The 69,730-nt window shown below is 34.7% G+C and overlaps 5 protein-coding genes and 2 long non-coding RNA genes across 15 annotated transcripts; 2 read left to right on the top strand and 5 right to left on the bottom strand.

The window, feature by feature from the left end:
- Positions 1-1,390: 1,390 nt before the first annotated feature.
- LOC112278512 (uncharacterized protein YEL023C) lies at positions 1,391-3,293 on the top strand. Of its 4 annotated transcripts, none has more exons than XM_024512106.3 (2): positions 1,391-1,580; positions 1,969-3,293. In XM_024512106.3, exon 2 carries the CDS (start codon positions 1,970-1,972, stop codon positions 3,179-3,181), a length of 1,212 nt encoding a protein of 403 aa, XP_024367874.1. In that variant the 5' UTR covers positions 1,391-1,580; position 1,969; the 3' UTR covers positions 3,182-3,293. The 4 variants fall into 4 exon arrangements, with proteins under 4 accessions (XP_024367874.1, XP_024367876.1, XP_024367875.1 ...); XM_024512108.3 differs by lacking the exon at positions 1,391-1,580 and adding an exon at positions 1,602-1,754; XM_024512107.3 differs by lacking the exon at positions 1,391-1,580 and adding an exon at positions 1,613-1,865.
- A 1,883-nt stretch (positions 3,294-5,176) lies between these two features.
- LOC112278478 (lactoylglutathione lyase GLX1) lies at positions 5,177-10,670 on the bottom strand. Of its 3 annotated transcripts, none has more exons than XR_016500984.1 (11): positions 10,114-10,670; positions 9,756-9,838; positions 8,278-8,433; positions 7,552-7,738; positions 7,260-7,384; positions 6,946-7,010; positions 6,473-6,685; positions 6,186-6,233; positions 5,944-6,073; positions 5,663-5,803; positions 5,177-5,483 (listed from the first exon to the last, which is right to left on the bottom strand). XR_016500984.1 is itself a non-coding variant. In XM_090247663.1 (11 exons), exons 1-11 carry the CDS (start codon positions 10,170-10,172, stop codon positions 5,442-5,444), a joined length of 1,230 nt encoding a protein of 409 aa, XP_090103789.1. In that variant the 5' UTR covers positions 10,173-10,670; the 3' UTR covers positions 5,177-5,441. The 3 variants fall into 3 exon arrangements, 2 of the variants coding, with proteins under 2 accessions (XP_090103789.1, XP_024367799.1); XM_090247663.1 differs by having other exon boundaries at positions 5,944-6,054; XM_024512031.3 differs by lacking the exon at positions 10,114-10,670 and having other exon boundaries at positions 5,944-6,054; positions 9,756-9,976.
- Positions 10,451-11,205, top strand: LOC149986271 (uncharacterized). Its single transcript, XR_016500985.1, has 2 exons — positions 10,451-10,587; positions 10,812-11,205. It is a non-coding gene; the product is annotated as an uncharacterized LOC149986271 (long non-coding RNA).
- A 2,299-nt stretch (positions 11,206-13,504) lies between these two features.
- On the bottom strand, positions 13,505-23,887 carry LOC112278477 (uncharacterized). Of its 2 annotated transcripts, none has more exons than XM_024512030.3 (14): positions 23,746-23,887; positions 19,949-23,022; positions 19,578-19,706; positions 19,115-19,306; positions 18,771-18,811; positions 17,425-18,374; positions 17,026-17,133; positions 16,625-16,866; positions 16,258-16,476; positions 15,747-16,022; positions 15,335-15,485; positions 14,917-15,050; positions 14,581-14,667; positions 13,505-14,333 (listed from the first exon to the last, which is right to left on the bottom strand). In XM_024512030.3, exons 2-14 carry the CDS (start codon positions 22,781-22,783, stop codon positions 14,211-14,213), a joined length of 5,487 nt encoding a protein of 1,828 aa, XP_024367798.1. In that variant the 5' UTR covers positions 22,784-23,022; positions 23,746-23,887; the 3' UTR covers positions 13,505-14,210. The 2 variants fall into 2 exon arrangements, with proteins under 2 accessions (XP_024367798.1, XP_024367796.1); XM_024512028.3 differs by having other exon boundaries at positions 19,578-19,763.
- A 6,438-nt stretch (positions 23,888-30,325) lies between these two features.
- On the bottom strand, positions 30,326-33,762 carry LOC112278282 (COBRA-like protein 7). 2 transcript variants are annotated; one of them, XM_024511533.3, is made up of 6 exons: positions 33,425-33,762; positions 32,803-33,175; positions 32,432-32,687; positions 32,119-32,261; positions 31,483-31,995; positions 30,326-31,336 (listed from the first exon to the last, which is right to left on the bottom strand). In XM_024511533.3, exons 2-6 carry the CDS (start codon positions 33,061-33,063, stop codon positions 30,563-30,565), a joined length of 1,947 nt encoding a protein of 648 aa, XP_024367301.1. In that variant the 5' UTR covers positions 33,064-33,175; positions 33,425-33,762; the 3' UTR covers positions 30,326-30,562. The 2 variants fall into 2 exon arrangements, with proteins under 2 accessions (XP_024367301.1, XP_024367300.1); XM_024511532.3 differs by having other exon boundaries at positions 32,803-33,749.
- Positions 33,763-39,096: 5,334 nt separating this feature from the next.
- LOC149986272 (uncharacterized) lies at positions 39,097-42,514 on the bottom strand. The gene has a single exon (XM_090247525.1). It carries the CDS (start codon positions 41,616-41,618, stop codon positions 40,635-40,637), a length of 984 nt encoding a protein of 327 aa, XP_090103651.1. The 5' UTR covers positions 41,619-42,514; the 3' UTR covers positions 39,097-40,634.
- A 150-nt stretch (positions 42,515-42,664) lies between these two features.
- Positions 42,665-44,092, bottom strand: LOC112278518 (uncharacterized). 2 transcript variants are annotated; one of them, XR_016500896.1, is made up of 2 exons: positions 43,798-44,092; positions 42,665-43,660 (listed from the first exon to the last, which is right to left on the bottom strand). It is a non-coding gene; the product is annotated as an uncharacterized LOC112278518 (long non-coding RNA). The 2 variants fall into 2 exon arrangements; XR_016500895.1 differs by having other exon boundaries at positions 43,783-44,092.
- Positions 44,093-69,730: the final 25,638 nt, after the last annotated feature.

Here is a 69,730-nt window from a genome sequence, read left to right on the forward strand (position 1 = left end):
ACAAAGCATGGGCTGGTTTGACCTACCCCTTCTCAGCGTGGCAGCAACCGCCTCGGCCCCGGCCCCAATCCCGGCAAAGGCCGTGGGCGATACAAGTTGCGAAAGCGGCTCCCGAACCCTCTCACACGGCATCCCCCCCCCCAGGACCCCGTAACCCTGTGACCCCCGGCTCCTTTTTGCTTTAAAGGTATCTGGTGCTCGTAAAACAACAAACGTAAATAAAAAAGTAAAAATTTCAGAAAAGTAGTAGAAACTTCGAGATTTCTTGTTGTCGGGATTCAGATTAATTGAGGTTTCTGACGTATGCATTACGTCTTGTGGGTCATTTCCGAACATTCTTCACCTTAAAAATATCATTTAGTAAACTTAAATGTATAAGGAACTGTGCTTTAAAGGGGACTTTGCTTCTGTTATTTGTTTGTTTGTTTGTTTGTTTGTTTGTTTTGTATTTTATTTAATTTAATTTTTGTTGTTGTTGTATTGTGTGTAGAATTTTATTCAAAATAAAAAATATCTCAAATGTCATATTTACTTTTTTCTTTTTCTTTTTTTAATGTCATAAGCTCTCTTAATTGGTCGTGTCTAAAAATGAAAAAAGAAAAAAAAACCACAATCATCAAAAATATGTTAACTGAAATTATTTCTGTTTACTCAAAATTAACCTTGAACCAACTTGATGAAGTATTCTTTAAGGTGAAATTAGTTTATATATATATATATATATATATATATATACATTTATATTTATTTATTTATCATTGAGTTATTAAACATTGACAGAATGTTCAAAGTTGAAACTGTTACGATTTTAACCAATCATTGAGGAAAACTACCATTCAAAAAGATGAAATGCTCATCAAAATAATATCCAAAAGTAACCATAAAAAAACACATCAACATCTTGACGAATAACAAAATAATGTCAACAATATTCAAAAAGCACACAGCTACCACTTTCACTAATCCATTGAACATGGAGATATTGATTAAAGCTCAAAAAAAAATCGAGTTGTATTTTAAATTCAGATAATCCAAATTACACAACCAGTACAAATTTTGAGTCCCATCCATGAACAATTTGTGAAAACTTTATGATATTTTCGTGCCATTTGGTACAGAAAGGGTGATTGCCTTTGCATTTGTAAAAGACGCATCAATACTTTTTCACAGTCAAAAGTGATCGATGTTAGCTTGACGTCACACTAATCCGAGGCTGCTCTTTGATAGCACATGGAGACATCCAGAAGAGCCCCGTTCTCTAAATTAAGTCGGAAGCAAGTCCAGTTCGGATTTTGACGTTTACTTCGGTAAACAGACAATCTGGCCATCCGTCTGCACATACATACTATAAATATGCCCATTCTCAAGGCCAAGTTTTCATTATCGTGCTTCTAAATTCACCGAACAACGGTGTGACCCGTGCTTCGGAATCCTCGGTATTGCCTCGGAAGTGTTAATCCGTCGTCGTCGTGGTTGTGTTCAGCTCAGAGCTGACAGATTTTAACGCGGCTATTTGCTTTTTGGGGCTTAAACCAGGTCGAGTGGTCCGCCACGATCAGCACCTATCCTAAAGCTTCCAGGTATTGAAATGCTATTTTTCATGTTCGTGTCTGTGTTGCGCTTTGTCGATCTTGAGTATGCCGACTACGTGAACTACGTGAACTACGTGAACCCTATAGACTAGTTCAGGTTTTGACTGGTAGCTAGCGATTTCAATTAGCTGGTCTTTTGAGTGGCGTAAGGTCTTGATTCTGGTATAAATGTGACGCTGAAACTGTGCGCGAGTGTGTTTTCTTCTGCTTTGTTGGTCGGAGGTGGATTGTGTTTGGTTGCTTATGGTTTTTGTGTTGCGGACATCACGTCGTGTAAGTATTAGTGAGTTTTGGATTAGTTTTGAAGACTTTAGGAAGTTTTCGAGTGTGCCGAGTAGTCTTGAGCGTTTTTTGAACGTGTTTGTTCTGTTGACAGAATGGGGGCGAATTTGCATCGCCGCCTTGTGGTGATGTTTGATGGCACATGGAATGAGAAGGATGATTGGACCAATGTCGCTCGTATGTACGAGGCTATCGATAATGGCCCAGTTGAAGACGGAGTCGAGCAGATTGTGAAATATTTTCCAGGTGTGGGAACGGCGTTTATAGGGAAGATACTTGGCGGTTCATTCGGTTATGGGTTGTCGGATATTATCAAACAGGGTTACCTATGGTGTTCTGAAAATTACAGGGATGGAGATGAAATTTTCGTATTTGGTTTTAGCCGCGGGGCGTATTCGGCCCGCAGTTTTGTGTCGATGTTGCACGAGGTGGGCGGTGTGTTGAAGAAACCTTCAGAAGGTCATGTCACCGAAGCCCTCGTAGAACAAGCTTACAAATTGTATCGCAACGACATGAAACCCAGTCATCCGGTGATGAAAGCATTTGCCAACGAGCACTGTTATCCTGTGAGAGTGAAGATGCTTGGTGTGTGGGATACGGTGGGAGCTCTAGGTGTTCCTGATTCAGCATTTAAGAGCAACACTTGGTATGGACCAGCCCTGAATCTGCTTAGCTTCACCCCTTTGTCCAGGAAAAACTATATGTTCCACGACCAGAACCTCTCGTGCATCGTGGATGAAGCGTACCATGCTCTGGCAATTGACGAACATCGCGAGGACTTCGCTCCAACGCTCTGGGATGCAATGAGAGAAGAGAACAAAGTCTTGGAGCAATGCTGGTTTGTCGGAAGCCACTGCAATTGCGGAGGTGGGATAGAAGGGGACGACCTCTGGCAGTTGGCTTACGAATGGATGCAAGAAAAGGCCATATCGAATGGTCTGCGCTACAAGTGGACTTACAAGGCCGGGGAACAGTGGCCTCATTGGCGCACACAGACGGAGGATTCTTTCCGAAACATGTTAGGGGGGGCGTATGCTTATTGGAAGGGGAAGGAATTTTCTCGCACCATCGGCCAATCTGTCGGAGAAACGCTGCACTGGTCTGTTGCGGCCAGGATCCAGAAGAATCCAAACTACCAACCCAAGGGGCTCAAGATTACTGACCCGATCACAAATGGCAAAAAGTGGCTCATTGAGTTGCCTTACAAGAAACCGCCAGTCAGTAAGTGTTCATGCCAGGAGGAAGAAACCACTCCTGTAGCGCTCCACTCAGAGTCTAGCTCCGATTCCGACAAAAAGAATTCATGAATTATGTAGGGCGAATATTTCGCCGCGGTAGATCTAGTGAGAAGGTAGACTTTCCCTTGTAGTTAGTGTTGCGTATAACGATTTCAATAAACTTTCAAAACGTCTGCATGTATCTGGTGCTCAATCTGCATCTAATATCTAAAAGCACTCTGCTATAGGGTACACAAACTCACACTATACCATTGCTCTCTAAAACGAATCTTTCTCTGAAAAGTAGCGAATCCAGACACAAATGCAGCGGCCTTCGAGTGCTGCGGGGTTGACGGCATCATCATGCGGTACTCATATCACGTGCAAAATGGGGTGTTGTCATAAGTGAACCTCTAACATAAGTTAGCTTCGTCACCTCATCTTAGATAGGCCAAGCAATGGTATTTAAAAGTTGAAATCTTATTAAATAATTAATGATGGTTAATTTAAATAAGATTTTTTGTTTATATTGTAAATGTTTTTGTAGTAGTATCTAATTATAAAAAATACTGAAAATACACTCCAATTATGTGTTTAAACATAAAAATTATAACATAATATTTGCAAAAATCTATGATCTATTAAACTACAAATATGTTTTCTTGGTAGTTTAGTAATTTATATCTTATTTTTTATTGTTTGAATTAATTTTATTTTATACAAATGTACATAATTTATGTCATTTTAAATTGGCATTAAATTAAGAGTTGCAAATGGCACCTTAATTTTTGTTATGGCCACTACTACTTCCATCCATCATATATTACTTGTGTGCAATATTTTTTAAACCAATCAAATTTTCTTCATTCAATACTTTTTAAATCATTTTGTTGAACATAATTCTTTATTGGAATAAAATAAAATTAAAAAAATACGTCAAGAAGATGGAAAATTGTAGTAGCAGTAGTAAAAATTATGGTAGCATTAGTAAAAATTGTGGTAGCATTAGTAATATCCTAAATTAAGTGTAGTCATGTCTAATAAAAAATAATTAAATATATATTATTTATTTAAGATACATGCATTTTCTAATCCTAATAAATAAATATATATATATATATATATTTAAAATATAGAATATTATATATATTTAAAATATAGAATATTATATATATTTATCATATTTAAAATATAGATTATTATATATATTTATCATATTTAAAATATAGATTATTATATATATTTATCATATTTAAAATATAGATTATTATATATATTTATCATATTTAAAATATAGATTATTAAATATATAAATTAAAATTATCTCAAATTTTATAATTGTGGGTTTCAAGCATGTTTTAAGGATTAAAGAATTATATTCAAAAAATAATATATGCAACCAATTAGAGTAAAGTGAAATTATTTTCATTTTAATGCCCCTCACCTAAGTATTGAGGGATTTCTCTCAACTTTTATTATTAACAATTTCTAGCTACATATGATGGCAACTCATATTAAGTTAATTCATATCATGTTGATTTAATTTTCCTCTTTTTCCACTTAGAAGTTCCATTCTCCAATAAAACACACTCTTATTGGTTTCATTCTTCAAACTATTTTCTCCTAAGTATTCTCTAAGCTTGATGCTACCATTAAGGAATGACTTTCCCCAAAATATCCTTGGATAGAGTTTCAAAAAAGATACCAAATAATATTTATAGTTTTCTAATTAATAAAAGTAAATCTTATCATTACTACCTTAGAGAAACAAATGCAATGAGAATGAAGTGCTAAACGATTCCAGCAACTCGAATCTCTTTTTCTTGCATATTGGCTTTTCTATAATATCTTATTACAACACCAATTCTATGAGTTTAATTACTTAACAATGACATGTAAGACTCATTAAACAAGATGCGGAGAGAATTAGAATAAAACTTTACACGCTGTACCCCTTACAATAGATGTTGGGTTTTTCTAAGTTTCTAAATGTACCAAAGAATCACATGCATTCTCTACACTTTTTCAAGTAATGAAAGTAAATTCTTAGGAAATTTCATTGCACGCACACTTGTTCTTGACATATTAAGTAGAAGATAATGCGTGCAAATATAGGCTCAGAAGCAAGACTTGAGGATACAAAGCATTGTAGATATATGCGCCACTGTCTGCATACCACTCACCAATAATGCTATAATGAATGTCACCACAAAAAACTTATAAAGCCGCTAAAACTATCATTCCCTAAATGTGATTTAGGGCGAAACAGGTCAGTTCAGTGCCTGTTTCGTTTGAAGAAGATAAAGTTGAAACAAAGTAGAAACTACAATCTCTCGAAGTTTCACATCATTCACTCCAGCTCCTTCGCAAAGTCCGCATTGTCGACAAAAACCTGAAGGATCCATTCACAGCTAATGAGATATGCGGAACCTAAAAACGGAAATGAGCTATTTCATGAGAATTGAATTTGAGAAACAAAACATGTGTTTGTCCGAGAAAAAGAAAACACGATCATCAGTTTATTTGCATCGGTACGACCGAGAAATTTAAAGAGCAAACGCAGCTACTCACACTTTTCCAGCCGTCAGGATCTAGGATAGCTGTAATTTTGGTGTTGAGGCCGGGAAGAGGACCAGGCTCACGAACTATTTCCCCTCCGAAGAGCTTCACAGCCTCTGCAGTCTTATACACATCGTTTGTACCTATAGCAATCTGGAAGCACAAATTAGGCGTGTGTCAGAAATAGTGGAATTATGAGCTTACTGCAGTTGCTGATCCACATGCCTCGACAACAGACTTGTCAACAGGGGAGGCATATCTATTTATTTGAATGGTCTTCAGAAAGAGTGTACCTGACCATAACCATCACCCTTGGTGTATTCTGTTATGCCGTAGTTATATGTCAACTCCAAGACAGTTGTTTTCATCTCATCATCACCATAGCCCAGCTTTGCAAGTGTGTACTATGAAACCAGCCAAGAACTATCGTAATGTGAGAACAAGTTACAAAAAGAATATACAAATGTAGAAAAAACTAGTGAAGATCTGCATGCCATGTCATTCAAATGACTACAGAGAAAGTGTTGTAGTTTACCATCTGTTCGGGATTATCCCTTCTGCTCAATTCTTTCATTCCAAAGGCCTGGATAGTAAATGAAATCGACATCTTAAGTACGAATAAAGAGAAAACCAAAAAAATGGCAATGATACTTCCAGTTAATACCCTCATGTCCAAACAATCAGCATTATATGGAAATTTTTCTTACATATATCGTAGCAAATACCAAAGCACGTCATCATCTAGATTTTGACAATAGAGTATAGTCCTAAACACAAATGTACATGATGCACCGAAAAAGAACAGTAGAATGAGATTAGTACCTTCTTATAGAACTGAACTGCACGGTCTAGGTCACCAACACGAAGCATGACCTGGCAAAATGGCTCGATTTTTGCGGTTCTTTGGATAAGTTCAAATGAATAACCATCACTGTCCTCAACAAATGCAATGATTGAATTGCCACCTTTTACAGGTCCAGGTTCTCTTGTGACTTTTCCACCCTTTGCCTTAACCAAGTCACAGACCTTCTGAACCTGCAAGAGAACAAGCAGAGTCAAACAATACAAGTAATTTATCTACATCAGCTCAAAGCAAAATACATTTCCCTCCAAATGAAGCATGCTATCAAATTGAAAGAACTGAATATGAGAGAACTACCTTCCTTCAACAAATGTCTTCCATTTTATGCTCCAAGAGATAACAAAACAATTATAAGAATAATTAATTCGATTTTCAGAGCATTCAAAGAGTCTAGTTAGCTTTTAATCACTGAATACAAACAAGTTGAACTTACATCATCAACGGCAATTCCGAAGTGCCCAAATCCTGTGCCAATATCGTACTTGTCCACTCCGTAATCTGCCAAGCGATACTAAAATCCGACTTAGAGGTGTGAAGCCTCCAAATAATAGACCTTACAAGGCTTGAAACGAAGGCTGATTGTAATAGATGTTGATGAATTACATGGAACACTTAAAATTGAAGCTTAGTGTGAATTAGGAAGAGTTGATAACAAATCAATTTTACAAATTTGGTAGAAGTCATATGGTACATCTGTTGCTAAATGATTCTTTAATGTCGTGGAGATAACTAACATATCACACTTACTATATGTCAATTCCACCGCGAAGTTGGTCTCTTCAGGACCATAACCCAAAAACGCGTTTGTGTACTTATCTTCAGGAATGTCCCTTCTCCTCAGAACCTTCATCCCCAAACACTCTGTATAAAACCTGCACATAAACATAAATTGAGCACAACCGGTGAAAAAAACACCGCCTTGAGTACTTCGTGCAAACTCAATGATAGAAATCACAAATAGTAACAATTTCCAAGGATTAATTTTATCATCAATCATATTGTAACCATCAACTGAGAAGGAAACAAAAGCGCACAGTACTTGATAGTTTTGTCAATATCACCAACACGATACACTACATGAAGCATGCGGCGATTGTCGTTCTTGACAAATTGCAGGATATTCTCTTCGTGCGTTGTTGATGCAGCTAAAGCAGCAGATGCCTGAGTGCCTGAATCTCTGGATTGTGACACTTGAGTTGATCCAATAACACCTGGGATCCCCGTACCTGGAGACTTGCATTAAGATCCACAATTAAAAATTGTAATATCATATTGTTTATAGCTCTAAAGAAAGTTGTCACTCCTATTCATTACAAATAGTGATAAAGTTCAGCTCAAAGACGAGAGAAAATTAACCATTAGAACAAAAACACACCAACCAGGTGGACTGCAAGCGTACGAAGCAAGCAAAATTTCAGGGCAATTGTTGACTTATCCTTAAACATGAGATTGATAGATAAACTCAGGTCTTGCTACGTTTGAATTAAACAAACAGAGACAAGGACGCTTAACATATATGCATGTCAAAGATTCTGTCATGTTTCTACTCCTTAAAAAAATGCACTCTTCATTTCCAAATACCGGATGGCTATTGGAAGACATACTAAAAATATAATAACATATTTACCCTCTACATTCTCCGTAAGTACACAATGTGGTAGGGAATAGTAATCCTTTAAATTTCATCAATCAAAATTCAGGTTATTAAATCAAGAACCCTGCAAATGGCCCCATAAGTGAGTGTTGGGAGGACTTCGATTCTTACCAGCCAAAAGGTCCATCGGCAAAAACGAAAATGATGCGCCAGCTAAGGCCAGAAAATTTATCAGCCTCCTTTGCACGATTTCCACTGGTGACTTACTTGATGCTTGAATTAGATGGAGCCGCCTCCGCGTGCATTTCTGATTCCCATTTCCACCATCTACAGTTTTCGACCATGGCCCACTTTTAATCTAGATTACCAAGGAAAGAAAGGAGATGCAAGTTCCTCATAAACTCTTTAAAAATAAATCGCCATTCGGAACAAACTTCTGCTAAAATTGATTGTGTATGAAATCATTAAAACGCCACAGCTGCAGTACGTTTGTCAGTCACGCAAGCATGTTACAATATGAAAAGTTGTTATGGTTAAACTCAATAACGAAATTGCACAGAACCCAAAAGCAGAAGCATGTTCCAAGAAAATGCAAATGAAATAAAAAATTAGCAAGGATCGCCAGATCACAATACAAGCCAGCACTTTCTATTCAAATAAATCCATCAACATGTACAATATTTACCGCAGAAAGCATAACCAAAATCCTATTAGAAAATACGCGCACATGCACACTTCAGGAACCTAACTTATTCCAACCAGAAATATGTAACTCACTGAAAATACTCTCAACACCAAAAAGCATGGCCTATGTCACAATAAAGCTTTGCAGAACACGATGTTGATTGAAAGTAAAAGAAACATTTGAGTAGCGTAAACAAACTCTATTGCATGACCCAGCCCAACAACCAAACATAAGGTTTCGTTTTTTAAAGACATCAGCAACATCCAAAACACTAAACTGTCTTCCTTTCTAGAGAGCCGACGTTAAACGTTGTATCACACGACCAAGAAAATTAATTGTCCAAGATTTAATTTAAAAGGTGCAGGAAACAGTGGTAACAGTCTTCACACAACCATTAGTTACGTCTGACTTCACAGAGTTCCTGGGTCCTCTAACATGTCAATGCAGAAAACGGAGATCAGCCGCAGATTCTCCGTGGTTCAAAAAGCTGTACAATATGCTAACACAACAAGATTAGCTGTAATCCGCGACAACATTCACGGACTGCACTAGGGGTATTTCCCCCCTCCCAGGAATGTGACACCCGATGGAATTCTGAACTCATGACATAGTAATTTGCGACGGATGAGAGGATAAAGATGTCGCGCAAGTCGCAGAGACCTGTCCACTAAGTCGTCCAGATTGGCCAACTACTTGTAAAGCACAAAAGATCCTTATAATTCCACAATTTAACACCAAAATTTTCTAGTGCTTCACCTATTTCAAACCTTCACAAAGAAATTCAGATCGCGTTGCCACTAGTATCCTGCATTTGCTCAACCTCATTTCATTGAGCTCGTTCTCATTTTGATTGTAACAACTACAGAGAAAATTGTCGGCACCTGTAGAATTCCTTGTCTAATTACACATTTGCATGTAACAAGAGAATGAAATCACTAACAAAACAAGTGGTTCGTAAACTCACTGGCGTGTGGAATAGCGCAGCCGAGGAGCGACGAAGGAGGCAGACGAGCACTTGAAGAGCAGATTGCCAACCGAGGAGCTGAACTGGAAGAAGAAAGAGAATCAGCAGTGCAGGGAATTAGGGCTTTCGCCATAGCCATTGCAATTGGCTTGGCCAGGCAATGATCTCAGGCCTAGAATACAAAAAAAAGTGTTAAGACCTTGACTTCTCGTCAGTGCAACTAAAATTGTTTCTCAGCTGAGATTGCGATTGTTCAAGTCAATCACACTCTTGCCGATGTGGCGCTACGTTGTCCTTTAATCTGCCAGTCACCCCCTGCTGATAAGGCTCACTCCGCGTGTCTGAGGATGATACTGACCTAATCATAAGATACGCTTGCCTGCAACTCCTTCGCATGAGAGGTGATGCCGCAACCATATAATCATGTACAGGCACGTGGGCTTTCTGCGCGAGACAGTTCAGGGGAGAGATGAATTCAATCAGCTACAGCCATGGCTTGCCAATTTCTGCGGAAGCTGTCGGGAAAAGGAGCGGTGTCTAATCAAGAAGACATGCAATTCGTTGCCATTGTGTGAAACAGATTGTCTAAGCTATAACGTCATCGTAACATCCAGAGAGAGAAAATCGGTTATAGTTTGAGAATGAAGCTGAAATGATCAATAGTCTAGGGGTGTTTTTGTGCAAGGGCTTGTTGAAACGTCTAGACAGCAAGTTAAGGCGATCATTGGAGTGCTTCTTGTCGGAGTCTATTCCAGTGATGGATCATATATCTGCTTAAGCATGCTCAGTGCAGCATCACCTTGAAGTACAAATAAAGCGTGAAGTGAGGGAGGTAAACCAGCTCGATACAGTTTCATATCTTAAGAAAAGTCAATTAGTCATTGTGGATGTCAGCGCTAGATACTAAAAGAATTTTCTTTTCGTTTTACTGAGCTGCTCCATTTGCTCAGATTGGACACGAATCATGAGGAAAATATTACTTAGTTCTGCCTAAGGTACCAGCTAGGTGCCTGGTGCAAGATTCGTATGTGATGAGGTTGTGTGTGTGAATTGCAGGTCCAACCTCTTCTTTCATGGTCTATATGTCACGCATTTCACCTACGAAGAGCTCATGTTTTCTGCGTTTCCCGAAGCGCTACAACTTAAGACACTTGTCAATACGCTTTTCAGCCCTTTCAGTAGAAATTTGGCTCAATGTATAGGTCGAGGCGCCTAATTTATGAACTAGTCACAACCTAGCGCCTTAAATTTTGAATTTAATGGCTATAGCATGCAGCTTTAAGTATTTGGTAAATTACCTACAGGATAAGTCCTCTCGGAAGACACGTCCAGGACGTCACTATCGTAGAATTTTAAGTTGCTATTATCCGTTTGCCTTTTTACGGCACCTGCAACAACTTGCAATAATCGCAAGTTGAGCTGAAGAAACAATATTTCAAAAAAGACTTCATCAGCACTCTCCACAACAAAGACCACGTCATGCAGACGGCCGCAAAATATTTCAATTACAGCATTTCCATAGCACCAGGCGCCGGAAGTGGAGGGATTGACAAATAAAAAAAAACTTGAGGGATATCACAGGTTGCTGTTCATAACCAGCTATCCTGTAAGACTGTAAATCAATGTGATCCGCAGAATCTTTCAAGAACAATCAACCTAGCAAATCAAAACAGGTATTATGTGAATATCATTACACAATAGTAGGTGCTAACGAATTTTGGTCCCACTTTGATGGCACAGCACTGAATCATGACGACTAGAAGTTCATGCTTGAGACCACCGCTAATTAGACGGGGCTTACCAATGCTTTCAACGACATGTCCGGAGTGGTGCATAGGCCATGCTCTAGAACGAGTGTTGATCTAGAAGTTGAAGTCACCTGATCGAAAAGGCTGCAAATTCTATTTCTAATCCTTCCCCTTCCTAACCCAAGCTGAACATGCCCTTGTCACAGCTGCTTATGTCAGATTCGATTCTGTTCAATTCAGACCAGCCATAAATCTGGTAGCAACTTGCCATGGCTTACCATTAATCGCCCTAGACAATCTCTGGAGATTGCAGCTGGGAATCGAGGCGCAATGTTAAAATGAACAGAGCTAGAGCGTGCGTTGCTTCCCCTCGCAAATTGCATAGACCTCGAGCCAGATGAATTAGGGCGGATTGACATTATTACCGTTGACTACATCGACATATTAGACACATCCATAAACAACTGCAGCAATGTGATAGCTGAGAACACAGAGTGAGGTCTTGTAAGAATTAACACCACAGCTATAGAAGTATGAGATGTGATATTCGAGGGGCAACCTTATCTCCAGGGGATTTTGATTGCTTATTTGTGTTGGGAGCCGTGAGCTGCCGATTGTGATGGAATCGATGTTGTCCCCGTCGTCCACTATTGTGACCATGGTTTTTTCGTTCACACGGGACATTAGCTTTCGCAATTTCGAGTTTCGATGCAGTGCCCTGAGTTGTGAGCTGGCTCTCTCGAACTCTCTGCCCCTCGTTCCCCTCCAAGGTCATCCAGCATTCCTCAGCGATTTTTTCAACTACTGTCTTCCCTTTTCAGAGCTTGCTACTTTGCTCTGCTCGCACCCGCCCCTCTCGTGCCTCCCGATTAAAAGACATATCCTACAGATAGAACACGTTTGGTAGCCACATGTCTGTTGCGTCCGGGTGCACTGTTGTGCCCGCAACACTCGAAGAAGCCGCTTCTTTGCAGCGTCACACGAGACCTTGGATTGTTTCGCATTTCAATTTCAAGTTCTCGACGCTGTACGCAGTGTCGCAGAACTACGTCATCCTATTGAGAGCTAGGGGATATAAACAATAACATGGCAGCTGTGATGCACTCCACCAGAATTGATGTTTGTTTGATTTGTGCTAAAGATACTTCCCTTGCTTCAGCGTCTCGTGGGAGCTCTTAAGCGCACATGGCTGAGGGGGGAGAGACTTCACTGTTGGTAACGTTTTGAAAACCAAAGCAAGCCGAGTTAGTATTTTTCTTGAAGGTACTGCGTTTATGGCGTCGTTGCTGCACTAATGTCTAGCTGCAACATGAGGTTATTCCTTGGAACCAGCGACGATTTTCTTCACAAAATTTAGTTACGCTGGTAGACGTGTTTCAGGGTTGTGTTGGATCTTCATGTGAGCACTTTCATAAGTAGATAAGAATGCATTCCTTAATATAAATACAAGCTTTAAAGACTTGACAACATGGTATGGGAGGTTCATCTCACCACAAAGACCTTGGATTTGAACTTGGGTGACAATAATAGAGTTAGTTTTGTCATGTATATTATTCAAATATATTAATACTGTCTTTATGTACATCTTCTGGATTTCTCTTTTACTTGGCTTAGGATACTCTCCCCCTTGGCCTTGGGTATTCATGTGTTATTACTCTAGATAAATGGACTAATTGAAGCGTTGATTCGATGGATTTCTTCTGGGATTACCAAAAAGAAACCTCTAGTGAAGTGGAGTGTACTAATACTCTAGTAGAGTGTGCTTCTGGCATTCGTATGGCTGAGCTATCATTATAGAAGCTGTCAAATTTTGTTCTTAGAACTTGGGTTACGAGGCCAAGACCTCTGCAGCCATTGATCAGTGCAAATTTTAACAAAATCAGGAGAGCTGGTCCCATAACAATTGACTGGTCCCACAGGTGGTAGTTTAGAGGATAATCAGTGGCTGGTAAGCGATTGTGAAATTACAAGTCATTGACCCTCTTAGTTTCCTAAGTAGTATTTATTAGTAATTATGGGCCAGCCCACAGGCAAAAGCTTTATTAAAAATGGCTTAAATTTATAACCTTACCAGTACAAAACTTGTCGGCAGAATGATACCACGACTCCTGTTCGGTCAATCAGAGACAAGGATTCCTCTTGCTTGACAGTGTACATTACATGCCTTAGTGGCTCACATATTGTTTCGAGTCTTGAATTTGACTCCATATTCACCTAAAAGTGAAGAGCCTACCTGCAAGCATACTACAACTAAAAGAGTCCCCACTTACATGGATCAATCACCGAGTACGGAAACCTAACTTTCGTTTTGACAGCAATGTGCTCCCTGGAAAAATATCTCAGGAATTCAGCGATCTTAAGAATTCCAGAAAATGTCCATGCAGCCCTTCGCAAGGTGCAGTAGTAAGATTTAACGGGTCGTCCGTTTCTGCCTCTTAACTGTACACGCTACTCTAGAATAGCTACATTTCACGAAAGGGATGCAAGAGGAAAAACAGTGGAGCTACATCAAAGCCTTCACCATATCCAAACTATACCTTTCAAGCCTACGTATCACTGAAGACAACCCGTTGTGGCCTTTTCAATGATACAACACAAACGGAATTGCTCAGCAGTGGGATGATTTGTACCCGGTAATGAGGATTCCACTCATTTGCCTACACAAACCAACGAAATCCTCAACTTCAATCCTAGACGTGACAACAACTCATTGACACACAGTTACCGACATTGCCTCAGATCTTGCTGCTACCGTCTCATAAAAAAGCACCTGAGGCTGCAAATGGCCTCTCCGACATGTGCTTGCCACATCTTTCCATTCCCCAATAACCTGCGCACAGCGGTACATGTCCAAGGTGTCTTTAGGATATACGTAAATATTGAGTAAAAAATACAACGGTTGTAACTCCCTGACACCAATTTAATCAATATAAGAGAGCAAAAGAAAATAATATACGTTGATTGCCACCTCAATGATCCATCTCTACATCTCCTCACATGACGTTCATGACTGAAAAACCATCATATTCAGCTACATGAGGCGCAGCGTTTATCATAGAGGCAGGATCCTTGAGTACCTTCACTGTGCTGTCATCAAACATTACCCATCTCCCGAGCTCCTGGTTATAAGCAAAGCAATGATAGTGAAGGCCATAATAGCATACCTGCATGAGCAAAGATTCACCATGAAAAGAATCAAAAGATGTCAATACCAGGTCAATTAAGCGCAAAAAATCAAGGTTCCAATTCCTAATGCTCTATGGCAGACAAACGGATCACACAACTCTGCTTTAGAAACCAGCAGCCTTCAACATGAAAGCCAAAACAGATAAAATCAGAGAACTTTTTTTCATTGAAGTTGTAAATCCACAGTTATCACAAATAGCTCCCAAGACTAGAGGATAAAGGCTTACAACAGAAACAAGTCTGTGCTGAAAGCCTTTGTCGAGGCCACAATAGATAACACCAACGTCCAATGCAACGTCAATAGCATCCACTGTAGCTGATATATCTTCAAAGCTCTCACGTCCATTCTGCCAACCCAGCACTGACACAAAGACAGCTAATAAATTAATAAGCTTCAGGAGAAATCCACAACATTTAAGTCACCAAAACCCAAAAAGTATTCTTTCCGTAATGATACGATGCCACACATTTCGTCAAAAGAGAAAGTATCCACCGTAACAATGATGAAAATAGAAGAAAACAGAAACTAAGCAAGCAGAGTTGCACTAACCCAAATATTTGAATGAAGACACGAACCTCAAAAAGATCTTAATAGTACACATCTACCATTTATGACGTGTGTAGCATGTACAGCTGTTTGCTTACCTGTGGTAAATACATGAGGGGCAGCTTGCAGGAAATGATGCATGTGGTTTTGTCTCCCACAACCACCATCATCGGTTCTATCACATGTTAATTGGTCGTTCATATCAACAAGTTTTAGCAGATCATCCATAGAGCTTTCCTCGTACAGAGCCTACATAAATACATGAAGCACAATATGAGACTTGATGATTGTCAACCCCCATTACTAAAAGGCCTTTATTGTTTAATTACAACATGAGGAAAAACATACGAGCAATTTTGTTAGGGTGGTAGACATATAATACGAAAATTTTGTAGATACTTTGGCACACATTAGAATAGAATAAGCAGTGTTGTATTTTCCACCAAATAAATTTAAAAGCGGCAATAGTTTGACTGAACAATCACATCCCCAGAGTTTTGAACAACAAACCTTGGCAGAGCGCAGTGCACTCGCATTAATGTGGTGAAAGAAAGTCGTGTACTTGAAGTGACGAGACTCCAAATGACAACCTTGGCAGTTCATTTGCTCAGCAACTTGCAGCCCAAACAAAGCGTGGGCCATACATGGAAACTCCTCATAGCAATCCCACGATCCTCGTGTTATGCTACTCTCTGAATTTCCAACAGAAGTAGCATTCGGGACAAAAGCCTTATGTAAGCACTCAAAAATAACTCCCAAGACTTCAGAAGCATCATTCATTTGCCCCTGCAATACAACAAAATATATGAATCACTAGCAATCGATGATGTAACGACTATGTTTTCAATGAATCCTTACATGCATTTATCAAAAATCTCCTTAAAAGCCCAAACAAACGAGACTTTCCTACGCTAACCGCCTCCCAACCACACAGCTGTTACTTGGTACCTACATCGAACTAAGAATCCCGAAGAATCCAGAGAACAGCAACGATGACAATTGAAATCAATATTGCATATACCTGTTTAAATAGGTCGCTATCTGGATATAATGCACTGAGAGCCACCCGCAAAGCGATCGGTGCAACTGCATCTCTACTGCTGCTATTGTGAATAGGCGCATCCAAACCCAAAAAGATATCACGCAGTGCACAAACCACGCATGGCGACCCAATATGCACATGCTGCGTACTTGTGTCAGCCAACAACTCCTCCCGAAACCGCCTCAAATGCCAGAGTGACTGAGAAGACATCAAAACCTGAATTTTCAGTTTCCTAGATTTACAGATGGGATGAATAACTTCAGGAAAAGTTTCAATGAGTTTGCACAAATACAAAACATCCGAGCTTTCTATACAGTGAGTTTCACTTCAAAGAAGAAGATTCAACCTGTATGACAACATTGAGAAAACAGTTGTACTGCCCAATTTCGTTTCTCAAACCTTTCCCAAACTCTTCAATTTCCTTCGAAGATGTCTCAACAACGCCGGTTATAGGTCCAATGATTCCTGTCTCTAACAGCTGCTGCGCTCTATGATCGCCAGATGTCCCATTTGATCTTACAGTGTGAATTGGAGACGAAGGTACATGGTTGGGGACAACTGAGGCTGCTGACTGCGACGTCAACATGTCTGTTTTAAACAACACAAGAGATTTTAAATAGATGAAATGTAAAAAACGCATGAGAACCAATCTCAGTAGGTATCCAGGTAGCGAAATATATCACAACAGCACTCTTCTGGTCCTGAACCTCGACAACAAAGGTTCATGCCAGAATTAAAGACCCTCACCTAAGCTCTGACGCATGGCCTGCTCCAAATCAGCCTGAAATCGCTCCTCATCGTCTTGCTCTGCTTGAAGCTGCCGCAAGCTCTTCTTCCCCTCATGCTCTCCAGCAGCTTGGAGACAAAGAGAACCACGTTTACAAATAAGTTCATCTTAAGCTAAAACAATCAATCTGTGAGGCCAAAAAAAGTATGAGCATAGACTGCTTGTAGCAAAAGGCAATACCTGTACTTGAAATGGACCAACTGGTAGTACATTACTCTATTTCTACAAGCAATCTATCTACGCATGCTGAAAGCCTAAGTCTATTAAACATAATGTAAGCGCATGAACGTTGTAGAAAAAAGATAATAGCGACCGCAAAGAGCGAGGAACCGTAGTTTGATAACCCTAAAGAAGCAAACCTTCAGATGCAGGAGCAGGTAACAGAAGGAGTGGTTGTACTGGATGCAGTCCATTTGTTGGTGCAGCACCATAACTTCGCGTGGCGTTTTGACGGAGAAATGACTTCGAGTTATCTATGGTTAGTATTCCCCCGTGCTCTTTAGGGATCTTCTGGCGTAAAAGTGTTTTTGGACCATTAACAGATTCATGAGCATTACAAGACTGTGTATCCTGATCTCCTACTATACCTTCTTCAGCATAGATGCGAGGACCCTTTCTACGCCGGTTCCGGCTACCGTTTCTTGGTTTCTTTTGTACAGCATTGGAGTGCTCACCATCCCCTGATAGTAAAGTGTTACTGCCTGCTAACGGTGTGTGACCCGCAAAGCCTGCTTTCTCCAACGTCTTGTTGGATTCATCTTTCACCAGTTGCTGCTCAGTGACCTCCAAATCGAAATCCGCACTACCATTCATGTTCCCAGAGATTTGAGGGACATTCTGATCTGGGACAGGCTGCATTTTCCAAGCTGAAAGAGCAGGGGAATGGGAAGTACCTCCAGAACTGTGTGCCACTACTGTTGGAAGCACTAATTGAAAATTCACGGGATCTGCCATTTCAGTGAGATGTTGATGTCCATTCTGAGCCAACAAGAGTAGTGTCGAACTTGTTGGTAACATAGTGGAGCTGACCACATCAACCGATTCACTCGTAAAAGGAAAAGTGCCAACAGCCTCTTTCTCCAAGACCTTCATGGCCTGTTTTGCTATTTTTTTCTTTCGTTCTTGCTCAGCCAGATGTTTTTGCTTGGCTTCATCTTCCACACGCCGCTGCAACTCAAGTGCTTCCATAAGCTTGCGTTCCTCTTCAAATAATAAAGCTTGGTGCTGAATTTCAAACTCCCGCTGTTGATTCAGGTCATCTCTGACTACCCAATCCCAGTTGTCACCCTTATCTTCATCTAGATCCACACTGCCAAGCATAGAGAATGATGAGCACATGAAAAGATTCCAAATTCAGATAAACAGAAAGAATGAGTGCAACTCAACCTTCATACGGCACAACAAAGATGTCATCCAAAAAACAAACAAAAATAAACAAAAAAAACTCCATACATATATAGCTCATGTGAACAACAGCTTAACACTTTCAGACCACGTGGCATCATACTACATAAAATGCTGAATATGATACTTAAGATCGCAGTATCACGCACTAAGTTAAATAAGCTACAACCACGTAGATACAAACATACTAAACCAGTTTCGAAAAGTAGTGAAAAAACCCAAATCCTAACATGAATTCACTGAAACGGTTCCAATTACATTATTACAAAATTTCTGCATCAAGTGCTCGACGTATTCCCACCTGGGCGTTTCATCCTGCGGTTCTGAATTGGTAGATCCGCGCTGCAACCAACAGAATGCAAAATAATTAGCAACAGTACTCATAAGCATGACAAGCCTTACAGTATCAATCCTAGAAGCAACGTACCCTCAAATATGGCCTTTTCAAGTCTTAAGATAATCTATCTGTCCGATCATAAAGATGAGTTTTGACAAACCCTTAGCTAAGAGTCACATAATTTTGCACAAAGTTTTACGGAGGCAAAATCCAAAACGTGACGCCAGAGGAGAAGAGCGCTTAATTAATAGGTGAGTACCATCTCGAGGGCCATTTCAGACATTTGCAAGGAACAGACTTCAACTGACCTTAGCATCCTTAAATTTCTTTTTATCTTTAACTTTCTTCTTGTCTTTTGATTTACCACGGACTTGCTTCTGATGTTCCACTTCTTTAGGTGCTGAGCTTTTCTGATCCTTAGCAAGCTCTGCAAGTAAAGCTTCTTGAACTGCGTCTAATTTTTGCTGGGCATCCCTTTCGGCTTCTGTCTCTAACCGAGTCTGCAAAATTAGTATGCACATAGTTAGCACGTGAAAGAGGTTCACATAAAAAAAACCAAGGATACGTCATGATTTTCACAAAAGAAAAATCAGATCAAAGAAAACATACAAAACAAAAATGCATCTACTTATCTCTCTCACACACACACACACAAAATAAATAAATAAATAAATAAATAAGAAGAAGAAGAAGAAGAAGAAGAAAAAAAAAAAACAGAAAAAAAAAGAAAGGGGGGGGGGGGTATTCTAATCCAACTCCAAAGGGACATACCTGAAGAAGACTCTTCACAAGAGGAAGAACAACTGCTCTGTAGTTAAGAACCGCTAACTGTCCAAGTTTGATCTCCTTCTTCAGCAGATCATCTGTTGCCCTCATTATCTTTGCATCCAGGTGGTTAACCTGCAACATAACCAGTTTCCCTTTTTCATCTTCGCTGAAAGGTTGGCTCGAATAGTTCTACAATCATTAACAACACGGGTTATCCCAAACAGTCAACGCAAACTTTTTCCAAGTAAAGGAACTTTTGCCTTTTTTAAGATATTACAAAGAACCTGACTAATCTAGAGGAAGGAGAATTTCGGTTGATAAATACGGTGTTTAAGAATACACATCTTTAAACAATGCTCAATCAAATGACTCGCCTTATTTGAAAGCTTTCCTCTTTGTCGAATTCTTGCAGCATCCACAAGAGAATAAGCATCCGCGCGACGATCAGCACATTGGACAAACTCTTGCGTTTTCCAGGCACTCGTTTCATATCCATCCCAGTCACTCACACGAACTCCCAAGCTTCCATCGGAAGAACGACTAACGGAGCCATCAGGTTGATATTCTCTTCTCTTATTTTCTTCAAGACATGATCGTTTGACAAGGTTCAGAGCGTCCTCATCACTGACAAGCTCGTACTTCTGTTTACATAAGTCGAGTAGATTTGCAAAGTCGTTTTCATATGCACGGCACACATCACGACCACTTCGTCCCTGCTCCTCTCGAAACTGCTTCCAGCCAGATGGCTGATATTCATACCCTGTAGTACCAAATATCCATGAAAGCTGACGATCCATGTGCTTGGTACTTAGCTCTCCATTATTCCCTTTCATGAGAGGCAAACGCTGTCGGTGAGATACAGCGTCTTTCTCAACCACAAATTCCTTAGGTCCTCTATGCTCAAGGGCATCAGTAGGTGAAAGTAGCTCCTTAGGAAACTCCTTTAACACGCGCTCATCCAACAAGAGATTTGTGAAATCCTCGTTAGGAAACATTCGATCTTCTATAGTCTCTTCCTCACCACCTTCTCCATTACCACGATGAACCGTGTTTTCTGAATAGCGATTTACTCCACATGCCTGAGCAAGCTCTACAAGATAATTATATACATGCTGAAGAGGTTTTAGCTCCAAGAAGCGAATATACAAAGGTGATGGGTTGAATTCATCATGTCTTGCTGGACTTGAAAATAATGACTGAATTTCCTCGGTAGAATATTCAATGATCTTTGAAACATAGTCACGTGTTAAGCACTTGTTCTTAATGAGAACCTTGAAAAGACCGTGAATCTTCTCCAACAGCTTTTTCCTTGCCTCGTCGTCTACAAGTGGTAAATCTTGAGAAGGAACATCTACTTTGGCGGTCCGGCCTATTTGCATCCCATTTCGACAATCTCCTTTGCAGGCGCGCATATATTCCTGACCTACTCCACTAGCTCCTTGATCAGGACCTGCTTCAATATCTTTGAAGGTTTCAAGGCTTACTTCTTTGGCATCCTCAACACTCTTGGCATTGATGACCTTATCCGTAGATTTCTGAGAAAACTTCGAATCCTCGCACTCTATCACAGTAGTTTCTGCAGCTTGTAAGTCATCGGACAGAAACGAGCAAGCACATTTAATAAGCAGCTTCACAGCTGCAACACCATCGATGGGTCGGCAGTCTTCGTCCAGTAGCTGATCCATCCACTCTTGGTCGAACTCTTGAGGAATCATCTGTTGTAATTCCTGAGGGAGGGTTGGCATATGCTTCTCCAAAGTATGATGACTAAGATCGTGGTAGCTGACAAATCTTTCCCCGCATTTGCAACATGCCCAGAAACGCCAAGTCTTATACTCCTGTGCGAATTCCAGAGCCTCAGAAAGAGCATCAGATGCAGCGTGACTTTTGACAAGTCCACCGCCAACCTTCCAAGATGCCAAATGATCCTTCAGTTTAGCAATCGACACTTCAAGCATACTCTCTCTTTTCTCAGGTGTAAGGTCATACCAGAACTGTCGCACCCGGTCTATTCTTTCATCTATGGAAAGGGGCTTGGAAATTTTCCTCGAGTTTAGCCCACTAGATTTTCGTCGTTCAAGCTTCTTCTGAAGTGATTTTTCATGATCCTCAGGGTAATCTATGCCACCATCGGCTGATGAATCCCTCTGTTGCAACAACCGTGCGGCAGCAACTCGCAACTCGATCTCTTTCCGCCTTTCTTCAGGAGTTTTCACCACTTTCTTGACCTCATGCGGACGTTTAGGCAGAGAAACTCTTTGCTCCATTGGGTCCTGATTAGCAAACTTCCGCATCTGTACAAATCGAAGCTTCTCCTCACCCATCCCACTTCCCAGTGTCTTCATCCATGTGGAAATAGAGGTTAAATTTGCCTTCTGCATCAAAGACCGCAATTCCTGGTGCACATGAGCAATGCGGGCCTCAGCAGTAAGTAGCTCCTGCTGCTGCTCATGGTGCAGGTCCTCTCTCGCTGGATCAACAGGATCATCAATACGTAGAGCTCTTTCACATTCTTGAACAACATCTTCGTATCCTTTGCTGTCCTTTGCAGCTTCATAGAGAAGCTGAGCATAAAAGTGCGCGTACTCTACTGACTGAGGAGAGAGAGAAGCAGCTTTTCTGGCGCTTTCAAGAGCAGATTGAAAATGCTTTTGCTTGGTCCTCGAGTCCTCGATGACAGCCGCTTGACGCATGAAAATATGGCCGTGCACACGGTGTGCTATACCAGAAGCCTCATTTCGACTACATACATCTCTCATAAGCTTCAAAGCTTTAGTGCTGTTTCCTCTCCGTAAAGCTACCAATGCCTTCTCACACTCCCTTTTCACGAGAGCAGCACTCGCAGATTCATCCGTATCGCCGCTAGTGACACTAGATCCTCCCCAACGGACGACCGGCAGCACCTTCCCAATGCCGTTCGAAAGCACGGCAGGTGAGCCTCCTTTCCCAAGACATTTGCCCGTGGCACCACCATTTCCAGGATCCGTTGCATCTCTCTTTCGCTGCCCTCCTCCTCCTTCATTCGCTGATAAAAACACTTCTGCTACTGTTCCAGCATGGGACTCTGGCACTGCCACCGCCCCTCGCGAATCGGCAACATACGGACTAGTTGAAATAAACCAAACTGGAGCATTTTCCAGCGGAGCAGGAGACACTGGGACGTTGACAGTGGCAGTGCGAGAAGCGGATGCTTTCTTCTTTTGCGCCATGAGCAGGAGTGCGTTTTACAAGCATGGCCATGGGAGCTGCATAGCAACCGCTTCGACTACTGAAAGCACTACAGTATACCTTTCTTCGCCATAGCTTTTAGCACAGGGGAAAAGGAACAGAAAAAGTGTTTCTCATGCTCTTCCTGCATTCAGGACGAATCCTGATGCTTTCATCCCACCGGTTCCATCTTAATCTCCAAAAAAAGGGTGCGTCACATCCAAACCAATTCGTTTGAACACTGCGACTTCCAAATACATCTCTTAGAAGGATCGTTTAACAATGATCCAAGGTAAACCCTATGAACTGAACAGCCTCCCAAGTTACTTACAAAAAGTACAGTAAAATATTACAAACGTGATCAGGAAAATCAAGGTCACGCCTTGAAGAATATAATAAAATAAAACAAAACTCGCAACCTCAATCCCAAAGCTTGAATATATTGCTCCTAAACCATTATCGCCTACACAAGAACACAACCCTAAAGGTCTAGAGCGCCAAAAACAACCCTAAGCAAGACCGATAGAACAGCTTAAAGCAGTAACCTAAACAGATCTAACCAATATATCACACCTCGCAAATCCAGCACAAAGTGTTAATTTCTCGCCATTCTCACGGCTCTCGCCCGATTTGCAACAAATGCACAAAGGAGAACGTAATTCCTATTAAGCGAAAATCATCATCGACATCATCAGCAGCATCAACAACAACAACAAAATGAATCTCCTCCCTGTGAAGAGCACAGAAGCTGATACTTGAAGACACAGTTCTAAATTAAACAATAACCCTTTAACCCGCAATATTTCAGAACCATTCTTGCTCCACATGCACCTTGGCCCTCTCTTCTCACTAAAATGCTACCAAGACACGGGTGATCTACTGAACTCGGTCGCCAACTCCCAGAGCAATGCAGAGCTCCGACGAGCTTTGCAAGTGATAGACTGGAATGCGAGGTTCAACTCACCGTGGGAGAAGAGAGCGAGTCCATTGATCGCAGGGGTTGAATCAAGTCATGGAGAAGGAGTACAGTATCTCCGGGCGGATGGCAGCTCAAGCAGGCCTAGGCATGGAATTGGAGGCGGATGTGTAGAAGAAGACGAAGAAGAAGCAAAAAGGTGGAATGGTACTACGAGGAAGACGAAGATCGAAGGCAGCTGGCAAGTGTACACACTGCAGCGTGATTTTGACAGCGCCTCCCAGTCCAAGGAGCCAACCTCGGATGAATAAATAATCAAACGCGAGGATGGATGAATTTATAGATGAATGAATTCAGTTTTCAATAAATATAGATGAATTTATGTTTCGGATTAACCATCGTTAGGGTTGGAGTTGTCGGTATCACACTGACAGGATTCCATTACGCCAAGTTGACCAAGTGTGCGAGAATTAACGCTGGTCGCACCGAATGCTCTGGGCCACTCAAAAGCTGAATCTTCACATTTATTGTGTGGGACATGCTTGATAAGCTCAGATTAGGATGTTTTCCCTACAAAGTTTTTTGTGATTTCTGCACATGTGGCAAAACTCGTAATTCGCAGTGTAGTTATTCATATGCTGGATTTATTCACGATTTGGAAACACGACACTTTCCATGTGTGAAAATGTGTGTTTCTCAAACTCGATTTTTCTTAAGAAACTGGGTTCATTGTACAATATCACAAGAATGGAATTTGAAATTGGGAAGTATGTAATTTTCATGCATCCAAGTATAAACACATTAGTTGTTACAAAGTTTTAACAAACTCTAATTGGTTGAACTAGTACTGTTAAATAAAAATCGTGGATCCAGCAGAATTTTTCTGTACAAACATTGAAATTCTCTCAATTTTAGTAACATGTATGTTTGCTAAGAGAAATATTTTGGAAAAGAATGTTGTCTACTTGATAGCATTGTTAGAGCAAGATTTTCAATGTGCAGGTTGGCCTTTGTATCACCAATTGGTAAAATCGTATCATAATGTCATATATGTTTATATCAATTTATCGAGACTTTAAACTAAAATTCCCAATATACCTATGTGACATAAGCTTGTAAACAATTTGCTAATTATTTAGAATGATTTTAAAATAATGAAGGTAGATTTTTCATCTTATACAAATCTGAATGTCAATTTTATGTGTTTCTTTGAGATTTGCTTCATGTGAGAGGTTTTCAATATTCAGATTTCAATTAAAAACTCATAAGTTGTTCAAAGTTAAATATTTTATATGTATTGCTGTGCATATCAGTTGTTTAACTTGCATCATTGCTGCTAGACTAGGATGCATATTTTCATTGAATGAAAAAGGACTAAAAGAAAAAAACAAAAATACCTAATAGTGGAAAGCTACACAATTATTGTATTCCAAATGAGACATTATAACAAAGTTCCTATCAACCAAAATGAAGGGCTTATTCTTTTGAAAAATTTCAATGTGTAGAATAATTTAGGATTAGCTTTCAATTAACAAAGTACTTCAAATTTGATGTCTAGGGACATGTTAAACCAAAACCATTGTTGTATTATATGAAGTTTTCTTGAGAAGTATATTGTGTTGTATATCAAGATTTTGAAGAATTCTTTTTAAGATATTAAAAGTAGTTACAAAACTATCTTTAGCTTTCTATCCTCAAATTGATGGACAAATAAAATAAGTGAATCAAGTTTTGAAATAATATTTAAGATATACCATTAACTACTATTAAGATGATTGGATAATTTTTTTATGGTTGACAAAGTTTGCTTATAATAATAAGATATATTTTCTATTTAACAAACACCTTTCTATGCAAATTATGATTATTATCTACGATATGATACTTTTGATTTTTTAAAAATTGATGATCTTGTGATAAAAGATATAGAAAATTGTTTATTAAAGTTACATGCAACAATGAAGGCAAAATTAAAAGAACTTCAAAAACAACAAAAATCAACACAAATGCCTATTGCAAAGAACAATCTCAATTCCACATTTGCAACAAGGTATGATAACATTATCATAGCATGAAGATTACTTGTCTTTATGACAAAATGGATTATTGTAAACTTGTATTATTTTCTATTCATAAATAGATCAATCCACCTGCTTATTAATTATATCTATTGGAATCTATAAAGATTCATTTGATTATTAGCCTTAGAATTATATTTATTATTTAATTAATAAAATAAAGATATTAATTTCTTTAGGAAGTATATTTAAAAGAATTTTAGACATAAATAAGTATAAAAAATAAAAAATAAAAATAAAAAACTTAATATTAAAAGAAGTTAAGAAGAGAAGACTTGGTGAAAAAATAAATTATAAGAAAGCTAGTATAAATAAGATTAAGAAAAGATAAGTTAGTATAAAAAGACAAAGTTGTTAGCTATCCATGTATTAAAAAGCCAAGGTGGTTAAAACCACCTTTAGTAGTTATAGTAGTTAGAAATAAAGTAGTATTACTTTTTTTAAATAATATGAAAAGAAACTTATTATAATGGTTATAAATATCTACAAAGTTATGTTATAAAAATTATATTAAAAAAATCATAATAAAGAAATTACAATTGACATTCTATTATGTCATATTATTATACATTTTTGATCTATTAAAAAGTTAAAAATGTTACAAAATAAGGTTCATAAAGATCCTTTGGGATTCTTAACACAAAAATAAATAAATAAATAAATAAAATAACAAATCAAATTTGACAAAGATAAGACAATATTCATGAAGTGAACGACATCAATGGACTACTTCAACATTGAAAAGATAAGAAGGAACATAAAGAAGAGATTGAAGAACAAGGATGTCAAAGACATTTTTAGAATATGAATAACTGACATTGAATTTGATATCTACTTCAATTCTAAGAACTTAAATCAAAGTCATAACTTTTAAGAAGACAAAGAATAATCTTCATCAAAGATTGATGTAAGTATATAGATAGCTCTTATATAGAAATATAGAAGAAATATTCTATAATTCTATAGATGTGAGAATCTAAGTATTCATCTATGTTCCATATATTTCTTCTTGAGACATACAAGACAATGGATATATTACAAAAAAAGAAAAATACCACTTTTTCCTTTAAAAGTAGATAATAATCAAGAGTTTATGGTTGAAGAAGTTTTAGATTTAATGTGATGCCAAAATAGGTTGAAATATCTGATATAATAGTATGAATATGATATTAGTAAATAAACATGGAAGTCAATTAAGAATCTTACAAATACAACAAAGAAGGCTGATATTTTTTATTGAAAATATTTAACAAAATTAAGATAAAAATTCAAGCAATTACTTACTATAAAAGAAATAAAGTCCAATAAATATTGTAATTTATCTTCTATCTTTGTTTGTGATTTTTTGTATATTAGTGGTGTATAAAAGATAGAAAATCAATAATTTACAGATTCAACTTAAGAACTATTGTTTTTCAAGTTATTAAATAAGACATTTACATTTTCACAACCTTCAAGTTGATATAATCGAGATGAAGATCCTAAAGAACAATAAGTTCTTCTTCAAATAGATGGTGAAATACAACATATTTAATATCACGACCTTTAAAGAGTTTTTTTTATATTTGGTGATATTATCGGAGGTAGGAACTACACTTGATGGCTAAAAGGACCTATGAACTAATTTTGAAGAGAATAAAGATTAGAATATGTAGCAAATATAATTTGTTGCATTTTAGACTTTTTCAACATATAATGACTATTCTTTGTGGAACTTATTTCTAGAAGGAAAGATAATATGAGGGACATAGATATTCATCTAAATTAAAAAAAAAAAAACTAGATAGAAATAAGTAGAAATAAGTAATTTTGATAATATCTTTTAAAAAAACTTTATAGATATAAATTTGACTTTATACATTTTTGTAAGTGATAGATAAGTTGAAGAATTGGCCAATGTATTAGCTACATGGTGTATATATAGGAAACTTGACTTGCATGTTAGACATGTATTTTGCAAGTTAGACACATGTTGGAGGTCTTATAGAACGTTGCTATATAGGACTTACTTAGATAGTATATATGGAGGCAAAAGTGAAGCTTTATTTATTCTTGTCAATGTCTTTGTTCTCTTTAGTCTTATTTCAAGAGCCTTTAATTATTTTTTTTGGTAATAACCATTCTAATTTAATACTATACTATCTTTAAATAATTATCTATTCTTTTCGAGTGATACATGAGTGTATTGATCTTTTATTTTTTTGTAATTTATGTCCTTGACATGTTCTTATGTTGAGTTTAGATTATTATAGTGTAATAGATTTTCTTACAACTATTGATTTTTTTCTATTAATGCTAACTAATTTTTATACCAAGAGCTCAATTATTTTTTTTGTGTGTTTTCAATACATCAATGTGTTCTACAATTTTATAGTTATTATTTAATTATCAATAAATACTTCTAATAAAAAATTTGATCCATAATATGAAGAGTTTTATTATTATTATTATTATTATATCTTTTAGTATTTTTTTAATAAATTATGAGCTCATAAATTTATAGTTACATATTCTAAAAATAACCTACAATAGAATTTTTTAATCCTAATATAAAATACTATTACCATTCGTTAGTAATTGTTAGAAATAATAGATACTGAGAGAGAGGTTTGTGAGCTTAGAGGAGTTACAAAGCTTACTATTGGTGGTAGTTGGAAACTATAGAAGTTTGATATAGAAATCATCTTTGAAGCCAAAGACTTAAGAGAGGTGATTTTTAAAAGTAATATATTAGCAACTACTACAATAGCAAAAAAAAGTAAAAAATATAAATAAATAAATTTAAGAAGGAATAATTGAAAAACAAATAGTCTAGCATTGCACAATGTTAAATAAGTTTAAAGGTATGTTTTTATAAAAACTTTAACTTTGTGATTAGAAACACCTTTTTGGTAATCTTGAACAACTCAAATAAGTTTCTAATTATCTTCAATATACTTTATTAATCTCAAAAAAATTATAAATACATCTTATTAAATTCTAATTAATTCCAAATAAATCTTCAAAAAATCTTTAACAATCATAATTAAATCCTAAAGAAATTCTAATCAAATCAACAAAATCCCAAAGAAGTTTTAACAAATCCAAAGAAATCCTAACAGTTTTTGTTGTAGAATAGGCAAGTTGAAGCAATTAGAGACGCTTCTTAAAAAAAATTGAAAAGTACTTGAAGGCTCCCTGAACTACTTGGTGAGTTGCACAGTGAAGTAAATAAGGAATTCCTGACCGACACCGCTCTAGTTGTGATCACAAGATCGTGCTGCGACAAAGTGGTCTTGTTGGGCAATATGTGACTTAGTGATCACTTAATCAAAAAGTAAACAACCAAGTCACAAAACGTGGTGTGCTGGTTTTACTGGCACCAGACAAGAGGTGGCTTTCCGTGAAGATTTGGATCTGGGAAGTTGACCCACAAAGTCACTCTGCATGAATGGGACCCTTGAGATATGGTGGAGCCCAAGAGGACACTGATAGAGTAGTCTGGATTCTAGGCTCCTCGATGCGTTTACGTGTGCAAGTATTCGTGCTCAGATATACCCTCGGAATTTGTAAGAGTAGGCCTCTCATCGGGTCAGGAGGCTTTCCATTCGGAAGTGTGAAGAGAGCTCGTAGCAATGCGCCAGCCAGCGACTTCGGGTGTGGGAGCTGCTTTTGCAAGGAAGAAGCTGGAGGAGAGTAGCGCAAGTATTCTTCCACTTTGTTGAACAAGCAATGAATTCCACACGACTTTGGGTATGGGTCTAGCTTCTGCATGGAAGAAGCTGGTGAAAAGCAGCGCAGATATGGTTCTATGGATGGCAAGATCAGGAAGGGAAAGCACGGTTGGAATGAACATCAAACTACCTGCAGGGAATGATTTCCGAGTTTGTCAGTGGGTCGGGAATAAGTTGCTTCAGGGAGATGCTGTGAGAGCAAGCGATTCTATTGATTCCACCAGCACCTTACGATTCTACGTTCAGCAGTTTCGTGAATGTGGCCAGAAGACGAGTGGACCACATCTTCAACTACTAGAAATTAGGAGCTTTTGAAAATAAGTGTTTTCTTTATTTTTTTAATCTATGTTTTTTTCTACAGCTGTGCTGAAAGTGTCGATGTCATTGAATGAGATCCTATATCTTCGTCTGTTGAGTGAAATTGGGAGACGTTGATCAGTGACTTTTAGAATTGTTCTAAAACGTACACATTATGACGAAGAAGTTGATCATAGAAATCCTCTTCATGTCACCGGATGGGCAATATAATTTCATTTTCCTCTTTACGAAAAGGTCGTGTGGAACTCATGCCTTGTGAAGCTTGCAGCAAGCTTGATCAACGACCTGAAAAAACTGACACGCTGCAAAGGGAACTGATCTAAATTACATGCATACCAGATGGGGAACTTCACCAACTGCAGAGCTTCGTGCACAGTACATTGGAAACAGTTAATTGAGTGCCATTGCGCGTTCATCTCCACGAACCAAATTTAACATTATGGAAGAGCATCATTCAGGAGCTTCACTTCAGAGGCTGACAAAGATAATGCCAGCACCGAAGACATAAACATGGGTAACTGCTTTAAGAATCTGTTGATGGCGACCAAATTGATATCAGTGGTCAACATAATTTACAAATAGGGAGCAACGATAATCGCAACCACGTTGTTGCCCTGAGGTGAAGAATGTACTAACTCCTACTGAACAATCGTCCAGTAATTTGTACTACATTAACTAAATGCCCGTCCACAAGCTGTTCACAGGAACTCTAGCTAAACAAATGGCTACTCAGAGCCCTGCACATTGTCTCTAACCTCAAAGAAGTTCCAAAGGACCGAACGAGAGAGTCCAGATCAAAATCAGAAAGGCGGCCAAGACCGTTGAGGGAGAGGCCATCCGCAAAGCCTCACTTGTGGGCCACGTATCTGGCATAGCACATTCGTCGCCATTAAACCAGATCTTGGATGGGAAACCATCTTTACCTTTGATATCGATACCTGGAGTGCTCCCCTTGGCGAACGACACAATCGATTGCAACATGGATACCCCAGTTTTAACAGATGGGGAAGTGACTCCTAGCAGGTAGTTGTTGTATCCTGGCGTTCCTTGCACGACGAAGCTTGTGTTGGAGGGCGACGCCAGGATTTGTGTTGCGTTGAAAGTGTAGGCCTTCTCGAACCCTGGCATGGCCTTGGGCATCTCCACCACGGCAAACCAATCGGGATGCGTGTCATTAGACCAGCCGAAGAGTGACATACGCGCGCTCCAGCCTTTAGAGTAATCCGACACGATGTGCCAATGGATGCTGACTCCGCAGTTGTCTAGACAAGGCAGAGGGTTCGGAACTGGAAAATGGTTCATGTTAGCCCACACCACAGCTTTGTCTGTTCGGTTTGCAGGTCTATCTGTCAGTGCACTGTAAGGAAGTAGCATTGCTGGAGTGGTGGTGCTACAGGTGGGCTGAGGCTTTGCAGCGCATCCACACGCGCATGTTGGGCAAGGGATGATTGAATCGTTGAGGTAGGACGAGAACGAGACACAACACTTGGGAGGAGGCTTCGTTGCTCCTGTAGACTTATTACAACTCACCTGCACGACGGAACAATCCGAAGTTTAATCTACAAATCATATGACAAGTAGTTTTCTTGAGATTTTTGCAGATAAGCATGGCACAAGCATTTGATAGTGTAGGAATCAAATTACAGTTGCATAGAAGAAAATCATTCGTTCTGTACCTGCCACGTCTTGAGCGCGTTTTCTGAGTAGTCCAAGCTTGAGTCAGAGAAGAAGAGGCTAGGAGCAATGAGTCGAGGAGCACCGCACGTGTAGACGCCATCCCCAATTCTGAAGTTAGACGGAGGGACCAGGTGCATTGAGTCTCCGGCATAAGGAGGAAGCTTGAAAACATTCATCGTGAAGGCAGATTTAGACTTGGAGGGGTCAATCACGGCTGGTAGAATGGTTCCATTTCTGCAACAGTGCTTGACGTTGCCGACAAGGGTGTCGTTCTGCTTTTCCAAAGGAACATCGGCTATCACTGGGCTAGTTGAGCAGCTTATTGCAGAGTTGATGTCCATAGTCGCGGAAGGAGGGTAATTAGTTCCAGCTTCCCCTGCTACACAGACCTGGGTGTCTGCAACTTTGGGCCTAGCTCCCTGCATAGTGTAGATAAATTCTCCTTCTGTCCAATTCCATTGTAGGTTCCAGTTATCGATCCTTCCATATGGGCTTTCGTTAGAAATAGTCACCTGCAAGATGTCGAAAATCATCATTTAAGAGACGTTCAGAATCACAACTATCAGGCACACAAAACACAAGATCGTTGACTCTGATGGAGGAAGGAAAAAAGATCTCAAGTTAAAAGCAATTACCAGCGCCCTGTAATTACTCGCGTATGCCTGTCGCACATCATAAGTAACTAAGATGTCGCCTGCTATGGGTGGCAGAGGTGTGTCGTCACTAGTAAGCGTTATGGTGCTGTTGGGCTCAACGCAGCAAGTGTGCAACGTTGTAACTGCAAGCACAAACACTTCTTGTCAGCTCAATAGACGATGAAATGTTTTGGGGGACAACTGCTACAAACTATTATTTTGAGTTGGACTATTGCATTATCACTTCTCGTAGTCTTTTTCATGAGTATTGCAGAACACAAACAGATAATGAGCAAGCAGCGAGCTACCTTACCTCCAATCAGTTGGGCCGTGCTGCAATTGTAGCCAGTGCTTGTCAAGTTGAGAGCGCGTGGCATGGGATTTAGCGGCACGCCAAATTCGTCACCTACGATGCTGTAACTCCTCTGAATCTTACCCGGATCTCCAGCGGTTTCTATGGAATTCCTCAGGACTTGAGAGGATGACGGTATCAGAATTACTCCTTGGGAGACATTAGCGGGAAGTGTTCTTCCGTCATCCGGGTACAATCCGGATGCTGACACAAGAACCTGTTCAAGCGCAAGAGAACATATAATTAATTTCTCAGAAACCAAAAAAATTGCTTAACCTTGAATTTGGAAACTTAAAAGGTGGTCTTGAAATGAAAGACCACAGATTGCTCACCTCTCTATGCTGAAACGTGAGTCCCACACCCCAGGTGTCCAGCGTCGAGTAGCCCTTGTTCGTCAAAGTGATGTTGGCCTCAAACCTATACACTTGATTTTCCGGTAGGGTCTCATTGGGATAGATCTGAAGCGCATTACCGATCAACGTGTAGAGAACCTCCACTCCATGGCAAGTAGGCAAGGCTTGTCCGCTGGTAGACACAAAAATTGAGGATATAGAGAGAAAAAACACCACCCAAGCTCCTGTAGAGTTTCCCATAGTTTGCTTGCAATCAAATTGTGCCCGGTGGCCACTTTGTCGCGTACTACAAACGCCCCACGAAACACTAGCAGGGGACAGCCTATCTTACAAAAACTCCGACGAAAGGCAGCTGCACAATTATTCGTCCAAATTGTATTATGTTCCAAGAATTTCTAAGGCTGGGGTAATTCTGCGAGCAGTTGTATCAAGACAAGCCTCACTTCAAATTCGTCGACAGTAGCAATTTTCCTCCGAGGCAAAACCTCCGACCCAACCCTCCGTGCTAAAACCCTGGAGCGCTATCAATTACACCACTACTCCAACCTCCCCGACCGAAACTTCAAAACGAACCGCCACATAAACGAATTGAAGCCAATACCTCAATCTCCTCCACGCAACTTCAAATCAGAGACTCCAACTACAACCTCCTCATCTCCGGAGCAGCGCAAATGAGACCGACGAGCGCGTGACTACCAAATTTTTCATCAAGACCACCGCGTGTGCCTTCTCATTTCAGTGCGTATCACACTAGCTTCTTCACACTGAAGCCCTTCGATACTCTCACGTGAAGGTTTAAATTCATTGCGGAGTAGCTCAGTCAGCATTACTCTCTGCTCCGACCCGCGTAAGCGACGGCGGCGGATGGAGTTGCAGCCAAGGCCAACGTATCGTGCTTGACTACAGCGAACTAAAGATAGTCTAATAAAACAACCTCCAGTTTCTCAACAGACCGTGTTGATTTATACAGTCTTTCGTCACGCCCTCTCTATTCAACTATCCGTCTCCACGACCATTTTCCTGGCAAAATCGCAACGTCACAAAGCCATCACTCGCTCATTGTCGTTGTCGTTGTCGCTGCAGCGTCCTCACGCACTGTGCACATACTGCGAGACAAGGGCTCGCTTGCGGGACCGGGCGACCGGGCCCGCGCCCGCGGCGACGGCACGTCCCGGCCGCTCCCCGGCTCCAACGGATCCATCCAACGGCCATCCATCACGTTCGTCGTGATCCCTTATCGTTGATGAGTTTCATTCATCCATCCCCTCTGCCAGATCATTGGGAGGTATTTCAGGTGGAATTGTCGCATGGATACGACCCCTTTTTTGACCTGTTGAAATTATTTTTGTGGGTGTGCTCTCTCTTCTCTCTCTTCCTTCCTTCTTTCTTCGACCATGCCCCCATAAAAAATTTCTTCTTGCTTAGGGCTTTAACAAGTGGTGGGAAGACTTTGTAAATGGTGTAAGTTGTGTGATGGGTGGATATTCCTTTATTCCCTTTTTAATAAAGATTGAGTGAATGTTGGGGGAGTGTCTTTGAAGATTATGCATTTTTTGCAAATTTTATAAAGTTGTTAAAATTGTTAAAACTTCTGTGTCTAAAATGAGATTAATTGGAATAGTGTGGGAACTACAATGGACTTTCAATGTTTGATTAGCCATCTGTTTCTATTCTCAGCGTTTGCTTCTGAACACAAACGTAAAATATGTAAATAAAGTAAGGTAATGTAAATTACATGTCTCTAAATTAAACCAGGTTTTTTGATGTATAATTCATACTCTTTAGTTTTTTAGGAAGCTAAAGTCAGAATGAGACAGCATATACATCTTGTCGACATTTAGCAAAATATAGCATTTTTTGTAATAAAATTGTTATAAAGAAATTATTATTATAACCATAATAAAATGAATAGGTACATTACTTAATCAAACTTAGCTTGTGGATTTTGAGAACCAACTGATCAACTTGTACACCAAATTTCACAAATTCTTATTTAGAATTACTGTTGTTTTAAACATGTTTTGAATATCCTGGCTGCTCTTTTTATTTTAAAAAATGACAAAATTTAAGAATGAAAGTAACAACAACACTAGCAACCACATTTACCACTTTTGGTAATTCTCATGATCATCCTTGATTGCAAAAACAAATGAATTTATTAGAATAAAAAGGTACAAAAACATAATTACTCTTACTTTTCAAATTATTATATGCTTATACAGACTTAATTAAATTAATTCTGGTGATACAATATGCTCTATGAAAAATTATTTTCCACACAACCTGCTATCAGGATAACATAACTGTACATGAGATAGAATATGCCCGAAAAGAAGTAGCGCCAAAATACATGATTTCCCTCGAGTATAAAGAGGGTTTTAATATTCTTATATTTACTGGATTTGTACTTGTATTGAACCAGTCCTGAAATGGTATTGGCAAAGTATACCAATAATAGAGAAAAAATATTTAATTATTTAATTTTCAATTTTTCAATGAAACATTAAACTTCCACTCGAATGTTTGCTGTGCATGTCCAGTCTTATTTGACACACAGCTCCCTTCCCTTGACTCCTTTCGGGTATTCCACATTATCCTTGTACATAACAGTGTATAGTATTTAGGAGAATAATACTAATAAGGTATCCTTATACTGTTTGTCTCACTCCCTCAAATAGATAATTCCTCAATGACTTCGCCAAAATTGCTGCTTATTCATCCATATCAGCAACATATTCCAAAACTTGACCTCGAAGTTTACAAGATATGTCAAAGTCATCCCCCAAAGAAGGGGAAATGGTTGTTGCTTCTGCAAGTTGTTTAGTGTTATGTTGAATACAAGAATGATGGTGTGTGTAATAGTGGATGTTGAAAGAAGAGGATGCAGTAGAGAAACTACTCTTCAAGGATCAATGTGGTTATATGGAATGCAGGGTCATTGAAATTTTACTCCATAAGCTCACTTGTCCTTTAGAGTTGTTGCAAAGTAGTTGACAATTTGGTAGAGAGTTTGAAGTTTAGTGATGGAGCTTAGAGATTGGCCACTCTCCCCACAAGTTTTATTCCAAAATTTTTATTTTTCTACTCTAACACCAACATATATATATATATATATATATATATATATAAACTTACACAAAGAGGATTAAAAAATGGTTTTGAGATTTATTTTTGGTATATTTATTGCTTTTCTTAACTTTTCTTTCATCTTTTGTTGACAATAAACACACAAGAATGCAATTCAAATTTAAAATGGAACAAAAAAGCATTGAAATTCCACCCCATTAGCACATATGTCTTAAATTTACTGTAAAGTATTTGATGATTTGGTAGAGAGTTTAAAGTTTTGAAACAGAGCTTAGAGATTGATCTCACAATTCAAATTTTATATTAAAAACATCATTTTTCCACTTTAAATACTGATACATATCTTTTAGTAAAAAGTGTGCACAAGATATTAAAAGTAATTTGGAATTTTTCATAATGCTTAACTCCATTCTTATCCTTTGTTAACAACTGATTGTTGACTACAAACACATTTGGATAAATTTTAAAATGCTTAAAAAAGGTATTAGTATTCTTTCTAACTAGAATTTGGCTTACATTTCTTGCAAAATATTTGTTTAGAATTTGATAGAAGGTTTGAAGTTTTTAAATAGAACTTATAAATTGATCTTTTCCTCCATTTCACAAGTTTTCTTGCATAAATATCATTTTCCACCTGGAACACCATGATAAGCCCTTCAATTAAAATAATCATAAAAAACTAGTTTTTTCTATAAAACATTACTGTTATTATGATTATTATTATTATTTGACTCTATTCTCATCCTTTGTACCTTCTAATACTTGCCTATATACATATTTCGCTGTATTTTAAACATGATTATTTTTTATTGAACAAATTTATCTTTAATGTATTAAAAAGTCATTGTTTCAGTTTGGGATGTTTAAAATCTAATTTCTATATTAATTCATTTATTCAATCATATGATATTCTACGTTGAATTTTGCAATGTACAAAAAATATTATGTTGTAATTTTAAAGAGACCTCTTTACATGTTGTTTTAAAACATCATTGTTTTTAAAAACACATGTAAAAACTGCATTAAACTACACCAACTTAAAAATCAATTCAGTTGACAATTATATTGATTATTTACTCAAAAATTAATAAATAGGTATTTTATAAAATTTACTAAAATATAGTTATAACGATTAGTTTTAATTTTAATTTTAATATTATTATATTCACTTTAAATCAATAAAAGCTATTTTTATACACACTTATTTTAATATATATATATATATATATGATATTTTATTTATTTATAATTTTTTTAATAATTTTCATATCTCAATATATTTATATATATGTATATTTATGAAGAAAAATAAATCTAAAAAATTATAAATGATTGAAGTTTATTTTTGGCATGAAAATAATTTGATGTTTTTAAACTATTAGAAAAATCTTTATACATATATTTTTCAATGTATGGTTTATTCAAAAAAACACTATTGTTTTTAATTCTCATAAATATAGTTTTTAAAACTAAGTTTATGCAATCTTAAGTATATTTGTGATATAATATTATTTTGTTTTGAATTTGATTTTTTATCTTAATTTTAAAATTATGTATTTAAATATATGAAAAATTCTTATTATCAATATCACATAAAGTTTTAGTAGTACAATATTATTAAGATTTCAAATAAAAAATATTCTTCATTGTTTTTGATATTTAAATTTTTTATTTCTATTTTAAAATGATATTATGTAATAAAAAAATTAATATAGAATTTAATATTTTCATCTGATTTTAGTGACTACTGCAACAAAATGCAATATTTTTTGTGTAGTCTTTACTGATAAGTCATGAATTTTTTAAAACTACACAAAAAACATAAATAATTAAAAGCACTTAATTCTTTCATTGGATTATTTTATTTTATTTTATTAATTTTATAAAAATATTAAAAAAGAAATTTCACTTATTATTTGTCATTGTAATAGAATAAGTCTCTACTATTAAAGAAATAAATGGAATAAAGTTTTTGTTACTGTGTAATACATTAGGATTTGCTGTATATGTATCTTTTTAATTTTGTGTAAATCGTCTAATATAGAAACATTTTAAGCTATTATACTTTGAAATCTTAGAGTATCATTAAATTACATTATGATCTTTATTAAATATTATAAAGTATTATTTAGTTGAATCTTGACATGCATGTAAAAACATTTGTACTACAAATATTACAAAACGTTTATAAGTAAAGTCCTTAGAATGTTTGGAATTTTCTCAAAATGTATAAGCTATTGAATAGAAGAATCTAAAATTTTGTTTGAAATTTTCTTAAAATTTTAAACTGTTTTTATTTTTATAATTATAAGTGTAGGTTCTAAATATATTACATAGAAATATACTCAATAAAGATGTTTTTACTTTAAATAAAATTAAAATATAGATAATACCTAGGATGGCTGATTTGCATTGTAATAGTACTATTTTAGAAAGTTACTTAAATCATATGTAACTTTATCTGTATATAAATGCATAGGAGGTATTCCTAATTGATAAAATATTTTTTAAAAAATTTGTTATATACTTCATATGAAGGACATAAATTTATACAACTCTTCAAAAGAAATATATTCATGTACAACTAAAAAGGAAAAAAAGATAACTATGAATTTGTATATATATATATATATATATATATATAAATATAATAAGAAAATACAAGAATAATTTTTTCCAAATACAAAGAAATAGAAAGTTTAGAACCAAGTCTAAAATATAAGAAAAAGCTTCAATATAGCTTTTATATGAACAATCTATTAAAGAAAAACCATGTACATATGGGCAAGTCACAAGTTGTTTTCACAATAACTTTTCAAAGACATGAAACTTTTAAAAGAAATTTTTGTAGTCACATGACATGTTTTAAAATTGACAAATCCAATTTATATTGACATATTTTTTTGTGTTTGAGTATATATATATATATATATATATATGCATATATCGAACATATTTATATGTACATTTATTTATTTCTATTTACTTTGGTAGTGTGTGTTCGTTATATTACCTTCCCTGCATGTACAGCTGTACTGAAACTGGACAGTGAAGTAAAAACCAATTATGACTAAACAGGATACATTTAGTACTCGCATGGATACTTTCGAAGTGTTGAATAGTGGGATTAACCACGATTCATCGTTACCATGGGCACCATAAAGAAAATTTTCAGAATATGATCAGTTTGTCGGAAACCAACTGCCCATTTGAATTGTGATCAAGGTGTGCTTCAAAACATGAACTGTCTATGGATCAATTTTTTGGAACGAATCTCAAATTTGCTGAGTGAAAAGATGCACGCAGTCCCAAGCATACTAGCAACTTAGCCAATGCTTAAAAGTGGCACAAGATGGAGCTTTCCAGACCTAAAGACGTTGCTACATGAAAAATTTCCAGCTACCACAATTACCAGAACTACCCAATTCCATTCTGCAAAACAGGTGAAGTTTACCGAAGGATTAGGCAATGCAGAGATGCATCAATAGTTCCTACAGGAATAGAATTTGTGTAAACCTTGAGGTTGCATAGCAGCCAGCATTGACTCTGTAAGACTCGCAAAAGATGATAACAGCTGTTATGATTTGACTGATTGTGTAGACAATAATCCTAGTCCTCCGCACAGTAGCAATTGCACAATGAAGAGAATAAACCATACCAAAGGTTGACAGAACTTACAGAGGGCGTACATTGTTGTGTTTCGTTTGTGTCTATATTATGCAAAAATTAATGCTGTCACCCACCAACCACCTTGTTTCTGTACATAATCTTAAGCATTGAAATCTTAGAATTGGCATTCCCTATGAGTGCCTAATGGTTCACAAAACAGTAGGTGAGAGGCATTGAAATATGATGCAGACTTGGAGTTGTCAGACAGTAGAACCAACAGCAAAAAGCCAAAAACTTATCCGTAATAAGAGAGTGTGCAACTTGGAAAGGACCTGGTGCGGCTGGACGTAGCCAAGTTCGGCAGCGTTGCAATTAAATACTTACCACGCTCATTCTGCTGCAATGAAACTGAGCACAACTTCCAAACACACCTAATCAAACAACCCTCTACATTAGGACAATCACATTAGTGGACTCATTCGTGACGGAATATTCAACAATTACGAGGTTGAAGACTACATCATGGCCAATGCACATTGTGACTGAACGATGAAAACATTTCTCTTACGGTTACACTAGCCCCTTGCCAATGGACTTCTGCAACCCTGATTAAAAGAAAACTGCTAGAATAAGAAACATAGTTACAGAAACCCAAATCACTAGAGCCGGTAAATAAAAACTGAACAATCCAATGATATGGGTAAGGAATTGCAGGATTCGAAGCTTTCCCCGAGTGGTGCTCAAAATTGCTAGTGTCGGAGAAGAAAAGGATGTTACAAGCCTGTAACAAGCTAAGCTCCAGTCACAATCGCTATCTTTCAAGGCCCTTCCGCGTGCCCTCCGCCTCAGTCTGTTTCCTCTCTGACCGTTGAGTCACTGAAATCTTCTCAACCAGGAAGATAGAGGAAAATATATGGCAGGTAAACATGTAAAGAGGACCATAGCACTCTTCACATTAGGACAAAAGAAAGGAAGATCTTGGCACGAGAAGCATGAGATGGTCAAACATACCGCGTGGGATATCAAATTCGTACACAACCTAACCTTGAAAATTAGTTGATCCATCACATGAGGCAAAGTGGTGGATTCACAAAATTGTAAGGCACTGTCTGCATTCATTGTCTCCCTATAACAGGAAGCTTGAACCGAGCCCAGAGGCTCTGCTTGCCAAGCGCAAGGAGAAGGCAAATTGCGAAACAGATGCCGTGGAATACGATGATGAACAAGTACCAAGCGGGAGCATATGGAGTGTCCACGTTCAAGAATGCATATGGCCATCTATGGCCGAGTCCTGTAAAATGAAGAGTAAATTGGAAAACAGCATATGCAGCGCTCCAGAGGATAAGATAGCTGATGCGGAACCATGGGAAACGGAGACTATTCAGAGAGAATTCAACGAGTAGGAGGACGAGGTTCACTGCGTGCATGTTGATGTCGATGAAGCTATGGTGAGAATTGGGCCGGACCAAGATCACCCAATACACGAGGTCGGTTAACATTGCCGCAGGTAAGAGCGCTTGGAACACACATTGTGTGACGTAACCTCCAATGCCTGCATCTTCTAGCTTCTCCTCCCCTCTTGCAAATGGTAGTGGCGGTCCAGCCTCGTAATCGAAGCTTTTGACTCCATCTGATGTTTCTTGGTGAGTGTGTAAAAGGATGTCATGGTCAGTGGACTTGGGCGGTGGGATGCGATTCACGGAGACCATGGTGCGCTCCTCGAGGAAATGCAAAAGGCTTAGTCGAAATGAAAGTGCGAAGTAGATGATGAGCAGGGTGAATGTCCATTGTGTGTAGAAGAAATACACTCCGAAGCCGTCTGTGATGATGTTATAGAGAAGCAGAGCGAGGAGATATACAAAGCAGATAGCTCGAAAGTGATGCAACCACCTGGGGTTCAAAGCGCCACCGCAGGAGCTCCACAGCTCCTCTCGGCTCAAATATCCGATGGGTACGATTCCGATCAGGCTCGGATCGGTTTGCTCTTCACACGGAACCGCTGCTTTAGCGCCTTCGTATTTCCACAACAGGAAAACAGCTCCGACTGTGAAAAACGCAACGAAGCTAACGCAAATTGCGAATGGCCAATGATACTCCATGACGCTACCGTTCCCGAAACACAAAACTCTCCAGAAACACAAACCTCAAGAATATGAAATAATAATAAAAAAACCCCTCGCAAAATTAGCCACCAGATCGTGTACACGACATCGCCGAACTCCGAGAAGCAGAGCATAAACAACTCATCAAGGAGCACGTCGCATGTCCACACCAAACCTCCATCAACTCCGAAATTTCGAAAAATACCAATTCATTAGGGGAAATAAGGGGACCGAGTTCCCACAATTGTGTGTCACACACTAAATTTCCCAACCCAAGGAACACAATCAACGGTGTTTGAGTACCTGAAGCTCCATTCTACGCACTACACAGCTCCAGAGCAACTGGAACACCAATGCTGCACCTCCTACTCCAGCTTGAATATCAGAAGTAGCGCAGCGACACAGAGCAATCATTCGGCAAACTCAGTGTCACGATCCGTAGCGCCATTATCACCTTGAGTAAGGAAAACCTGGACACTGTTGCTTGGTTCCGCGACGCCATTCCACCGGCAATGCGAGCCCCAACGACGACGAAGAAGTCAGGTACCTTCGTCTGGATATTAAACCCACATTGACCTAAGATGTAAAAACAATAGTAATTCATGATAACCCGGAAATTGCAGCTACTGATGACTTCTCATATCTACGAGCTTCGCGAGAGTTTCTTTGTTGTGAGGTTGTGCGTCAGAGGAGCTTTAGGGATTTTTCTGATTTCGCTTGTCAGGTTAGCGAAGAGAATTATCAACCTGACAAGAGAATTCAGAAAATTTCAGTTTCAATTGTGAATCCCTTCGCTAGCCAGTGTAGGGGGGGGGATGAAAGTGGCTTATTTATTACCAATAATGTCGTGTACAATTTTTGAAAGTGTTTGATTGAAAATGGAATGACTCATTTAAAACACTTTGATGGAGTCACTTGATTGGGCCTGGTATTTCCAAGCTGTAAGCTTCTTTTCAGAGTAGAGAATGAAATAAATGCAGGCGATGGTTGTGCTTCAGTTGTGTTTTGCTTTATCATGAGTTTTGGAATTTTGATACTTGATGTTGATTTTTTTGCATGATTTGGCTCAGTTAAGTCCGTACATCTCATTTACTCATAAACTAAAATCCATTCTACTTTTAAAATAACAGTCACCAGAACAAACTAGGATAATGGTTTTGGACGCAACGAGCAAAGCATAGATTGCAAATTATGGGTATTTTGTTGTGTTCACAACGTGATTTTTTTTTTATGCCATCACCAACATTCTGTAAAATCATGGGCTTCATCACTAAAAGAAAACCAACAAATTTGTAACCCACAATCCAAAACGATGCCATGTTTGTAATCCACAATCAAAATCTATGGGTTACGCAAGGCAAATTCAGTAGGGTCACGATGGAGTGATTAAAAGAGATTCAATGGAAGAGAGGCTTCTGCTATTGTGTCTATGGATTTTAGGGTTACCACCAAAGCAGAAGCGGAATATCAACAATTGGTTCCATCGACGACGCTGTCGCGTGGGCGCTGTGTGTGGCAGTCCTTCCTGCGCGTTACGCCCTCAGAAGCGCCAGCAATGGGTAAAGCCAACGAGTAATAGATGGCAGAAACCTTGAAGCGGAAGCATAGAACTGTAATTCTGTACCAGTGCATCTTGCTTTAATGAACCCTGACTCTCAACCTTAGTGTCGAACATCTGTAGACATAAACCCCCACCCTAGCTGAAAAAAAAAAAAAAAATCGCCACTTTCTCCAGTGGCGATTGGCCCAGTTCACTAAAGATTTTGAGAAATTCCCTGAAGCCCCTGCACTTCATACGTCAACTGACGCCTCTGGTCAGTTCGCTCATTCAGGTACGATCATCCGAATGATAAAGTAGTTCTAAGGGCTGGCGCTTTCGGCGGTGTCTGGCAGATAGTTTTGGAAGAAGAGAAAGAATCCTGTCACAGAACGAGAAAGCAACGCACCTCGAAACTCCAACGCACACGTATGTAAGTTACATAAATTTATGTAGATTGAGGTTGCGTGCTCACTCGGTCTCTCAAATTTCCAAGGGAAGGCTGCGATATACAGAGATAGTTCAGAAAACAATCCTCTGCGAGTTGATTCAAAGGTTTCTACGTTGTGGCTTCCTGGCCATGAACAAGAAAAATTGCATGGTTGCAGAGCTGCAGGTGGTCACCTGAGGGATGTTTACCTTCGTTAGCGAAATAAACAGATATATATATAAATGTTTCTTCGTCATCCTTCTAAGTGTGTGTCACTGACAGATTCTCTTGACTGTAAAAGATCTTTGCCTTGCAAGATTTCGAAGTTGGTGTTTCGGAGATGCTATCAGACCAGCGCAAGGGATGGGGATTGAGCTCCAGAACAGCATCGAACATGCCACCTCCACCACAACCGAAGCAGGATCTCCACCGAATTCCCTCTTCATTCCACAACACATCCACTCGCACCTCACCGACATTGTGCGACGCTTGCATTTTGCTCAAAACATGTCCACGAAGGTTAGAATCACGTTTCTTCTTTTTCTATTTTGATGCTAAGAAAGCTTCGTCCAATGGCTCAACGTTATGCAAGTCACAACCTGAGTTTAGCTATTCAAAATTTGGCTAGAGTTTATGCATTATTATGATTATTTTTTAGTTAATGGTAATAGGATAGATGATTAATAGTATTAGTTATTGTAATTGGCTTCTTTTAGTTATTAGAAGTAATTTTGGTTATCTTTTGGAAATTAAAAAATATTTTGTTACCTTCATCATACTTTATACTTTTTATTATCTTTGATTTGAATTTCATGTTATTCTACTTTATATCTTTTCATCTATTTAGCTTAAGGAATCAACAAAAAATAAATCCAAATAGTAGCTTTATAATTGCTAAATATTTAATAATTATTATTTTATTTGATCTAAATTTCTTTATTTATAGTAATATTATAAGTATATCTTAAAATTAAAAATATGTTATTGTAAATATAAAAAGTGTATATAAATATAGGTTATTGTCAAGTAATTGTTTTAAATATGTTATTAATATTTAATCATTTTAATAATAATTAATAAATAAAATGATGATTGTTTAGAATGAAAATATTGTTTATTTTAATAAGGTCTAAGATTTTGGGATTATAAATAGATATGAATGTGTTTGTTTATAAAATATTATATTACAATTAATCATTTATTTATACAAATAATTGTCATAATTGATATTATTTAAGAAAGCAAAATAACTACAAGAGATTATTTATTAATTTATTAATAATAAGATATCAACTTGGTGTTAAAGACATAACTCACAAAGAACTAAAATGTCAATATATTCTTATGTTACTATAAAAGAATAGGTATTTATTCAAAGATAATATGATATTATAACTAGAATAGTTATTGCTAAGATTAAAAAAAAACTAGAGACTCTTGAAACAAGATTAAGAATAAGAAAGACATTAACAAGAGTGATAAAGATCTTACTCTTGCTTCCATATATACTATCTAACTAGGAGTTTCATAGCAATGTGTTGTAGAACCTCAAATACATGTCTAATTTGTGAGACACATATCTAACTTGTAAGAGAACTTTCTTATATGTGCACCATATGGCCAACTTGTACTACAAATGGTTAATATGTACAATGTGTAGTCAACTTTTTGACCAAGTTTTTAATCTATTAATTACCAATAGATACATATAAAGATAAATTTATATCTATGAATTTTTTTAAAACTTTTTTTATAAAATATTAAAAAAATATAATCTTTTGATCCATGATAGTTTGAAATTCTTTAGAATCTATCATAAGGCTTTCATTAGAAATGATGTAACTTAAGAATTCAACTTGAGTTGTCTAAAATATACACTTTTCTACCTTAACATATAATATTATATTTTTAAGTTTTTATAAGATATAATAAATATATAGTTGATATTTTTTTTGTTCTTGGAATAAATTAAAATATCATTAAGATAACAAGTAACAAATTCATCTAAAAACTCTCAAAAAAAATCATTCATTAGATATTTGAAAGTTAGCTAATATATTATAAATGCCAAAAGCATGACATTATATTTAAAATGTCCATACTTAGTTCAAAATATAGTCTTCTATTCATTTCTTTTTTTAATGACTACTAGATTCTATGTTTTTTATAAAACTATTATAGTATAGATATTTTCTTGATTTAATTGATCAATAAATTATAATATCAAAGATAGATAGTACTTGTTTTAGATGGTAATCTTATTAAATCCTTAATAATCTACATATATTTGTAGTCATTTTTTTTTTAAAATAACAATATAGGTACTTTTTTTGGAAATTTTGAATGGCATTTAAAGTTCTTAGCCAAATTTTCATATATATATATATATATATATATATATATATATATATATATATATATATATATATATCTTAAATGCAACTAACATAATTTGTAATAAGTTCTAGATTGGTCCAAATAGTAGTTGAGTTCTTTTTTGAAGATCAATTGAGCAATCACAAGGATGATGTTTTAAAAGAATCTCCTCAATCTTCATTTTAAATATGTCTTGATAATCTTGATATTACCTTGAAATGTTTTTTGAAGTCTTTTTTCATTAGAAGTAGGCGTAACATAAATAATAAAAGGTATTTTTATTTATTATTTATTATTTATTTGTTTTAAAACATACATGAAAGCTCTTACACTTATAAATAAGAATTTAGTTATATTAGACTTATGACTTTTCACTTAGTTAGCAATAGTCTTGGTTATGATATGAAAAAAATCAAGATTACAAGAAATCTAATTTATTTGAAGGTTATATTTTATTAGCTACAATAAATCTAAAATGATTGATTTGAAGGGAGATTTAATAACATTAAATATTACTAAGATATCATGACCATTTTTTTCTACTAATACATAAATAGTTTTATGGATAACAACTTGAAAAGACAAAAGCTAACCATCTATCAAGTACTTGAATCTTGAAGAAAGAAAATCTTAATATACTCTTAAGTCACTCAAAAAGACAAAAAAATCACTTGAATTTGATATAATATTATATTAGAATGGCTATTGCCAAAGACAAGCAGAATTAAAAAATCTTGAGAAAAGACTAAGGACTAAAAAGGCGTTGATAAGAGTAAAGAAGGCTTCACTCTTGCCTCCATGTATACTCTTAACTAGGAGCTATGTCACAGTGTCATACAAGACATCCAAAACTTGTTGACTTTGCAAGATACATATATTAAATTACAAGACAAGTTTTTTTATATGTGTACCATATAATTAGCTTGTTCTACGAGCTATCAATACATGATTCATTTATTGATTAAATTTCAATGTATCAATCAAATACAAATACATGTAAAGTCAAAGTAGCATCTATGAAGCTTCTATGAAGCTTTTTTGAAAATATTATGAAATAAATATATTTTTATCTATTTTTATTTAATCGTATAGATAAATATTAATATATATATAAATATTAATATATATATAAATATATATATATATATATATATATATATATATATATATATTCATGATATTATTCCCTCTTTTAGAGATAAGCTCTATGGAAAGTAGTCATCATATGTTGATGAAATCCAAGATGCAATGAATTGTATTTACCACTTACTATTATCTTTGTTTTCTTTAAAGATGGTTGACAAGTTTTCTCAACCATCAATAGTGTCTTATACAAGGGCAAGAAGACCACTCTATTATTTGATTGTTGTTGAAGTCTTTGTAACTCCTTTTAAATAAAACATTTGGAACACCTTTAGGAATCATTTTGATTTTTTATAAAATCAGCAAACATTGGGAGTTCCTTCCAAGTAAGTTGTAACTTACCATCTATTTGAAGAAAGATGTGTCATTTTTAAGGATCTTCATCTTGATTATGTTGTCTTGAAGGTTTTGACAATCACAATGTTTTATTTGATAAGTGAGCAAGTATTAGTTCTTGAGTTGAATCTAATAATTACTAGTTCTCCATTTCTTTAGCATCATAGATATACAAAAATATCAAATAAGAGTAGAAGGTAGAATGCTATCTTTTTTAGATCTTATTTCTTTTGTAGCAAAGATTTTTTATTCTTTATTTTAGCTTTGATGGATATCATTAATAAAAAATTTCAATATTTTTTGTTGCATTTATAAGTTTCTTTATTGGTTTCTATGTGCATTCACTAATATCACATCCATGCTAATGAATAAGATATTTTAACCTTTTTCTGTACTATTTTGAATCTAAAGCTTCTTCCATATCAAACTCTTGATTATTATTCATTTTTATAAGAAAAAGTGGCATTTGTCTTTTTTCCAAAATAATCATTATTTTATATGGCTCAAGAAGAGATACATAGAATATGAGATGGATCTTCATAGACTTTGATAGATTTAATTGATAAGCAATAGGATTAACTTATTCATTAATAGAAAAAGGTGCAAACTTACAATAGTCCAACTTATTACAAGGACAAGTAGACTTAATATTGTGACAAAGTAGCCATACCTTGTCACCTATATTGGATTGTGGTTGTCTCTTATGATAGGCATCTGTATTGATCTTTTGTCATACTTGAGCTTTCTTTAACTATGCTTTTATTGTTGTATGTAGTTCTAACAAATAATTTACCAATTCTTTTACAATGAGATTATCATTTTTTTCAAAATCAAAAATATCAAGTTGTAGATGATAACTATAAATGGCAAAGAAAAGTTTTTATTGAATATAAAAATGTATTGAATTATTATATGTAAACTTTTTCAATGGCAAAAGAATTGTCTAATCATCATGATGATGATTGATGGTATACCTCAAATACTATTTCAAAATTTGATTTATTTATTTTGTTTGTCCATCACTATGAAGATAAAAAGTTAAAGAGAGTTTTATATCTATTTTTAATATTTTAAAAATAATTATCTAAAATCTTGATATAAATTGAATTTTCTTATTAAATATAATATCCTCGCACAATCCATGATAGCAATAGATGTTATCAAGAAAAAGCTTAGCTGTTTCTTTACTTGTGATAGATTTTGTATATAATATAAAACATATCATCTTGATAAAATGATCTACTATCACAAATATAAAATTATACAAACTTGAGATTAAAAGATCCAAATTAAAATCAATAGAAATAGAAGACTATGATTGTTTTGAAATAAATAATGGTTGAAGAAGTCCATAAGGTCAATGACAAAGAATTTTGGATTTTAAACAAATATCACATGATTGTACAAAATCTTTGACTACCTTTTATATTTGAAGCCAACAAAAATTTTTAGATATTAGCTCTAAAATCTTATTGTATTGAAAATATTTGGTTGTTAAAAAATCATAATAAGCTTGAAGAACACATAATCGTGCTTTGTCTTTTGGAATGTATAATTGTCTCTTGAAGTAGAGCAGATTATTTTTTGAACTCAAACTTGGAAGTATTATAAAACTTAGAAGAATGATTCTTGATATTATGAAGAAGAAGATTAGAGGACATACTTGATTTAATTTATTTGACAAAGGTTGAATCAACAATCAATGTTGATTTTATTGCTTAAAGAAAAAAAATATTCTAGCTTCAAGGAAATCATTCTTTGTTGATCAAAAGCTAAATTTCTCTCTTTTGGTGCAAAATAAGAATGTTTAGAAAAGACATTTGAAAAATCTTACTATTTTTTGAATCTATAAATGATCTTAAAATCAAATCTTAACAAAGACATGTTTCAATGGATTTGGCAACAATTCAAAATACGTACCAACATGAAATACTAAAGGTTATTTTAATCTGCATATACAATAATTAGATTAAAAGCACCTTCTAGATAATGATGTCATTCTTAAAATGAATCCACAATTACAAAAAGCTCTTTATCATGGATCTTGTAGTTAATCTCAGCTGCTCAAAAATTTCTTAGAATGAAAAACAATCAAGTAAAGTTTATCATCTTCTTCCATTTGTGATAAAACAACATCCATAGCAAAGTTTGATGCATTTTTTTCTATGAAGAATTCCTTAAAAAAATCAACGCAATAGAAAATTGATACAAAAATAAATATTATCTTTAAGACTTTAAAAGATATTTCTACTTCTTTGCTCTACTTAAGTTTGTCTTTACATGTAAAATGTATAAGAGAAGGTGCAACTTGAAAAATATTCTTAATAGAGATTTGATAATAATTGAAAAATGTCAAAAAATATAACATATCACTAACTATTTTTGAAATCTTCTAATTTATGATAGTTTGGACCTTCTTAGGATCCATCATTAATCCTTGTTGGAAATAATTAATCTTAGAAAATCAACCTAAGTAATGTGGAATATACACTTTTTATCTTTGCATATAATCTTCTATCTCTAAGTTTTTGTAATACACAACAAACATGAAGTTTATATTCTTCTATGTTTTTAGAGTAGATTAGAATGTTGTCTAAATAACAAACAATAAAATCATTAAGAAACTCATAAAAGGTATCATTTGTGAGATGTTGAAAAGCAGTTGGTGCATTCATGAGTTGAAAAGGCATGACATTATATTTGAAATATCCATACTTAATTCAAAAAGTAGTCTTATATTCATCTTTTTTTTGATGCGGACTAAATTGTATGCTCTCTATAGATCTATTTTTATGTAGATCTTTACTTGATTGAATTGATGAAGAAGTCTTAAAATCAAAAGTAGGCGATATTTATTTTTGATGGTGATCTTGTTAAATCCTCAATAGTCTATGCACATTTGTGTCACGGCCATAATCATGTAAGCTAATAATTACATATAGAAATAGGAAGAAGTAAGTAAAAGTAGATAAAAGTAAGTTAATTCTATAATATTTAATATAGAAGCTTCCTAGAAACTTCCTAGACGCTGCTTTGACTTCATAGGTATCTTTAATTGACTTTTTGGATTAGAAACGTGGTCAACAAGTTGGCCATGTGCCACACATGTTGTTAGCTTGAAGATCAAGCTAACTATGTGGCCCACACGTAGAAAAACTTGCCTTGTAAGTCAAGGCATGTGTCCTACAAAGTCAACACATATTGGAGGTCCTATAGAACGTCGCCACGTAGCTCCTAGTTAGATAGTATATATAGAGACAAGAGTGAAGGCTTCTTCACTCTTGTCAACTCCTTTCTTGCTTCTAGTCCAGGTTCAAGAGTCTTTAGTTTCTTGTCTTGTGGCAATAGCCATTCCAGTTTCCTTTTAATATACCTACTTGTTTATATTTTGACTTATTATATCGAGATAGCCTTTTTGTATATTTTCCCTCATCGAGTCTTTGTCCTTGACAGATTGACAAGAGTACACTTACAATATCAGAGCTTTGTTTTTCTTGAGTGAGAGTGGATTACCCCTTTCTCTTGACAAGACATAAGCGTATTAGAAGTTTGCGGATTACCCACTTCTAAACTGATATTGTTCTTAGTATCTTCTTTGTTATCAAGTCTTTCTTTTCTTTTGTCTTGAGCAGTATCAAACAAATTTTTCTTAGTGTCATTATGGCAGAGCTTGTTGAAATGAAGAGTGCAATGGCACAAATGCAAGAGCAAATGAGGGAGTTAATGCTTGCGATGCATCAACTCAATTCACCAACACATGAAAGAACAAGAATAGCAGAAAGTGGGGATATAGAGATGATCGGAGCTGCTTCAACATCTACAACAAATCACGTTCCTTCTCCAATTGTACAACACCTTATAAACACTAGAGAACCAAGAATTGCCTTACCTGAGAAATTTGATGGTACGAGATGAAAATTTCGAGGGTTCAACAATCAAGTACAAATGGCAATTGAACTTCAACCGCAAAGCTATCCAACTCCAGGATCACAAGTCAGGTTTATTGGCACTCTACTTTCTGGTTCTGCATTATCATGGTTTTCGTCTTTTCTTGAACAACGAAATCCAATATTGGACAATTTGGAAGCTTTTTTGGCGGAGTTTCGATCTATGTATGGTGAACACGATGCAACTTGTGTTGCAACAAATAAGATCCAAATTCTGCGACAAGGAAATCGCTCAGTAACAGTGTATGCTTCACAATTTCGACAACTTGCAATTGACATCAAGTGGGATGATGCTGCACTCATTAGTCAATTTCTTTATGGATTGCAATACGAAGTAAAGAAATTGATGCTCAACTTACCTGATCCTCAAACTTTGAGTCAAGCAATCGATTTTGCGGTAAAATGTGATAATCAACTTTTTGAATTTCGATCTGAGAATCATTCACGGGAACCTCAACGTTATTATTCAATGGCAACATCAACATCTTTGCCAAACGTACATTCGGAAGTAAAAGACATGCAAATTGACGCGGTACGTTTTAAACCTCTAACTGAGCAAGAAAAGATTCATCGTCGTCAAGAAGGATTATGTTTATATTGCGGAGAATCTAAGCACACTGCTCAACCTTGTCCAAAGAAATGACGCAACTATAAAATGAGGGGTACGACGGTCAAAGAAGACAACATGTCGGAAAACGGATTCGTCCAGCTACAATAGGGACAGTGCAGCTGGAACCTTGTACAATTCCTAATGAAGGTCCTATCCTCTCCTCAGAACCCTCTCCTTGTTTTATAATAGACTTATATTTAGGACCTAAGAATTACAAAGCCTCTGCTTTATTAGATTCGGGAGCCTCAGCATGTTTTTTAGATGAACAATTTGTTAAAAGTCGTAAAATACCTTTTATATAGAAACTTAAACCAGTACATGTAGAAGTCATAGATGGTCGTCCCTTGTCTTCTGGAGATGTCAGTCATGAAACTCATCCTATAAAAGTAAGAATAGACGGTCATGATAGCTACATAGCTTTTAACATAATTAAATCCCCGTCCAATCCAGTTATTTTAGGTTTATCCTGGCTAGAAAAATATAACCCTCGAATAGATTGGAATTCGCGTAAACTTGACTTTTCCAAGAGCGTTATTAATAGTTCTACTAACCAAGTAAAAAATTATAAGTCTAGTATAGTAAAACCCGCACTGATAGGTACAAAAGCATTTATACACGCAGCAAAAGAAGGATCAACTTTTGCTATTTATGCTGCACCTATTTCTGAAAATGTAAAGACTTCAAGTGGCATTCCAAGTCAATATCAGGAGTATCAAGACGTTTTTGAGAAAAAGAATGCAGATATTCTTGCTGAGCATCGTCCGTATGATTGTTCAATCGACCTCAAGGAAGGAACTCAGCCACCATTTGGACCAATTTACAGTTTATCGCAAGATGAGATGGCTGAACTCAAGACATATATTGACGAGAATTTAGCGAAGAATTTCATACGCCATTCAAAATCTCCAGCGGGAGCTCCAATTCTATTCGTAAAGAAAAAAGATGGATCTTTACGAATATGTGTTGATTATCGAGGACTCAACAAGATCACAATCAAGAACAGGTATCCATTACCTTTGATATCAGGACTCCTTGACTAGTTGAATCAAGCTAAGATCTATACAAAAATAGATCTAAGAGGAGCATATAATCTAGTACGGATCAAAGAAGGACATGAATGGAAGACTGCGTTTCGAACCAAGTATGGACATTTCGAATATAATGTCATGCCCTTTGGACTCACGAATGCACCAGCTGCTTTTCAACATCTCATGAATGATGTATTTCGTGAATTCTTAGACAATTTTGTCGTCTGCTATCTAGACGATATCCTGATCTATTCTAAGAACGATGAAGAACATGAAATACATGTTCGTCAAGTATTACAAAAACTTAGAGATGCAGGATTGTACGCCAAGATGGAAAAGTGTGTATTTCACACTACTCAAGTTGACTTTTTAGGATACATCATTTCAAATGATGGTCTCATGATGGATTCTAAGAAAGTCCAAACAATCATGGATTGGAAGATTCCAAGGACAGTAAAAGATGTCCAATGTTTCTTGGGATTTGCCAATTATTATCGGATCTTCATCAAAGATTTCTCACGAGTTGCAGCTCCACTTACACGCTTGACTAGTAAAGATAAATTCCAATGGAATCAAGAAGCGGAAGCAGCATTTGAAGCCTTGAAGACATCGTTTGTCTCTGCACCAGTCTTATATCGTGTTGACTTTTCCAAGGCATTTTTTATGGAAACAGATGCATCAGATTTTGCCTTGGGTGCAGTTTTATCACAAATGGGAACAAATGACAAACTTCATCTGATAGCTTTTCATTCAAGAAAATTCTCAGCAGCCGAGATCAATTATGAGATCCACGATAAAGAACTTCTTGCGATCGTGGATTCCTTTCAAGAATGGCGTCATTATCTAGAAGGCGCTTCTAGTCCAGTCACTGTGTATACAGATCACAAGAACCTCGAGTATTTCATGTCAGCACGCGTGTTGAATCGTCGTCAAGCTCGTTGGAGTATGTCTTTATCAAGATTCGAGTTCATTATCACTTATCGGCCAGGAAAACAACAAGGTTTATCCGATGCCCTATCTAGACATTCTTATTTTGCACCAAAAGAAGGAGATGCAGCTTTTGAGCAACAAAGAACGGTTCTCTTGAAACCGGAGTAATTTCATCTCCGAGCAATGAAATCAACATTGACTGTTGATTCAACTTTTCTCAAGCAAATCCAGTCCAGTATGTCCTCAGACCCTCTTGTTTATGATATCGAGAATAATTCTTTCAAGTCTCATGATCCTTCTAAGTTCGAGTTCAAGAATAATCTATTATATTTTGAAGGACGCCTATATGTTCCAGAAGGAGAAGCACGTTTACGTGTTCTTCAAGCACGTCATGACTTTCCAGCAGTAGGGCACTTTGGATATAATAAGACTTTGGAACTCATATCAAGAGATTTTTGGTGGCCACAAATGTGGAAGTCAGTCAAAGACTTTGTACAATCATGTGATATTTGTTCAAGATCAAAAATTCCTCGTCATCGACCTTACGAACTTCTTCAGCCATTACCTATACCAGAACAACCATGGTCTTCTGTTTCTATGGATTTCATCACAGATCTTCCAAGCTCAAGATCTTATGATTCTATATTTGTGATAGTAGATCGTTTCACCAAGATGGCACATTTTGTGCCATGTACAAAATCTATTACAGGTGAAGAAACAGCTAAGCTTTTCATTGATAATATCTATCGCTATCATGGATTACCTAAAGATATCATATCGGATAGGAGAACTCAATTTGTATCAAGATTTTGGAGGACCCTTTTCAAGATTTTAAAAGTGGACATAAAACTATCTTCGGCTTTCCATCCTCAAACTGATGGACAAACAGAGCGCGTAAACCAAGTCTTGGAGCAATATTTAAGGTGTACTATCAACTACCAACAAGATGATTTGACAACCCTTCTACCATTGGCAGAGTTTGCTTATAATAATATGGTACATTCTTCCATGCAACAAACACCTTTCTTTGCCAATTATGGCTATCATCCACGACTTGATACTTTTGATTTTTCAAAAGTTGATAATCCTGCAACAGAAGATATGGTAAATCGGTTGTCAGAGTTACATGCAATAATGAAGACGCAATTGAAGGAAGCTCAAGAACGACAAAAGATAAACGCAGATCTATATCGTAAGGAGCAACCACAACTCAATGTGGGTGATAAGGTATGGCTACTTCGTCGCAATATCAAGACTACTCGACCTTGTGACAAGTTGGACTATCGTAGGCTTGGCCCCTTTTCTGTTTCTGAACAGATCAACCCAGTTGCATATCGGTTACATCTACCGGAGTCAATGAAGATCCATCCTGTATTCCACGTGTCTCTTCTTGAACCATATAAGACAGTGGATATACAAGGAAGAAAACAAATGCCACCGCCTCCTATAGAAGTAGATAATAATGAAGAATTTGAGGTGGAAGAGATATTAGACTCAAGGCGGCGCCGAAATAAGCTGGAATATCTTGTTCATTGGCGCGGATATGATATTAGTGAACGCACATGGGAGCCATCCAGGAATCTAGCAAATGCATCAGCTAAAGTCAAAGTTTTTCATCAACGACATCCATCGAAACCAAGATGAAAATCTCTCTTATAAAAGAGACAAGATTGAGGCAAGATAACATTCAATTTCCTATCCTTGTTTGTAACTTCTTTACATTTGTGACGCTAATTAGATGGAGAGCCAACAACCAGCAGATTCAACTCAAGAACCTTCGTTTGCTGACCTGCCGGACGAGACATTACGATTGTCACAACCTTCAAGACGACGCAATCGAGATGAACATCTTCAAGAATGACATGTTCTTCTTCGAATGGATGGTGATATACAACGCGTTTGGTATCACGATTTGGGAAGGGACTCCCGATGTTTGGTGATTTTGCTAGAGGTAGGAACAACTCCTGATGGTGTTCCAAATATTCTATTTGAAGGAAGTTACGAAGGCCTCAACAATGATCAAATAACTGGGTGGTCTTCCCTCCCTGGTATGGGACACTACCGATGGTTGAAAGGCCCTATCAATCATCTTCGAAGAGAACAGAGATCAGAGTATGTGGCGAATACAATTCGTCGCATCATAGATTTTCTCAACATACGATGACCGCTCCTCGTGGAACTCGTCTCTAGAAGGGGGGGTAATGTCACGGCCATAATCATGTAAGCTAATAATTACATATAGAAATAGATAGAAGTAAGTAAAAGTAGATAAAAGTAAGTTAATTCTATAATATTTAATATAGAAGCTTCCTAAAAACTTCCTAGACGCTGCTTTGACTTCATAGGTGTCTTTAATTGACTTTTTGGATTAGAAACGTGGTCAACAAGTTGGCCATGTGCCACACATGTTGTTAGCTTGAAGATCAAACTAACTATGTGGCCCACACGTAGAAAAACTTGCCTTGTAAGTCAAGGCATGTGTCCTACAAAGTCAACACATATTGGAGGTCCTATAGAACGTCGCCACGTAGCTCCTAGTTAGATAGTATATATAGAGACAAGAGTGAAGGCTTCTTCACTCTTGTCAACTCCTTTCTTGCTTCTAGTCCAGGTTCAAGAGTCTTTAGTTTCTTGTCTTGTGGCAATAGCCATTCCAGTTTCCTTTTAATATACCTACTTGTTTATATTTTGACTTATTATATCGAGATAGCCTTTTTGTATATTTTCTCTCATCGAGTCTTTGTCCTTGACAATTTGTCGAGATCTATCTTTTTTCTTCACAAATAAGATAAGAGATCTTGTTGGAGATTTTTAGTGGACTATAAAGTTTATAGTTAAAGTTTTCATCAATGTATTCTTTTAATGCAGCCAATTCATTTTATGATAAATTGTAGATTAGTCCAAATGATGATTAAGCTCCTTTTTATAGATCAATTGAATAATCATAGGATTGATACTTTAAAAGAATATCTATATTTTTTATTTAAAAAAAATCTTTAAAATCTTGATATTGGTTAAGAGTACTACTTGATATCTTTCTACTATCAAAAATTGATGTAGCATATATAGCAAAAGATGGCCCTTCTTTTGCTGCATACATGAAAGTTCTTATATCTACTAATAAAAATTTGGATGTACTATGCTTATCTATTTCTATTTTATTATCAAAATTTTAGATTAAATCACAAAAAAATCAAGATTATAAGAAATCTAATCTGTTTGAGGATTATATTTTTTTAACCATGATAATTCTAAAATAATTAGATTGAAAGGAGATCTTATTATATTAAATATTATTATACTATTATAATCTTTTATTGCTATATCTAAAAGAATAATTTCATGATTAATATCTCTAAAAGACAAAAAACGACCATTTATGACTTTTATATGTATGAATTTAGTTTTCTTGGCTAAAGATATTTCTTATTTTTTAACAAAGTCTTTATTTATAAAATTGGTTGAGGCTTCAAAATCTAATAATATAAAGATTTTGTAATTTTTAGATTCTAAACATACATCTATTATAAAACAAATGAAAGATTTGATGAGAGAATATGACCTACACAAGGTGTTGCATATGATTCTACCTATACAATTGCTATTATAGCTAAATTTTTTTGTTTTCTAACACATTGTCTTCTTTAGCAATTTTGCTCTTCATTATATAATTAGATTACTTCTTTCGACATTGTTGAATATTGTGCTTAGTTTTTCTATAATATAAGCACAAATCTTCTTGACAATTTCAAGTCTTTTTTTGCTTAATGAGGAATTTAAAACATATGCTATCAATTTGCATTGGTTCTCACCTTGATAAATAAGTTTTTGAAAACTTCAAAGTTGCAGTCATTACTTGGTTTATTCTTCTCTAGCCAAGTCTATTCTTGAAGCCTTTCAAATATGTGATTATTACGTGCAATGATTCAATAATAAATTATTTCAAAGATTTTACTTTTGGCATTGTTAATAACAAATCTTTGACATTATCCTTCAATTCATATTGAAAATGATTGATGAGGGCCTTAACATTTCAATCTATGTCACAAGCAAGGTTTTGGAATTCAATAGCATATATAGTGCCATGGACATATATATTTATCCCAATAGTTACTTATATGATTAAATAGAAGTAGATAAATATAATTTAAATTTTATAATGTCTTCTAAAAAAAGCTTTTTAAAAGCCTCATATATGCCTTTTTGACTTTAGGTGTGTTTATACATTAGAAACTTGACCAACAAGTTAGCTATATGTTGGTAGTTTATAAAATAAGCTAACTCTATGTAATAGCTCATAGAATAAGTTAATTATGTGGTGCATAAAAAACAACTTGCCTTGCAGTTAAGATACGTGTCTTCTAAAGTCAACACGTTTTGGAAGTCCTATAAGACATCACCATGTAGCTCCTAATTGAGAATATATATGAATACAAAAATACAATCTTTTTCACTCTTATTAATGCTGTTGTGATGTAAAATGGCCAATAGGTGAAAGGGTGAAGAAAATATCATATTTTTGAAGATCTTATTTTAAATATATTATAATAGATTAGCTTAGAAAAATAGATAATAGTCAAGGAGTAAAAAAATTAAAGGTGCTAATGTTACATTTTTTGCAAAATAGGCTTTTACTTATTTTATAATACCACAAAAAAAATAAAATAAGGTAGATAAAAAAAATAAACAATATAAATACCTTTGTAAAGAAGTTAAGAGTAGTTTGTGGCAAAAATTACCTTAGAAACCTAAAAGTTGATACCTAAAGAGGACTCGTTACCAACCAGGGTCAAAATCAGACCCCAAGGCACAAAACTAAACCTTGACAATAATTTTGAAGTTCTTTTTAAAATTGAAAAGTAGGATTTGGAAGCTGGCTTGATGAGGTTTCTTTGAGTATTGATTTGGAGTAATTTGGATGTATATTGATTTTATAAAAGCTTTGCAAAGTTGAGATTTGTTTTAGGTGACTCTAGATTTGTAAAATAAAATGGATGATACTTTTTGGAAAATTTCATAAGTTTGGCAATAGATCTTTGGATGAAATTTTTTATATTTGTGAGTATATTTGTGATTGATAAATATTATAAATTTGAGTTTGATGGAATGGTTAGATTGAAAGGCATGACGATTTTTGTGGGTTATGATCTTAGAATTTAGGATTTTGAGAACTAATGAGGTTTTCTTAGATATCTATCAATCCATTGATTAGATTGAAGAATTTTTTTTTATAGAAGTAGTCAATTTGATTTCTAACAAGTATGTAAATTTTAGAAGCAAAATAACAATTCAATCAGAAGTAATTGACTCTAGGAGATTGGCATCAAAGTCAAAGAAGGAGGCTGGCTAATATCCAAGTATATTTTTGAGGTTATTGTCTATTTGGTAATTTTGATCCTTTTCAATTTTTTGTGCTTATTTTCAACTTAATTATCAAGAATTGTGCAAATTTTGAGTTAAAATCAATGATTCATTCATTAGTTATTGAGGTCTAAATGTACTATAAGAATTACTAAGGTTTGGTTAGGATTTGGTTAGGATTTGGTTAGTGTTAAAGATTTGATTTAAGGTTTTATTTGATTAGAATTTAGCTAAGATTTATTTAAAATTTATTTAAGATTTGATTAGGATTTGATTAGGATTTGATTAGGATTTTTCTAAGATTTGTTTAGGATTTAATTTGGACTTATTTAGGATTTGTTTAGGATTTGGTTAAGATTTGATTAAGATTTAATTAATATTTATTTAGGATTTATCTAAGATTTGTTTAGGATTTGATTAGAGCTTATTTAGGATTTGACTAGGATTTATTTAAGATTTGATTAGGATTTATTTGGAGTTTAATTAAGATTTATCTAGGATTTTATTAAGGCCATTTAGGATTTGAATAAGGTTTGATTAAATTTTGACTAGGATTTGACTAAGATTTAATTAAGATCTATATATATATTTTTTGAATTTCTATGTTATTTCTTTATGATTTCTTAAAAGAATCTCTAAAAATTCTTTGTATTTCTTGTATAATTCATTTGAAATTTTAATTTAATTTTATTGATGTTTGATTGTATTTGCTAATCTTTAATTATAATTTAATTAAAAATCTCTTAGAGTTGTTAGGAGTAGTTGTTGCAATTTTCTTTTTATTTTCCACAGCCATGTGCTTGGTGAATTCTTAAGTCAAACGCTATGTAATATGACAACGCCTTTTTAGTCTTTAGTTTTGTTTTAAGACTTTCTAATCTTCTTGTTTTTGGCAATAGCCATTCTAGTTCAATATTATATCATCTTTGAGTGACTTTCTAGTTCTTTTCATTGACACAAGAGTATATTGACGATTTTCTTTCTTTGAAATTCATATTCTTGATAGTTTGACAAGAGTATTAACATACTATTTTTGTCATATTTTAGAAATGAGTGGATTATTCTATTTTTATTATTGGATTTTAAAGATTATAAATTATCTACTTTTAAATAATAAAAAAATCTTGTTTTCTAATATTGATCTTTTTCCTAAAGAGAGTGGATTACTCTTCTTTGTAGAAATTTTTATTAGAGGTTGTACATGATAATCTTCTAATTTAAATTTTTAAATTTGTTTGAGTTGTTTATAGAAGGAAAGATTAAAGATGCTACTCCTAGCAGAAATAAAAATATATTTGCAATTATTATAAATCTTCACAAGCTTATCAACACTTTTAGGGAAGAAATTTTAAGCATCACCAATGTCAACCATGGAAGCACTACTTCTATACCTATGGAAGAAGTCCAAAGTCTATATCAAGAAGTTGTGCAATTGATGGAAACAAGTCGATCAACCTAACAACCAAATTCAAAGGGTCTTACATCTAGAAGCTTAAGAGAGGAAAGAATTAGTATGCCTAAGAATTTGGTAGAAGAAGATCAAAATTTTGAGGGTTTTTTTAACAGGTTAAGCTCTACTAAAGATTATATCTTTTCCAATATGTGGATAGATTTACTCAAGTCGGCTTCATAGGCACACTTCTATTTAGAAGTACTCTTTTTTGGTTTATACCTTTGATAGAAAAGGATTCATGACTTCTTTATGATTTAAATTCATTTTTAGAAGTGTTTACTGCCACATTTGAAGAAAGTGATTAAGAATGAGTAGTAGAGAACAAAATCTTATCTTTATAATAAAGATTACGATCAATGACCACATATGCTGCTGAATTCCAAAACCTCGCTTGTGACATAGACTAGAATGACGAAGAATTTATCAATCAATTTTAATATGGGTTGAAGAATAGCATAAAAGATTTTTTATTAACAATGTCAAAAGCAAAATCTTTGGAACAAATTATTGCTCAAGCCATTGCATGCAACAATTGATTATTTAAAAGGTGTCAAGAACAAAGACTTGGTTGGAGAAAAACAAGTCAAGTAATGGAGGCAACTTTCAAGTTTTCTCAAATGTATTCATCAAAGCCGTAACCAATGCAAATTGATACAATATGTTTTAAACCTCTCACGGAGCAAAAAAAGACTTGATGTTGCCAAAAGGATTTGTATTTATATTGTAAAGAAGCTAAGTACACTACTCAACATATTTCAAAAAAGCAATGCAATCACAAAATGAAGAGTATAATTACTAAAGAAGATAATGTATCAAAAAATAAGTTTTTCCAACTACAATAGCAACCGTTCAGCTGGAATTATATACAATATCTAATAAAGGTCCTACTCTCTCGTCAGACCCCTCATCTTGTTTTACAATAGATATAAGTTTAGGATATAAAAATAACAAAGTCTTTGCCTTATTAGATTTAAGAACCTTAGCCTATTTCATAGACAAAGATTTTGTGAAAAATCCAAAAATACCTTCAATCAAGAAAATTAAATCTGAACATGTAGAAATCATAGATAGTTGTTCATTGTCTTTTGGAAATATTACTTATGAAACTATTCCTTTAGGTATAGCAATTAAAGATCATAATAATCTAGTAGTATTTAATATAATAAGTTCTCCCTCAAATCCAATTATTTTAGGATTATCATGGCTAGAAAAATATAATCCTCAAATAGATTAGATTTCTTGTAACTTTAACTTTTCTGCTAGTCTACTCTAAGATTGTATTAGTGAAGAAAAAGTACATAAGTCTAATACATCCAAACTATGACTAATAGGTACAAGAGCTTTCATGCATGCTGCAAAAAAATGATCATCTTTTGTTATATATGTAATGCCTATTTTTAATAGTGAAAAAATCTCAAGTGATATTCATAGCCAATATCAAGAATTCTAAGATATTTTTGAAAAGAAGAATGTAGATATTCTTCTACAACATCAACCTTATGATTGTTCAATTCATGTGCAAGAAAGAACTCAACCACCATTTGGACCAATCTATAGCTTATTGCAAAATGAGTTGGCTGCATTAAAAGAATATATTAATGAAAACTTGGCAAAAAACTTCATATGCCATTCTAAATCTCCAACTAAGGCTCTTATCTTATTTGTAAAGAAGAAAGATAAATCTTTACGAATGTGTATGGATTATTGAGGACTTAATAAAATCACCATAAAAAATAGGTATCTTTTGCCTTTGATTTTAAGACTTCTTGACCAATTAAATGAAACAAAGATCTATACCAAAATAAATCTATAAGGAGCATATAACTTAGTTCGTATCAAAAAAAGAGATGAATGAAAGATTATTTTTCAAACTAGATATAGACATTTTAAATATAATGTCATACGTTTAGGACTTATGAATGCACCAGCCACTTTTCAACATATTATGAATAATATTTTTTATAAATTTTTAGATGATTTTTTTATTTTCTATTTAGATGACATTTTTATCTATTCTAAAAACACAGAAAAATATGAACTTTACGTTTGTCACATATTACAGGAACTTAGAGATGCAAGATTATATGTTAAGTTAAAAAAGTGTATATTCTACACTATTAAAGTTAACTTTTTAGACTACATCATTTCTAACGAAGGCCTTATGATGGATTCCAAGAAGATCCAAAGTATCATAGATTGAAAGATTTGAAGAACAATATGAAATATCCAATGTTTTTTAGACTTTGTTAATTACTATAGAATCAAGAACCTTTTTTAAGTTACAACTCCTTTTACATGTTTGACTTGAAAAGACAAACTTGAGTGGAATAAAGAAGCAGAAGGATTATTTGATACTTTAAAGAAAGAATTTACTTTTATACCAATTTTATATTGGATTGACTTCTCCAAGGCATTATTTATGGAAATAAATATGTCAAACTTTGTTATGGATACTGTGGTGTCACAAAAGGTAATAGATGATATATTCCACTTAATAGCTTTTTATTCTAAGAAATTTTTAATAATCAAGTTTAATTATAAGATCTATAATAATGACCTCCTTGTAATTGTGGATTTATTTCAAGAATGGCGTCATAATCTAAAAGATGCCTAAAGTCCAATCACCGGATATATAGATCATAAGAACCTTGAGTATTTCATATAAACATGTGTTTTGAACCCTTGTTAAATCAGTTGGAGCATGTCTTTATTCAGATTCAATTTCAAGATCATTTATCGATTCAAAAAATAATAAGGTCTATTAGACGCCCTTTCTAGACACTCTTATCTTGCACCAAAAGATAGAGACGTATCTTTTGATCAATAAAGAAGAATCCTCTTGAAGCTAGAGTATTTTCATCTTTGAGCATTGAAATCAACATTAACTGTTGATTTGATCTTTGTCAAACAAATTCAATCAAGTATGTCCTCTGATCCTCTTATTGATGATATAAAGAATCTTTTTCTAAGTCTCATGATGTTTCAAAGTTCGAGTTCAAAAACAACCTTCTCTATTTTGAAGGATGCTTATATGTTTCCGAAAAAAAAGCACATTTACGTATTCTTCAAGCACATCATGACTTTTTAGTAGTAAGATATTTTGCATATAATAAGACTTTAGAGCTTATATTTAGAGATTTTTGGTAGCTGCAAATGTGAAAGGTAATGAAAGACTTTGTCCAATCATATGACATTTGTTCAAGTTTAAAGACTCCTCGTCATCAATCCTATCAACTTTTCCAACCATTGCCTATACTTGAATAACCATGGTCTTCTATCTCTATGGATATTATTACAAATCTTCCAAATTTAAGTTTATATGATTCTATATTTATAATTGTAGATTGCTTCACCAAAATAATATATTTTGTACTATATAAAAAGTTTATTTCAAGTAAAGAAAGAGCTAAGCTTTTCAGCGATAATATCTATCACTATGATGGATTGTGAAGGAATATTATATCAGATGGAGGGACTCAATTTGTATCAAGATTTTAGAGAATCCTATTCAAGATTCTAAAAGTCAAAATAAAGCTCTCTTTGGCTTTCTATCCTCAAATTGATGGACAAATGGAATCAGTGAATCAAGTTGTGGAGCAATATTTGAGGTATACGATCAACTATCATTAAGATGAATGGATAATTCTTTTGCTACTAGCATAGTTTGTACATAATAATTCAATACATTCTTCTAATCAATAAATTTCTTTCTTTGCCAATCATGGTTATCATCTTTAACTTGATACTTTTGACTTTTCAAAAGTTGATAATTAATAGGCAGAAGTTTAAGCAAATTATTTGTCAGAGCTACATGCAACAATGAAGACATAATTAAAGGAAGCTCAAGAATGACAAAAGATCAATGCGGATGCCTATCACATAGAAAACTACAATTCAATGTAGGTGATAAGATATGATTACTTTGTCTCAATATCAAGACTCTTTGTCCTTGTGATAAGTTGGACTATCATAGGTTGAGACCTTTTCTTATTTGTGAACAAATCAATCTTGTTGCTTATTAATTATATCTATTAGAGTCTATGAAGATCCATCTTATATTTCACATGTTCCTTCTCAAGTCATATAAGACAGTGAATATCTCAGGAAGAAGATAAATGCCACCTCTTCCTATAGAAGTAGATAATAATCAAGAGTTTGAGATGGAAGAAGTCTTAGATTCAAGGTGGCGCCACAATAGATTGGAATATTTTGTTCATTGGTATGGATATGATATTACTGAACATACATAGAAGCCAACAAAGAATCTTGTAAATACAACAAAGAAGGTTGATGCCTTTCATCAACAACATCCATCAAAATCAACATAAAGAATTGTAAAGTTCTATGAAAGATGATGACCCTCCTTGTGGAACTCGTTTCTAGAAGAGAGGATAATATTGCAGATATATAGTTACTTAGATGATTAGATAGAAGTAAGTAAATATAGATTAATTTCATAAAATCTTCTAAAGAAGCTTCCTAGAAACTTCATTGCCGTGGTTTTGATTTTAGATGTATTTGTAGATTAGAAACTTGGCCAACAAGTTAACCACGTGTTGGTACCTTGTAGAACAAATTAGCTCTGTTTAGTAGCTTGTAGAACAAGCTAATTATAAAGCGCATGTACAGATAACTTGCCTCATAAGTTAAAATATGTGTCTTGTAAAGTCAACATGTATTGGAAGTCTTATAAGACATTGCTATATAACTCTTTGTTAAGAGTATATATGGAGGTAAGAGTGAAGTCTTATTCACTCTTATCATTGCCTTTTTTATTCTTAGTCTTATTTGAAGACTTTTTAGTCTTCTTATTTTTGACAATAGCCATTCTAATTCAATATTATATCACCTTTGAGTGACTTTTTAGTTCTTTTTAGTGATACAAGAGTATATTGAAGATTTTCTTTCCTCGAGATTCATGTTCTTGACATATGATAGTTGATAGTGATCTTTATTATACTTTTTTGATTATTGTTTCTAAATTTGGCTATAGATATTTTTAAAAATAAATTTAAAATTTAAAAGAATTATAAATTATTTTCTATCAAAGGTGCAAATCAAGAGTAAGTACTTCTAAATAGAATTACACCTATGAATCCAACTTGAATAAATCCATCAAAATATTGGAAGGAATGCAACCTTTGATGAAACTTGACTTTTTACAAAAATCCTTGAAAGTTTGATTTTATTCTATCAAACTTCTTGGACATACTAATCTTTGTTTCTATCATACTTATAGAAGCAAAACTTCTTAGATTTATTTATAAGGCTGATTTACTTTCTTCTTTCATTTTTATAACTTCTTGACGTAGACTCTAAACTTTTTCTATATGCATAGGATTAGTATTATTGTCGTTGATGCTTGTGATATGTAAAATTTCTACTCTAAAAGTATAGATAAGTTCTTGAAGGTCAATAATAGATACAAATCTATTTTTAATTTTACCAAGTATAGCATTCATGATGTTTTCTTCTCTTTCAAATAACTTAATAAATCTATAAGTCAAATTAGAGGAAGATTATCCACAACCTCTAGTATCAAATAAAAATTATCTCAAAGAAGAATAATTAGCTCTCTTTAAGGAAGATATGAATGTCAATTTTTTTTTTTTTTTTTTAAAAGTGGATAATCTACAACCTTCAAAACACAAAAATAGAAGTAAGATAATTCAGCCACTTTTAGAATAAGATAAGAATGATGAATTAGCACCTTTTTAAAACTGTCAAGGATATGAATCTTGAAGAAAGAAAACCTCAATACACTCTTAAGTCACTCAAAAAGACTAAAAAATCACTTGAAGATAATATACTATTAAACTAGAATGGCTATTGCCAAAAACAAGAAGAGTTAAAAAGTTTTGAGATAAGACTAAGGACTAAAAAGGCATTGACAAGAGTAAAGAAGGCTTCACTCTTGACTTCATATATATTCTTAAGTAGGAGCTATATGGCATTGTCCTATAGGACCTCTAAAACATGATAACTTTGTAAGACATGTGTCTTAATTTGCAAGGCAAGTTTTTTATATGTGTGCCACATAATTAGCTTATCTTATAAGCTATTAATATATGATTAATTTATCAATTAAGTTTCTAACTTACCAATCAATTATAAAAATATGTAAAATCAAAGAAACATCTATAAAGCTTCTAGGAAGCTTTTTTTAAAAATATTATAAAATAATTCTACTTTTATTTACTTTTAGTTAATTATATAGTTAAATATTAAAGTAAATATGTATGTCCATGACACTATCTATGACTTCTATATGCACTAGTTTAATTTTCTCTATTAAAGATATTTTATATTTTTTAATAAATTTATCTTGTAAAAAATAAGATAAAATTCTTAAATCACAAATAACCTCTTTTAAAAAAAATCAAAATTAAAAAAAAAAATTATAAATTTTAAGGTAGATTTTTTGTAACCTTTAAAGTACAATAAATGAAGTAGGATAATCTACTCATTTCTTAAACAAATCAAGAATAGTGAATTAGCACTCTTGTTAAATTGTTAAGCATATAAACCAAAAAGAACCAAAGGATCAACATATTAATGTATCTCCAAAAAATAATATATAATCATTTAAAGATAGTATAATATTAAAACTAAAATAGCTATTATCAAAGATAAGAAGTCTAGAGGCTTTTGAAATAAGACTATAAACAAAAAAGACATTGACAAGAATGAAGAAGGATTATTTTTTTTCTCTACATATACTATCTAATTAGGAGCTGCATAGCAATGTTCTACAAAATCTCTAATATATGTCTAACTTGTAAGGTACTTGTGTAATTTGAAAGGTAAGTTTTTTATATATGCTACATAATCAACTTTTAATACAAGTTGTTAATATATGTAATATATGGTCAATTTGTTGGCCAAATTTTTAATTTATTAATTACCTAAAAACATGTAAAAATTCAAATTTATATCTATTATAAGAAGCTTTTTTACAAGATATTATAAAATTTATCTATTTTTATTTATTTCTATTTAACTTCTTAAATCTAAATAAATATATTTGTCCTTGACATCCATGTATAGATTAATTTGTTTTTAAAAAGGCTCTAAATTATTTAATGTTAAATCATGTCATTCAAAAAAACATTAAAATCATTATAAAGTTAAATTTAAAAGAAGCATTTTAATAAATCTTACTTGATAACTTGAAATTAAATAACTTTGGAGTTGAGGTATTCAATCATCTCTATATCTTCACTTCTAATTAATTTTTTTGCTTCTTATGATTATAAATTTAATTAATATATTTTAAGTATTAATTTTTTATTTATTCTTATATTTGTGCCATTTTATTTTTTATTTTAACTAATTTTTATATAAAAAAATAATATAAAAAAATTTAAAAAATTAAAAATCACTCAAGAAAAATAAAATAAAGAATTTAAGAAAAATATTAATTTAAAAGTGGATTATTTATAACTTTTATTATGCCTATGAATTATTAAAAAAAAAGGTATAAAATTAAATTTGTATCTATGAAGCTTCTAAGAAGCTAATTTATAAGATATTATAAATTTTACTTATTTTTATTTAATTATTTTTATCTTGGTTATTATTAATTTTGATTATGTCAATGATATTTTTATTTTATATATATTTTTAAAAATTTTGGTCTATATTTATTTTTTTTAATTGATTTTAATTTTTAAAAAAATATATTATACTTCATATCTTTTTTTAAAAAAGATGTATTTCACAACTTAATTTAAAATTTTAAAATTAATTATTTTAAAAAAATTAGTATCTATCATATATTAGATTAGATTAAAAATTATTAATATAATTATATTTTTTCGAATAAATTGTTTTCTAATTATTATAAAAAAATATTTATTAATCTTATTTTCACTTATTAAAAGAATTAACCTCTTTGGCAAGAATTTCAAACAAGCATGAAAGGGATTTCATGATTGAGAATCTAACTGCCAATCATAGCATTTGTTTTCAATACCTCAATACCATCACCTTGTAGTTTTGAATCATCTTGGACCAATATTCGATATCAAAATCTTGTAAATAATTTAGATATTTTTTTATGGACATATTTATTTACTTACATAAGTAGTGCTATGTAGAATGTAAATATACATAGATTTGATATTATCTTATGGCAAAAGCTTCTTAGAAGCTTTAAAGATGCTTATTTGATTTTATACATGTTTATAGTTGATTAGTAGGTTAGAAACTTGGCCAATAATTTAGTCATGTATTACATGTGTGGGTAGCTTGTGATATAAGTTGACGATTTGGTGCACATATAAAAAACTTACCTTGTAAATTAAAACATGTGTCTTAAAAATTGGACATATATTAGAGGTCCTATTGTCATAAAAATATACCTATTGTAATTTTTACCTAGATAATATGAATTGGTAGAATTAAATAAAAGTAGATTAATTTCATAATATCTTCTAAAATAGCTTCCTAAAAGCTTTTTAAACGTTGTTTTAACTTTACATATGTTTGTAGTTGATTGATAGGTTAGAAACTTGGTCAACAAGCTACCCATGTGCCACGTGTATTGGTAGCTTACAAAACAAGCTAACTATGTGGTGTCCATATAGAAAACTTGCCTTGCAAGTCAAGATATGTGTCATGCAAAGTCAACATATTTTTGAAGGTCCTATAGAACATCGCTACATAGATCCTAGATAGATAGTATATATAGAGGCAAAAGTGAAGTCTTCTTCACTTTTATCAAGTCTTTTCTCACTTCTAGTCTAGATTCAAGAGTCTTTAGTTTTTTTGTCTTTTGGCAGTAGCCAATTTTAGTTTTTCTTTAATATACATACTTCTTTATTTCTATTTTGTTATTTTTCTTTTGATACAAATTTCTCAGATTTATACATCTTTTTTTAATTGATGTCCTTGACATCTATAGAATGGGGCTACGTAGCTCTTAGTTTGATAGTATATATAGAAAAAAAAAAGTGA

Source organism: Physcomitrium patens, chromosome 25, assembly GCF_059467195.1.
Source record: "Physcomitrium patens ecotype Gransden chromosome 25, ASM5946719v1, whole genome shotgun sequence".
Classification (NCBI taxonomy): Eukaryota; Viridiplantae; Streptophyta; class Bryopsida; order Funariales; family Funariaceae; genus Physcomitrium; species Physcomitrium patens.

Excerpts from the sequence above, each read along its gene's own strand:
- LOC112278512 (XM_024512106.3), top strand. The coding sequence starts at position 1,970 with ATGGGGGCGAATTTGCATCGCCGCCTTGTGGTGATGTTTGATGGCACA.
- LOC112278478 (XM_090247663.1), bottom strand. The coding sequence starts at position 10,172 with ATGGTTGCGGCATCACCTCTCATGCGAAGGAGTTGCAGGCAAGCGTAT. Across the intron at positions 7,739-8,277 it reads GCCGATGGACCTTTTGGCTG|GTACGGGGATCCCAGGTGTT; the intron begins GTAAGAATCGAA and ends GCAAGTCTCCAG. Across the intron at positions 5,804-5,943 it reads AGGGTGATGGTTATGGTCAG|ATTGCTATAGGTACAAACGA; the intron begins GTACACTCTTTC and ends TTGTGCTTCCAG.
- LOC112278477 (XM_024512028.3), bottom strand. The coding sequence starts at position 22,783 with ATGGCGCAAAAGAAGAAAGCATCCGCTTCTCGCACTGCCACTGTCAAC. Across the intron at positions 19,307-19,577 it reads TTGTGAAGAGTCTTCTTCAG|ACTCGGTTAGAGACAGAAGC; the intron begins GTATGTCCCTTT and ends CTAATTTTGCAG. Across the intron at positions 18,375-18,770 it reads CCGCAGGATGAAACGCCCAG|TGTGGATCTAGATGAAGATA; the intron begins GTGGGAATACGT and ends TATGCTTGGCAG.
- LOC112278282 (XM_024511533.3), bottom strand. The coding sequence starts at position 33,063 with ATGGGAAACTCTACAGGAGCTTGGGTGGTGTTTTTTCTCTCTATATCC. Across the intron at positions 32,688-32,802 it reads TCACGTTTCAGCATAGAGAG|GTTCTTGTGTCAGCATCCGG; the intron begins GTGAGCAATCTG and ends GCGCTTGAACAG. Across the intron at positions 31,337-31,482 it reads ACGCGCTCAAGACGTGGCAG|GTGAGTTGTAATAAGTCTAC; the intron begins GTACAGAACGAA and ends TCCGTCGTGCAG.
- LOC149986272 (XM_090247525.1), bottom strand. The coding sequence starts at position 41,618 with ATGGAGTATCATTGGCCATTCGCAATTTGCGTTAGCTTCGTTGCGTTT.